A 72089-nucleotide genomic window follows, 5' to 3' on the forward strand; every position below is an offset into this window, starting at 1 on the left:
TAGGGGCATGGGTTTCTTGGAGACATCTTATTTAGGGTGGAATGGTCCAAGGCCTCTCACTGTTTGCATATCGAATGGATGTGGGTCTCTGTATTTATTCCCATCTGCTGCAGGAGGAAGTTTTCAATGATGGCCTAGCAAGGCACCAATCCATGAGTATGGCTGTGGTCCTTTAGCACAACTGTAGCATTTAGATTTCTCTAATGTACTTGGCTTCTGTGGACTCAGGTTCCTGGCCACTCAAGCAGTATTGGATCAAGGTTCCTTCTCATGGAGTGGGCCTCCATGGCAGGGTTGGTGTGTACTTTTCTCTCCTGGTGGCATGCAGCATATGTTCCAGTATCACAAACAGCAGTCTATAAGGGTGAATGTTCTCGGTAGGTGCCAGCTGGGATTCGCTGTGTTCAATGACTTGTGAAGGTGTTGTCCTCAGCAACAGAATCTTACCATCAGGTTGAGGAGAGCACTGGAGGATGGACACAGGTTGGGTAGCCCCAGGCCCTGCTTTGATCTAGCACAGAGACCTCCTGCGTCCCGACTCCACAGGACTCTGGGAAGCCTGCTCTCAAGACAAGCCCTTGTCTGTTCTTATTAAATTGAAATTAATACATAGTATTAAATGAAAACATCACATATATAAAGCTAGTTATTAAGTGACACGTGTGCGCCACCAGAGGGCACCAGATTCCTTGACAGATGCTTTGAGCGCCACCGTGTGGTCCCTGGGATGGAACCTGTCACCTTGCTAAGAGAGGCATTCTCTGTATCCCAGAGCCCTGGTAGTTGCGATGACAAAGGTCGGCGCTTTTTTTTAAGTTTCATCCATCCATTCATTCATTCATCCATTCATTCATTGTACAGCATTCTGCCTGTGCACCAGAAGAGGACACCAGATCCCATTACAGATGGCTGTGAGCCACCATGTGGTTGCTGGGAATTGAACTCAGGACCTCTAGAAGAGAAGCCAGCGTTGTTAACCTCTGAGCCATCTCTCCTGCCTCCATTTTTTTTAAATATTTAAAAAAGATTTATTTTCCATGTGAGCACGTTTCTGCCTTCCCAAGACTAGTCCTGCTTTGACTGGGAGACTCGAAATTAATTTTAAAAGGGAGGAGAGACCCCAGGATCCCTTCTCCAGGGACCAGGGACCGGCTGGACTGCGTCTAATCAGGAGAATTAAAAGCGCACATTTTTTTTCTGCACACAAGTGGCTTCCAGCAGCCCTGAGTGTTTATTTCCTGTACCAGGGGGCGGGGCGATGACCCCACAAATTGATTCGGAAGACTTCGAGGGGCGCAGGGAGGGGACATTTACAGAACTCCGGGGACCAGGGAAAACGCTGTGTGCGTTGTGGCGCGGGGAAAGTGCTTCCGGGGGATACTTCTGGGTCCTGACAAAGCTCCAGGCTAAGTAAGGAGGAGGAAGATGGCTTCTGAGTGTGTAATGTAGTGCGTACAGCATTCTGGGAATTGTATTTCTGCGTCTGCGACTCGGCAAAGCGGATGATACAGTGAGACCTGGCTATGTGACTACAAACAATCCCAGAAGTCCTTGCTCTGAGGCAGTTCTCAGCAGCCCTCACAGAGGCTCTCACAGAGCCGGCACAATGCACTATGGGATTATTTGTAGTTCCCTGGCTATGGAGTGCTTGGCTTTAAGAATTTCCGTGTCTGGGACATTTCGTCATGAGTTCAGTGCCCTTTCGTAAGGATGTTCACAGTCGTACAAGATAAAACAAATACTTTTTTTTTTTTTTTTTGTCTATGAAACACCTATAATACAACGTGAGTGGCTAGAAGTGGAGCTGAACTGCAGTAGATAGATTTAAAGTCTGGACAGCTCCTAAGAGGGTGGATGGGGTATTGGAGCTTTTGGACAGGACTGTACCGAATGTTAAGTGGAACACGAGCACCCACAAGCATACATGCCATGTCTTCAATGTGTTATGTACTATTGAAAAAGCAGGCACTTGAGGAGAACTATAAGGTTATATTCCAAGAAGCTGGCAGTTGGTGGAAATTCAAAGTTCAAGAGTTAGGGCGGCACCTCTTCGTTTTCCTAATTCCTCATCCTGCATCCTGTTATTTTCAGGTATTTCAGACCGAACAAACAACATCTTTTCGGGCTGGAAATCGACTGTGGTTTTCAGTTCAGATGGGTAGTAGCACATAATTTTTGAGGATTCTCTTATAAAACCCTTCCCAATAACTCAAAAGTTGACTTCTCATGTCTAGTGTTGGAGTTTTTGTTAGATGGAGGGACAATTGTCATCACAGATGGCAAAATTTCATTGAAACTAAATTTTAGTTTTATACAACAGCTTACATGGATTATACATATCTTAGATAGTTACTAGTATGATTCCATATTACTTTTTCAGACATCCTTACTGTTATTTTAGCATCTTCCCTTTTGTATATCTTTCTGTCTTGCCTCCGAAATTATTATACTCCCTTCAAGTTTTTTCCCATTTCCTCTTTCAAATCTCTATACTCTTATACTTCCTACTGCCCCCACACACTTCCATTCTCACCTTGGAAATGGTCACTATTTCATTCTTGGTTTTTTAATTACTTCCGGATATGGACTCACATATGAGTACACACGTATTCAGTTTAGAGCTGGGAAACTTAGAAGAGAGAATACGTGAAGTTTGTCTTTCTGTGTTTGGATTACCTCATATAATATGTTTTTTTTCTAGTTCCATCTATCTACCTGTAAGTTTTATGTTTTTATACTACTCAATAGTGATGCATTTTAAAATCATGACCTAAAGAGCTAATATTTAATTCATTTTAAGGTTATTTAATAATTACATCATTTTGTGCCTTCTCTTTTCTTCCCTCCAAACCTTCCCATAGACCTCTTCTATTTCTCTTTCAAATTCATCTTCTTTTTTCAAATTGGTATTATGCTCTAAATATAAATTGCTCAGTTTAATAATGTTACTTCCATTCATGTTTTCAGTGTTGATTGCTTGGTATTGGATAACTGATTTTATGCACTTTCCTGGAAATAGTTTTTTTTTTTTTTCTCACACTCTCAGCATTATTAGTTCCCTGCATATATTTTCATAGGATTAAGGACAGTGGCTTCTTCCTAGGTCACTTTTGCATATCTATTAGCATTTCCAATTTTCAGCTCGTTTTTATACAGGTATATGGGTAAGCCTTTTTTTTTTCTTTATTTTTTATATTCGTCCATTATATTATGGGTGTAGCTTCTGGTATTATTAGGAGACACATTACCAGAACATACTCTGATCCTCTGTGTTATAGAATTTTTTTTTTTTTACCTCCTGTTATGCATGATCACTGAGTCTTATATCTGGGATTGTTTTGTAGATGTATCAGATGTGACTGTTCTCCAGAATTCTGCCTTGTTATTGGTTGTGGTTTTCAATCGTGATTTTGGTTCAAGGAAAAGCTTCCTTGGTCAGTGTTGAACTATACATATCTATGTGCATTATTAAAAGTATTTAGGTTGCAACATGTTTATATTCATGCATGTACTTACATGTATTATAGGGATTTTATGTAGATAATTCACAGTATGATTGCTTAAAACTATTTCAAAAATTTACTGTTATTTCTCTCACTTACTTCTTTTATATTTATCCTGTAAGACCTGGGGTTTCACAGCTCAGGAGTTCAAGATTTCACCCTTCTCAGGAATTCCCAGAGACCACAATCGATGCAAAAACAAGAGTTGTTTTTTTTTTTTTTATTTCAATCGCGATAGGGTCACCCCACCAAAGGCAGGAGATGACTCAGAGCATGCAAAGCACAGTGTTTTTATACTTAAAAATCTGGCCACTTTTGCTCTATACATTGATTGGTCAGCAAGAATAGCATGAAGATAGTTTATAGCTAGTTGTTTGCAGTTTTTGGCTGTTTGTGAGTTTTCTCAAAACAACTCACCCTCCCCTTCAAGAGCTACCTACCTCTGGCTTCAATTCAAGGCTATCTTGGAGCAGTTCATCCTGCCATTTGAGAGCTATGTGCCTCTGGCTTTAATTCAAGGATGGGAATGGCCACAGCTGTTTTTCTTTTACAGTTGTTTTCATTCTCGGATGGGCTCTCATCCCCCCTTTTCTTTGTGTTCCAATTTTAACCCTAAAATTGTGGATCAACCTCAGAGGTTGATACTGCCTCTGGAGCATCAGGACCTGAACCACACTTACACATTCCCTGACGAAGGTGAGTAATCGGTTAACAATACAGGGTACTATTGTGACAAGGAGCAAAAGGGTAGCAAATGGTCCCAGTAAGAGAAGCACATAGGGGAGCCGACCATTATCCCATTTCAAAAGGGAGATTCTATTAATTCTCATCTCCTTTTTTCAAGATCTTTTTGTAATTTTTTAATCTTTCCTTTGACAATGCCTGATTTATTAGTGTAAAAACAGCATTTCTCCTGTAGGGTTAAGCAGATTCCTCCTTTTTTGGCCATAAGGAGGTCTAATCCACTCCAAGTCTGGAGAACTACTTCTGCTAAGGAATTGAGCTGGTCTTGGAGGTCATTGATGGTGCTCGAAAGCAATTGTACATCACTAATTAACTGTTGGGACAGTTTGTTGTACAGTTGTACAACAAGAGGTAAAAAAAAAAAAATAAAAACTGTACCCAAACCAGCTGACCCAGTGCCTATTGAAGCAGTCAGCCCAATTCCCACTAACAGAGGAATGAACTGAATGGCTCTCTTCATTCTTCCAGCCATTAAGTCAAAGCTGGGGACGGACTGCCTCATCCCCTGGAATGATGCTAAGATCAGGGAGTTGCCAGTACACAGGTCCCAGTCAAATCTGTGGGCAAGAACGTATTGGCTATATTATTCCTGCATAAGAAAACAGTGTTATTGTCAGGGCAGAGAGCTGTGGAGATGTCAATTGTTGAATCACAAATGGCAAAGTAGCATCCCCTACAGGTAGATCTGAGCTATCATTTTTGTAGGGTTTGTCAAACAGGTAACATGTTGGTTGAAGAGAGACTGCACTCTCATAGGGGGTGCTGAGTGTCAGGACCCACACAGCAGTGGAATAAGTGGCATAAGAAGGGGGTAGATCCAGAGGAACAGGGTGCCCTTGTCAGAGGCAGAGCCAGCAGTCACTTTCAAGCAAATGATTGGTGTCATTTAGGAGGCTATGAGTGGCAGTAATAACATATAGTCTGGGGGTCTAAAATAAAGTTTCCTCTACTATCAGGAAGAACCAGAGGGTGGTAATTGAGGGATGAGTATTCTTTTTTTTTTTATTAACTCTTCAATATATTGTTTAACCTGTTCTTGTCTGACCTTATCCTGCAGCCCTCCTCCATCTGAAAGGTGAATGGGAGGTACCTTTCTTCAGCATACAGGCTTCCCTACTGTCCCCCAAAAAAGGTCTTGGGGTAATTTAGATCCATGGCCTCCTGTTGGCACACTGTGGGACCAATCGTCTATCCTCATCTCCTCCCTGACTTGGTTCAATATGGCAGTGAAATAGGTGATGTTATCTTTTCCAGTACCTTGTTGCACAACCCTATAGCAACTGCTATGCACAGCCTGTTGATAGGTATCACAAGGGCAAGGCCTGGGGTACTGGGATTGGCGGGCAACTGCAGCCAATTTCTTTGCCCTCAAGTGAATCCATTTATACATCTGAGTTATTATTCTCTCAGCGTCTTCCTCTGGTAGAATGATCTTACCTTTGGAGTTAATCCATGCCCCCACGTCGGTGTCAAATATCCCCTTTTTTTGCCATATTAACTTTAAGTCACTTTCTGAGTAGTTTAGTCATTCTTCTCTGGGCAGTTCAGCAGTTAGTACCATTGGGACAGAGTTTCCTCTAGCAGCTGCTTTAGCCTCCTGATCGGCCATGTTATTCCCCTTTGCTGCCCTGGAAGTCCCCTTCTAATGTCCTGGGCAATGAATAATGCTTGCCTTGTCCAGCAGCAACAAGGCATTGAGCAAAGCCAAAACCTTGTCTTTATTTTTTATCTCTTTACCAGCTGATGTTAGCAGGCCTCTCTGCTGATAGATGGCCCCGAGCTCATGGGCTGTTGGTAAGGCGTACCAACTATCAGTGTAGATGTTTATCTTTTTTCCCTTTTCCAGAGATAATGCCTGGGTTAAAGCAATCAATTCAGCTCGCTGAACAGACGTGTCCTCCGGCAACGCCTGGGCCCATATTACTTTATGTCCATCTACTACTGCTGCCCCTGCCTTTCTCTTCCTGTTCTCAAAAAACTGCTCCCATCCATATAGTATGTTACCTCGGCATTGGGCAGAGGCTGATCTTTCAATTCCTTTTGCAATCCCTGTTCCTCTACTAGAACCTGCAAAAAATCATGCTCCAGGGGCTGAATTTCTGGATCCTGCAATATGGTGGCAGGGTTTAGCCTTGTAGCCAGAGCAAAAATGACTCTATCATTATTCAAGAGCAACGCCTGGCATTGTGTCATGCGGGCATTCGTGAGCCAGCAATCAGGTGGCTGCCTTATGACACTCTCAAGGGCATGAGGAGCACAGATGGTGAGGTCCTGTCCCAGAGTCAGTTTGTCTCCATGTTTTACTAGTGCCGCCACTGCTGCTATTATTTACAGGCAGGTTGGCCATCTTGCCACTACTCAATCAAGCATTTTGGATAGATAGGCTACTGGTCTCTTCCAGGGTCCAATTTTCTGTGTTAGCACCCCATTGGCCATTCCCTGATTCTCACACACATAGAGATAGAAGGGTTTGGTTACATTAGGGAGTCCCAATGCTGGGGCCAATATTAAGGCTTGTTTGATATTACCAACTGCAGCTTGTTCATCCTTTCCCCAGATGAAAGAGTCACTGCCCTTTGTAAGGGCATGCAGAAGGGCTGCCATCTTGGCAAATCCCAGAATCCACAGCCAGCAAAACTCCGTTGTACCTAAAATTTCCCTCAGTTGTTCAGTAGTACGTGGAGAGGGAATATGAAATACAGTCTCTTTTCTAGCCTCCGACGGCCATCTCTTTCCCTCTTTTAATATATATATCCCAGATAACTGACCTGTTTCCTGCAGGATGGGACTATTTCGCTGTAGCTGAGCTCACCCATCTCTTGCAACAGCTGGTTGGTGGCCTCAAAACAGCTTTCTTTACAATCTGCTGCTAATAGTATATCATCCACATATTGGAGATGAGTTACCTGGGGATTGGTGGCCCGGAGGTGTGCCAGGTCCAGGTGTAGGGCTTCATCTTCCTTTTGGGACAATCCTGGATCCAGTGTCCTTTCTCCTTGATATAGGCACACTGATCCTTAGACAGAGGGCCCCTCCGATTTCCAGGAACTCTCCAGGATCCTAGTCAATTTTATGTCTTGCCTCTTATCCTTTCTCTTTCTCTCCCTTCCTGCTCTTTCTGCTTTCTTTCCTCTTTCTCTTCTTCCATCTCCTGGCTGTAGAAAACCTTTAAATCCTTCAAAGTCTTGTCCTGTAAACCCTCTATTTTCTGGAATTTTCTACAAATATCTCTGGCTGACGGGTCTATAAAGGTTATAGTCACCATTGGCTTAGGCTCATCTGAGATAGGGTCATAGGGCGTAAACCAACAGTATGCCTCTATCAGCCATTCAAGAAAGGCTGCAGGAGATTCATCTGGAACCGGAACCATCTCTCTTACCTTCGTCAAATCGGTGGGATTTCAAGCGGCCCCATGGAGACCCGCAATTAGGGAATAGACTCTACCTCCAGATGTGTTGTAATCCCAGTTGGTGCGGGTGAGGGGAAAGCCATCATGAATCTCATTAGGGAGGATGGAAGGCCTCCTGTCCATTCCAGGAACAGTCTTTCTTGTCCCAATGAGGACCCGTCTCATTCCTCAGTAGTTCAGAGTGCCTGCAAGTGTTTCTGGCAATCATCCCAAGTGGGCTGGTGAATAGGACAGATTCAAACAAATATGTGCCTTTTATCTCACCTCCAAGAAATGATAGTCACTGCCTGTCCCATAATAAAGTCGTCCATCAAGAAAGTCAAAGAAGCAACAATGATAGAGACAAAGAGAATAAGACAGGCAGTTAGACAAGGACAACCTTACCGGTGGTACCATAGAATTCTGATTGAGAGGCTGCCTCATGGCGGCTGTCTCTGAAGAGAAACAGATAGGAGGAAGACCATCAGGACCTAGCCTCCCCAAATGGAATCTGGAACATCCTCCAGTTCCCAGTCAACCGATATTCTGACAAATCTGTCTATCTCAGGGACTGAGCATATGACCAAAAATATCCAGATAGGTGACTAAAGAGAAACAGTGGTATACCAGAAATCAGACTAACCTGCTCAGAGCTTGACCTCTGAGCCCAGCCAGTTGAGGGGTAAGGAAGGGCACACTCTTTTCTGGGCAACGCACCAAAATGTAAGACCTGGAGTCTCACTGCTCAGGAGCTCAGGATTGCGCCCTTCACAGGAACACTCACAGACCACAACTCAATGCAAAAGCAAAAGGTTTTATTGCTGTCGAGATAGGGTCGCACCTCCAAAGACAGGACATGACCCTGAACATGCAAAGCACAGGATTTTTATGCCTGAAAATCAGATCACTTTTGCTCTATACTTTACAGCTGGTTGTTTCTCAGAACAGTTCATCCCGCCCTTCAAGAGCTATCTGCACCTGGCTTCAATTCAAATAATCACAGTTGTTTTTCTCATTCCCAGGTGGTCCCTCATTTGTTCTGATGATGAAGTCACTGAATAATGTCATGTTGCAGTGTTAAGAGTGCAGGGATCTGTTAAGGAGCCTGTGCAAAACAACAGCGTCATTCACTAAGGTAATTCAAGGCCCTAGAGAAGACTGTTCACTAACTTCATACAGAGATTGGGTTCAGCTCTAAAGAGGGCAGTACCAGACTGACACCAGATAAGCACTGATGCCATTCTTGGCACATGATACTGAAAATACCACATGTAGGAGAGTATTTAGAGCATGAAAAGGAGGAGCGGCCCCAAGAGATGAATGATTAAGAGAGACAACTGCTATTGGCTCTCAGGAGCATCATGCCGACCTCACAGGACAAGCTACAGCTAGAGTTCCCAGTTCTCAAAACACCCGGTGTGCTATTTTGGGTGAATCTGGGAATATACCAAAAAAAACTGTGAGTTTATAATCTCTAGAATGCAAAATAGGAGGTGTGTTAACACAGAGGCAAGTGGTCCCTTTACTCACAGAAGGGAACAAGCAGATTTTGGCTCCAAGGGAATGCAAAGGTTCCCGGGGTTTCATGGCAGCTGTGGCAAAGGAAAGCACTGGTCTAGAGATCACTGCTCCAAGAGGGACATACAGGCTAACCTCTTGCCATCGGTAAACCAACAGAGGGGCCTGTCAGGCTTAGGCCCCTCATGCAACAATACGAGCTGTCTCCCATCAGGCAGCCATGAGGTACTAGGCAGGTAGGAAAATCTCAACTGAGGATTTCAGATTTGATACACACCACTGCATGCAGCAGCACAGCTTTGCATCTGGCTGCAGATAAACCTCTGACCCTATCCGCAAGAGTTCTATGTCACAAAGGAAATACAGATGTTTATGGACCTGTGTATTCAGGGATGGTAAAGAGGATCTCTGGAAGAAGCAGAATAACTTCTAAAGGATCTATTGTACACCCAGGTACTGTCGATGGGGACTGCAAGAAAAAAGTTAAAATTATGGTGCATGTAAAACAGGAGATGCAAAAATTAGGCAGGAGTAGAATTGCTCAGCTGTTACTGTTCTCCTCCATCTAGGGCAAAGCCACACCCTGAAGAACGACAGGCACATTTGGCAGTCCCAGAAATTGTGTGTTCTGGAAAACAGTGCCTAATGATCAGAGATGCAAATTAATGGCAGCAACAAGTAGTGTTAGTTGAAATGCAGGAGATGACTTCAGTATCCTCTCCCAAAAGTCTTGGGATCCACAATGTGTGCTTCTGAGGTTCATACACAGTTTCTAGGAATCTGTAAAATTTCTCCAGTAGGACAAAGTGTACTGTGGATTAAATAGGTGGAACCAGAGGGGCCAAGAGGGAACTTGACACCTTCTGTGGCCTGCCACTGAAGGAGAAATTCAGAAATCATTCCAGGAGTCTTTCTGCAGGATAAGTCTTCTCTCTGCCCAAATGCTTAGACTTGCACGGTCCTAACCATATTTAGATTGTTGAAATCATACACCAGGAGACTGGAGCTGAAAGGAACTTAAGGCAGACAGCACACGCAGAATGCAAGATCTGTTCTAGCCACGTTCCTCCTTGAGCATCAGCCAGAGCTGAATGAATGACCTTGTTAAAGTAGGCAAAGCCTGCTCGTGGCTTAAGCCTCTTCTCCTTGCCTGATCATCAGAAGCCGTGCCTTAGACTCTCCCCTCAAACTCCTTGTGGGCCAACACAGGTGTGTATTGTGAGCTACGGAGTGGAATTAAGGTAGAACACAAGACCACCTGTTTCTGGAAAGGCTGCTTTAGGGTGGGCTATGGGAAAATTCGCAGGAGGAGGGAAGGGTTGCACAGATTGGAAGCAGAAGAATGTTCCACGGTTTAGCCTGTAATAGGAGGCCCTTAGGTAGTGGGTGGGGCCTCAGGTTGGTATTTCAAGGGGAGTAGCAGGCCCCTTTACGCATTTGACATAGCCTGCACCATCCTGGGAGTTGTTCTGAGTAGACACTGGAGAGGAAGAACTCCTGTCAAAGTGTCCTCGGCAGGATGAAAGATCAGGCAGATGTGGGTGGCTGCAGCACGGCAAAGACATCCCGGCGTCAAAAGACTGTTTGGCAGGCCAAGCAGAAGGAGGTCTTGCTCTCAGTTTTCGCCAAGACACCTTACCCGAGCTTCAGGACCAGGCAGGAACTGGCCAGGGAATTTGGGGTTCCAGAGTCCTGCATCCGCGTGTGGTTTCAAAACCGCAGAAATAGGACTGGCGTGTTGAGGAAGACCTCAAAACAGACCACGCAGGCTCCGCCATGAAGCCTCCCAACAGCCTCCTGAAAAGCTTGTCGCCAGGGTACAACAAGCAAGAGGCCCGCCCTCAGAACGGAGAAGGCCTTGAACGCGGCTTAGTCCAGCGCAGATCAGCATGCTAGTGCAAGCTTTTGAGATCTCTCCATCCCCAGACTATGCCACGAGGGTGCAACTGGCCCTGAGCACAGGTTTGCCTGAGGACACCGTCCACATATAGTTCCAGAACAGAAAGGCCAGGCAGAAATGCTATTGGAGATAAGCCCCGAGAAACTTCTGACCTTTTCTCATTCCCCCCACCCTGCTGTACCTGGTTGGCCAAAATCCTGCTTGACAGTTACAGAAATGTGCTAACTGTACCTTGACATCCTAAAATAACTGCAAAGTGTTCCAGGCCCCGGGCCAAGACGATTCTGTAACTTCCACCCTGCCCCTTCCTGATCTGAGAGGTTCTAAAGTAGGCCTTTCCAACCTGTCCCTTCCTGAGCTGAGAGACTCTAAAATAGGCCTTTCCAACCTACCCCTCCCTGAGTAAAAAGGATTCTGCACTGTGCTCCTCCCTCGCCCCGCCCCTATCTAAGGTTGGCCTTAAAAGCCTACTTCGGTTCAATAAAATTTGACTCCTGACAAGTGCACATTTGCTTGAGTCCTTCCTTTCTCTGGGTCGGGGCAAGTGGCGCCCAACGTGGGGCACGAGGTATGGGTCAAGTCGGACGGACCCCCAGAGTAAAGACCTTGATCAAGGCAGTCTCTGAGGCTCCCGCTTTGGCACCCGAGGAGCAGCAACGCCTGGTGAGTTTCTATTTTACATTTCCGTCCCATAAAGATGGGCCATTCTTTGTCTAAAGAAGCCGCTTTTGTAAAGGATTTAAAGGCTTCTCTCAGGGAGAGAGGAATACGGGTTAAAAGAAAAAGGACTTAATTAAGTTCTTTGTTTTTGTGTTGGACATTTGTCCATGGTTTGCTATTGATGGGCCAGAGATAGGCCGAAAATTAGGATCAGGTTGGAGCCTGCCCTCTCGAGGACCTTAGAGAAAGAGGTCGAGATAAAGATAATAATTATCCCCCCGTCATTACTGTTAATTCCCTAGCTTTCCCCATTTTTCCCAAAGAAGGCCCTGACCAATTAGACCCCTCAGAGGAGAGTGATTTGAAAGAGGCTTCCAGGTAGCATAACTCTGATTGGCCACCTACACTTGGCAGTGCAAGCAAATGTTAAGAGATAGTACATAAAAAAGAGCTGGTACCAAAAAGCCTCCTAAAGAAGAGATAGACCTCATCTCATTACAAATTGAGGATGAAACAGTGTCAGGGGAAGAAACTGCTAAGTCTCATAGCCTACTTCCTTTGTGATGCTTCCCTTCCACCCAAAACAGAAAAGGCCCCTAGGTGGGCTGGGGCAAATGGCATGGATCAGAGCCGTAGCCGTAGCACGGTGAGCAGGAGGAACGGGGACTCTACTTGTCTCCTTCCCACTCCCCTACCGAGGGCCAGGCTTGCGGAGAACTGGGTGGATGAGAACGCCCAAACCCTCAGAGGCCTAAGACCTGCCTCTGCCAGCTGCAGAGCTTAGCAAGACTGCAATTTACTCCGCCCCCTCCCACCAGCTTCAGCCAGTGTCAGCTTCAGCCAGCTCTCGAACAGAAACCAGAAAGATGGAGCCACTTCTAGTTTTAAAGATTAAATTGTGTTCACTGATAAATTCTGAATTTTTCTAGTTCTGAGTGAAAATCATGGTTATGCTCTCTATATATATTTAAATGTTTAAAAAGCAGGTACCGTGGTTGTTTTTTGTCTTTGTCTCTGTGTTTAGTTTTTGTGTGCCGGCTGTAAGTGTCTAAATGTTTCTGTGTAATGTTTGTGCATGTAGTATTTTCTGTTCTTTGTTCTTAAAATTCCTGAGCTTGAGGTGTCTGTATCTGGGTAGCAAGACGTGATCAAGGTGGTCACAGCTGCCAAAGTTCAGGGGGACGCCCCTAACTTCATCAGTATTTTCAATAAATTTGGCCAGCTGGTTAATGTTTTTCTTATCTGAATGTCTCTGTGCAGTATTTTTTCGTGTCTACCTTCTGTTTTCTGTTCTAAAAGGCCTCATGAAGTGTGTGCCTACGTGTTTGTGGGGTCTATGAACGCATGTGTGTGGGTTGCCACCTGGTGTATGAGGTGCCTCAGTGCCTCGCCGCCATCTTGACTTTACCATATGGTTTATAATGTAACCGCCATCTTGGTATGAAAAAAAAAGGAAAACTTAGTCAGATAATTTTCATTTCCTTCTAGGTTAAAAGGATGAGTTATTTTAAATTAGTATTGGTTTTAAAAATTAAATTGTTTATACTGGTAAATTCTGGTTTTAAAATCTGGTTTTGACTTTTAAAATTATGGTTATGCCTTGTGACTTCTCTCCTACAAAGGGATACTTTATTTTGATATTGCAAAAAAGGTTTTTTAAAAAAATTGTTTAAATGTTTAAGGCTATAATAAAATGTTTAAAGTTTATCAGGCATTTGGGTATGACAATAATTTGGGTATTTATCAATTTTACTAAATGAAACCCTGCCGTATTGTTTGTCCTAATTGAAAACATTGCAGTTTTTAAAATGTATCGTATGGAGAGCTGTTTGTTAAGCTGCTTTATGGAAAAACGTTTCCACCCTGTTCTTTACCTTGAGACAAAGAAAAGAGGAAGTTTAACCAAGTTCCTTAAAACTTGTTCTAAGTTCCTTAGAGTTTATGTGACCTTGGACCATATTGTCTGCTACAGGGAAGTTATTTTAAAAAGAATTTGGCAGTTTCAGAACTCCTCTTTGTATTAATGTAATTTGTTTTTGCTTTGCCTATAAAAAGCAAACTGCGGATGCTGGGCTCCAGCAGGATCATGTTAGGATGGAAAGGATTTTGATGAGAGTTTTTATGTTGTCTAAAAATGCAAGACAGAGCAAAAAAATAAGCATGTCTGGTTAAGCCAGAAAAAAAAAAAGCTAGAAATCAAAGGTATATAGAACGTTGCAAAAGGTTAATAAATGTATGTAACCAGAGGACAAAAACTGTATTGTTATAATTCATTTAAAAGGCTGGTGATTCCTCATTGCAAAATGTTTTCTTATGCTCTTTTAAGGGGAAAAAATTCTGGCTAATAGGTTTGGTATGGCTAAAATAATTTATACAGTTTAAGAGTGTTCTGTACTGTTCTGTTATGCAGTTGGTTCTAAAACTTATTTGAGCTCCATATATAGTCAAAGATGACCCTGAACTTTTGGTTGTGGGGGATTATACACGTGGCTAGCCATGATCGTTCAGGGATGGAGAGTGTGTGGAGCTGTAGTTTTGCCGAATCTCCTGCTAGTGGGGATGTGGCTACAGCCAAATATGGAAGAGCAATTAGCTTCAACCTGTGTCTTCTCTGAGGAGCGAGCCTGAGAGAAGGTCAGGGGCTCTTCAGGAGAAGAATTGAGTCCATTTGGGTTGATTGCTAGGTGATGTTATCTCTCAAGCATAGATCTGGTCATTCTTCTTTGCAGAGTGGAGGTCTTTGCTTGCTCACTTCCTTATCTCTGCCCGAGCAGAGGACCAGGGTCCGGGGTGGTTACATTCTTCCGTACTCTGGAAAAGTACTGTGAGGCTTTAATTAACACGGGCCTGAAACTCGAAAATATGGACATTCAGCTGTGGAATGTTTCTGGCATATGGATACAGAAAGACAGTTTGCTACTGTCCCATGAAAAGATCCTTCTGACAACAAATGGCATGGTCCAGGTCCTGTCCTGATACGGGGCAGAGAAGCAGTTTGCATCAATTCTAAAGAGATAGATGCAGCCAGATGGTTGCCAGAACGATTAGTAAAGCATATTGATAATAATTATAACACTCATCAGTCCAGGGTAAAAGAATTACCCTGAGACCATATTCCTTTTATATCTCTTTACAGAAGTGATGGAAAAAAAAAAAAACAAACAACTGTTTCAATGGACTGTGATCCTTTGCCTCCAGCTGATATATTTTCATGGTGGACTTAAGCAGCACAGGAATGGGCTCCTTCCCTATCTCCTTCCTTTCCCTGGTCCCCTGCTTATCTTATTGATAATTCTTTCAATAGGACCTGTTCTTTTCAATACAATTAAGGCTTCTATTAAACAGCAGATTGAGGCCCTAAAGGTACACCCCATCCAGGTACAATATCAAAGGCTAGAGATGGTCAGCCAAGACTATGAATAGGTCTAATGCTAATCATCCCAGTGAGCTGAACCAGTTAGCCTGTGATGGGTAAGAGAATCCACAGTGGTCTTCTGTTCCCCCCTTTTTTTGCCACGTAAGACAGGAGCTCAGCCAATCGCTGCTGATGTATCCAATGACGAGCTTAGCAAGGGTTGAAGACCCCAGATTCCCGCCTAAGACAGGCACGGTTCCCTTGGTATTATGGCCTTGTAAAAATAAAATAAAGGGGGACCTTCTGGCACCTTGCTGCCCCCTAAATTTTGGCATCTTGCTTGACCGGACATATCCGGATACAATAGTGCATTCCTGGCTGACCTAGAGCTTTCGATAAGATCATCTTCCTGAAATACCTTAAATCCTAATCTCCCTCAGGGCTTCCTAAGTAACTCTTCTGAGGAACTTTCCAAATTACCATTATTAACACATCTTGGTGGGCCATCCTGTGATTTCTAGTCACTTAGTAACCCTGCCAAAGGCAATTACATTCCTTCTGCCTCTGCCCGTCAACAAAGAGGCCATACATCAAATTAACACCACTGATTTTCAGGAATGCTGGGTGTGTTACTCACCACGGCCACCCTTACATGAGGGCATAGCCTTACCCTTAGAAGTAATTACAACTAATAATTCTAATGCCTTACGGTGGCAGCACCCAGAGGGAGTCAGCCTTACAGTCACACAGGTGTCTGGGATTGGAACGTGCCTGTTGGGACCTTCTATGCTTCCCCTGGTGGTTTTACAAGAAATTTGCAATATTACTCTTGTAAATTCAAGCTTTACATATATTGCTGCACCTAATGGCACTTATTTTGCCTGCTCCACTGGTCTTACTCCTAATCTTGTAAGCTCCACCATTCTATGAGAGGATAGCCATGATGAGTGGCCCTGTCCCCACCAATGAAACTGCTGACTTACTTTGGCATGCCCCCCCTGAGGGAGGCTTTACCCTTAGTTCGGTTTCAGGATTCGGCTACTGCCTTGTTGGGCCCAACATGCTCCCCCCGCGACCATTACAATCGGTCTGTAATCAGACAATTGTTGTCAATTAAACATTTTCTTATACAAAAGCCCCAAATAATACTTACCTTGCTTGCGCCACGGGACTCACTACCTACATTATTAATAAGGATTTATAGATAAAAAAAGACTATTGTGTTGTCATTGTTATTCTTCCCCGATTTTTTGTCCAAGACCCCGATAGTTTTTTATTTTTCTATAATAATGGCATACCTATAAAATAAGAGAGCCCCTAGCTGCTATTACCCTTATGGTACTTCTGGGCTTGAGTGCCGCAGGAGCTGGAACTGGTATTGCCTCTATGGTCACCTCTCAACAACATTTCTCCCAGCTCCAATCGACTATTGACAAAGACTTGAGTGAACTCCGAGAGGGAGTTCAAAATCTTAAAGATTCTGTGGCTTCCCTTTCTGAAGTAGTTCATCAAAACCGGCGAGGCCTTGACTTAGTTTTTCTCAAAGAGGGAGGCCTTTGTGCCGCCCTTAAAGAGGAATGCTGTTTTTATTCTGATAAGACTGGATTGGTACAAAACAGTTTAGATAAGGTCAAAAAGAGCCTAGAAGAACGCAAAAAGGCTCGAGAACAACAAGAATCCTTGTATCAAAATTGGTTCGCCACCTCACCGTGGCTTTCCACCCTCCCTCCCAGTTTTTTGGGCCCCCTCATGGGCCTATTCTTGCTCCTCTCTTTTGGCCCTTGGGCCTTTAATCATCTCACAAACTTTGTTAAGAACCAGGTAAGCTCCGTAATCAAGCCCGTTGGAGTCCACTACCATTGCCTGGCTGGGGAAGAAGAATCTGTGGTAGAGCTTCCACCTGATGCCCCAGCTTCCCGCCCCCTCGATTTCTCCACCCTAATATCCCCTGGCCCAAGATGGAAGTTCTGGGGCCGCTCTCCCAACTAGATCTGGACCCTTTACGATTCTCACAATTGGCTGACCAATTTTGTTAAAATTAATTCAAACATATTAAGCAAATGTCTTATAGCTCTTAACTTGGGGTTGGCTCTCATTCTTTCTGAGGAGAGTTAATGTGTTACACTTTCACAAACTGCGCGGTCTGGTAAGTCAGTGACGGTTGTGTGCAAGTCAGTCTTCGCCCACCTAAGACAGGACAGCCTCGCAATAAGAGGAGGTTGCTCCAATGACGGGTAACAGCCAAGCATTGCCTTCCACCAGGCTCAGACCCCGTTTGTGCCCCTGATCATAATGAGTACTTGTGCCCGCCGCACTTGTTGATATGCGCTGTCTATGGCCCTAGCACTCTGAGGGTTTTGTCCCATTGTACCAGAAGTGACATAGACTGTCGACAGTGGTGGTGACGTCCTGCTTTAGGGAATGCAGCCTCCAAAACTTGCTTGTGTGGATAACCCGAGTAAGCTATACAAATTGGCTCTTCCAAAATGCCTTTTTTATGCTCATTGAGAATCCTAAAGGGTCCCCTTTTAGGAAAGAGATAAAAAGGGAGGAGATGTTGGGAACTAAGCCCTGGGACCCTCCCTAAGAGCCTGGCCTGCCAGATAAGCACCGGAGGTCAGCAGGCCATACTTTCTTATGACCCATTGTTCCCTAAACTGTTTGCTTTGGGACACATCCATGACCACAGATATTAATGAAAGACTCCTAGGAGCCTATCTAGACGGGGAGACCCCGCTTCCCAAGGAACAGCGAGACCAGCCTTCGGATGCAAGCAGCAAGAGGTTTATTTTGATACACGGGTACCCGGGGCGACCAAGCCTATCGGAGGACTTGTGCGCCTCTCGGTTGGGGTGACGGGTTTTTATAGGGCTCAGGAGCAGGAGGCGCGGTTACAGAAGCGAGCATAGTTACAGGGTTCTGATTGGGTGGTTTGAACAAAGCCGTAGTTAAGTCACGTACCCAGAACAGGGAAGGCAGGAAGGCAGATTGTGAGTCGAGTCACGTACCCACCCGGAACCGGGAAGGCAGGAAGGCAGATTGTGAGCCGAGTCACGTACCCACCCGGAACCGGGAAGGCGGGAAAGAATGCAGCGAGGTAGCTATCCCCTCAGGGAACTTACTCTATACTGCGCCCACTCTACATAGTGTTAACAATTGCTGCTTATCTTTTGGTCTTTTATTTCCTCCTTTCCTATGATCATTTGAAGACCCAATCTTGGGTCTTCCAGATATTACCCCTTGTATCTTATAGATTTATTTTAATAATGGGATCTGGGGTTCCTTCAGGGTGGATATAGGGGTAGTAAGCCAAGGAGAACTATTACAGGATCTCTCTAGGCTTTTAGCCCAGTTGCTGCAATATTAGTGTCCATTTCAGCTAAGCAGATGTCCAAGACAATAGCTAATGCCAGGGAGCCCATTTTGACTTAGCATTTCAGCCTGCTAGGGGGGATTTGGGCGTAGATCCGTCTTCTGGAGCTTCTTCGAGCTGACCGTTGGACCGTAGGCATCAGGGGCTAGGAAGGCTGAAATGCCAGTCAAAGGCTGGGCAATGAGGAAGTCCCAAGCATCTGGTTCGTTGATCCACCCGAAGAGGCAGGGAGCAATCATGTCAGTTTCCAGGAAGTCCAGATCTCAGCTTGCAGTCCACAGCTGATCCCGGACAGAGTTAAACAAGTGCAGATCTGCTGAGACAAATTCAGACTGGAGACAGGAGTTAAAATTTGTCTATTAAATGGGAAAGATCAGGGAAAATCTCATCTGCGATCCTTTTGAGCTATGCCAGATCCAGGTCACATCCCTGAAACTCATGTGAAATTTTAGTACACAAAAGGAAATAGACATAATTTTAAATACTCAGAAAAGTAACATATCAGCAAATCAAACATTTTGAGAGGAACAGGTAAAACTGCATCCCACTGAATGAGTATCAGTTAGCTGTTTGTTTTATAACCTTTATACACGACCTAAGTGTGTCCACAGTAACATTTTTTTTTTCCTGTGGGCATAGCTGTTTGTAATTAGTCACGAATGAAGCTTGGCCATTTTTATACACTCAGCATATACTTTTAGTTTTCACTTTTACTTTTATGTTTACACTGGAAAGTTAGGCAGAAATACATTACTGGCTTTTAGTGCTAAACCCTGGATGCTTGAACTTTCCTTAACAAAGCAACTAGAAGGAATAGGTTTAGGATATTTCTGTGTCAAAATCTACCCCAGAAATGGCAGATATTAAGAATACCATACTAAAAGCTATGACTTTTGGGTCAGATACACACATTAAACAGATGTTTTTAAAATAACGAGAAGCACCTTTAGTCTTTATCTTCAGAAGCCAACAAAGGAAATTAAAATCTTAACCTGGTGACTGAATAATAAGCAGTTATTGCTCCATCAACTTATCAGAACTCTATTGATCAATGTCAACACTCTGAACTTTTAAAAGCACAACAGTAGCAAAGGGGGGAGAAATTTAAAATATTTCCCATTTTTAATCTGCTTTAAAATATTTATCTCTTTATAACTTATAATTATATCTTAAAAAAACTACTTAGACTCTCCAATCTTTTGAATTTATCAACCCTGAAACATTTTTTTAAACTAAATAATAACACTCTAGATTTTTACAACCTAAACTCCTGTATTCTCAGACCCTATATAATCTCCACTTATTTATCTTAAGACATGAGTCCTGTGAGCAAGGCAAACCTGTCTTTTTTTTTTTCTAAATAAGGTATCTAGTACTCTGTGGTTCTAGCTAATGAGCTGATCAATGAGCTAACAGTCGATCTAATTGTCTTTTCTCTAGCTGCAAAGCTACTGTAAGCTTAGCATAGCCGTCAAGGTGTTCAGAGACCTGAGAAGGATAAATTATAAGCTAAATAATACCAATCCATGTGCCAATCAAAATGACAGGGATGACTAGTTAGCCCATTACCTAGGCAGTGTCCCTGGCTCCTGTGTTTCAGCATCCTGAACAGACGCAGTTCTGCCAGGCACATAAGATGAGAGACTGTTTCTGTTGAGAAAGAAACGAGAGAATGGCCTCACCTCGCCCTTAGCAACGTGAAACATTGACGCCAGGTGTCCACAGTTTTGGCTGGGCCTTAGCAGTGGGCCAGTTGAGGCAATATTGCCCAGTGGTTAGCATACCACAATCCAGAGTAGCATTCATCTGTCGTTGTGCCCAAATCTTCTCGGAGACCTTGGGGGACCTACTGCCAGGATTGCGGGACTTCCTGTCACAATAAGCTTACACATGTTAAAATGCCCAATTCAGATTTCTGACAAGCTTGAGGGCCAGCATATCCGAGTTACTCTGTTTTTATCATCTGCTCTAAACTCTGTCCTATAAAACAGAATGCTATGATCTCTGATTCTAGCATATTTTCGAGATGCATGTCCTAGAAGTATATATTTTAAGACAAATAGATAAGAGACTAGGTAAGGCTCAACTGCAGTATTTAGCATAACTTTAAATCTGTTCTTTCTGAACTAAAATCAAAGCAAACCTTTTAATCGGATACAGTTTATAGAGAGGCTAGCTAATCTTGCTGCTTCTACCACTTGCATTAAAATTGAACATTAAAAAGCTTTGCATTTAGCACTAATGACTAAACATATCTCTGGACCAGCATGGCGGCTGGCCACGTGTAACTGAACTGAGCTGGAATCCTTAAACAAACATGGCAGCCAAACTACAGCTTCACCAGCTCTCTATTGCTGAACCATCATGGCGGCTGGCCATGTGCTAGCATTAGCACAGGATGTGACTGACAATACCAAACATGGCCATTAGGTGCTGATGATACAGCAAACACTTCGGAGCTTCCATAATCCCCCACAACCAAAAGTTCCCAGTAATCGAACAAGCTTTAGAACCAACTGCATAACAGAACAATTTTAAACTGTAATTATTTTAGCCATACCAAACCTATCAGCTAGAATTTTTTTCCTTAAAAGAGCATAAAAAACATTTTGTAATGAGGAATCACCAGCCTTTTAAATGAAGTATAACATTTTAAAATACAGTTTTTCTTTAAATCATATTAACTCTCTGGCTTTTTATAACACATCCACTAACCTTCTGCAACATGCTATATACATTTAGATTTCCAGCTTTTCTTTTCTGGCTTAACCAGACATGCTTACTTTTTTTGCTCTCTTTCTTGCTTTTTAGACAACATAAAAACTCTCACTAAAATCCTTTCCATTCTGACATGATCCTGAAGCCCAGAGTCTACGTACAATTTGCTTTTTATAGGCAAAGCAAAAGCAAGTTACATTACTATAAAGAGGAGTTCTGAAACTGCCAATTTTTTTTTAAAATAACTTTCCTGCATCTGATAACATAAAGGTAACAACCAAACTCTAAGGAACTTAGAACAAGCTTTAAGGAACTTGGTGAAACTTCCCCTTTTCTTTGTCTCAAGATAAAGAACAGGGTTTAAACATGTTTTTTTTATAAACAAAGCAGCTTATCAAACAAACAGCTCTCCATAAGATACATTTCAAAAACTGCAATTTTCTCAGTCATAGTCATACCCAAATGTCTGATAAACTTTAAACAATTTTTTAAAACCCGTTTTTGCAATATTAAAACAAAGTACCCCTTTTGTAGAAGTCACAAGGCATAAACATAATCTTTTAAAATTAAAACCAGATTTTAAAACCAAAATTTACCAGTGCAAGCAATTTAATTTTTAAAACCAATACCAATTTAAAATAAGCTATCCTTTTAACCTAGAAGGAAATGAGAATTATTTGACCAAGGCTTTTCTTTTTTATTCATACCAAGATGGCGGTTACATTATAAAATCACATGGTGAAGTCAAGATGGCGGCGAGACACTGAGACACTTTAGACCATGTGGCAGCCTATACAATATGCGCTTATGGATCTAATAAGGCGCATAGGCACACATTTTAAACAAATTTCGTGAGGCCTTTCAGAACAGAAAACAAAAGGTAGACAGACAAACAACACTCACTACACTTATGACAAAAATCAGGCAGACAGAAGACAACACAAACCGCGTGGTACGAGATCGGCGCCAAAGCAAAAACAAAAATTCAGATGGAGACCGTGTCGGAGGTCCGGTTCCTCCATCTCCCAGATGAAGCACGTAGACTTCTCTCAGGGGCGTCGCCCCAAAGAGTCCCATTCCGCTCGTGTTTCCAGACAGGAGGGAACCCAAGAAGGGTTACCTCTCAGACGGGGAAGCAAATGATTCCCCTACCAGGCACTCCTGAGACATCTCCCAGGAGGCACGGAAAAGAAGTCCGAGCCCGTCGGCTCCTTCTAGTTTGCTTCCTGCTCCCGAGCCCTATAAAAACCCGTCACCCCAACCGAGAGGCGCGCAAGTCTTCCAAGAGACTTTGTCGCCCCGGGTACCCGTGTACTCAATAAAGCCTCTTGCTGGTTGCATCCGAACAACTGGACTCGTTGATCTTTGGGTACGGGGTCTCCCTGACAGAAGACAACCTTCGGGGGTCTTTCATTTGGGGGCTCGTCCGGGATCTGAGACCCCTGCCCAGGGACCACTGACCCAGCATCGGGAGGTAAGATGGCCGGCTTCTTGTTCTGTGAGTCTTGTGTATCGTTGTGTTAAATGGTCTGTCTTTGTGAGTTCGTTTCCAGGGGGTTCAAGTCCCCCTGTAATCTGAGACTTGGCCAGGTCATCTGTATCAGACGGAAACTAGAAAATCAATCTCTGGAATGGGGGGGTGTATTTTATACAGGTTGAGCCATTCAAAAAATCAGAGTAAGGAATTTTATAAAAGGAAAAAATATCTACTACCTAGCCCTGCTCTCTTTTCCTAGACATATGTAAAATGACTCAACATTGATTTTCATCCCTGTTCTATAGAAGAATCTCAAATACCACCCAAAGCCCTGTCATACTCCCCAAAATAACAAAGAAAACAAGTACTTACTTCATGTACTATTTATCTCAATTACTATCATGTAATTACATTTTGAATATATATTGTCCATAAATTAATAAGTAACATGCATAACTTACTAAAATGTGTTTTCAGCAGCAGCTTTTATTCTGAAATAGAATGTCTGTGATTGTGAGACAAAGTGAGGAGCTCTTGTTTTTGTTTAAATATACATTTCAGAAAAAGGTTACTTAAAAGTATATACATAATTTAATTTTAGTATACTAATGGGTTTTATTAGAAAACTAATACATCAAAATGATCAATTTTTATTTGCTATTTTTTTTTGTTTTTAGTATATCTCAAAGAGTTCTGATCAGGTCTTAAGAGAATAATGTAGCACTTAGGGAAAAAGATGCATCCCAGAAGTCCTGCACTGGAGGCCAAGATGGAGAAGACTTCCACAGCCACCATGGCTTTTCCCTTGGTGCTCTGGTAGACAGGGATGAAGGTGACCCAGACACTGCAGAACACCAGCATGCTGAATGTCAGGAACTTGGCCTCATTGAATGTGTCAGGCAGGTTTCTCACCAGAAAAGCCACAGTGAAGCTCCCTAAGGCCAGGGTCCCTAAGTAGGTCAGTACACAGTAGAAAGCAGTAACTGAGCCCTTATTGCATAAAATGATGACATGAGCATATTCAGAGTGTACATCTTTGTCAATATAGGGAGGAGAGGTTCCCAGCCAGACTCCAGAGAGAATGAGTTGGATCAGAACACAGATGGGAATGACAGCATTATAGACACCTGAGACAAACAACCTTCTCATTGTTCTTCCTGGCTTCATGACCCTAAAGGCCAGAATTACAGTTATAGTTTTTGCCAAAACAGTGGAAACAGCCAAGGTGAACACAAGTGCAAATGTTATTTGTTGCAGTATGCAAGAGGTTGTGTTTGGGCGACCAATAAAGAAAAAGGAGCAGAAGAAGCAGAGAAGAATGGAGATGAGCAGGATGTAGCTGAGAGTCCGGTTATTGGCCTTAACAGTGGCTGATTCTCGGTGTTTGAGAAAGATCCCCAGAACTGCAATTGTGATGATAGAGAAGCACATAGCTATGCAGGCCAGAGCCATGCCCAGAGGATCCTCAATGGAAAGGAAGGTCACTGCCTTGGGCAGGCAGTGGTTTCTCTCGGGGTTTGGGTACTCTTGACTTGGGCAAGGGATGCACTCGTGCTGATCTGTGTGGAGAAATTGGATCAATATTTCACCTTATATAGGTATCTATTCATTGCACATTTAATTCATTAGACTGCTTTTCCAATGATGTGTGTGCCCTGGTATATTCTGCTTCCTGTTATTGCCAAGGACATGAACTCTTTTTTTTTTTTTACTTTTTTTTTAATTTTATTTTTTTTATCAGTTACATTTTATTAACTCTGTATCCCAGCCGTGTCCCGATCCCTCATTCCTTCCCAGTCCCTCCCTCCCTCCCTCCCTCCCTCCCTCATCTCCACCGTGCCCCTTTCCAAGTCCACTGATGGGGGGGACCTCCTCCCCATTCATCTGATCCTGTTTTATCAGGACATGAACTCTTTATAATTCCCATTTCTACTGTATATTTTGTTTAATTAAAAATAAGCTTTCTGCTCAACAGCTTAACCAGTTTCCCTAGGGCAGTAAAATCTATTTTACTCATATTGAGATAAAGTAATACTGTCAAGTAAGCCTGCAATTGTTTTTTGTATACTTTGAGTTTCTAAGTATGTGTATATTTTATTTTGATGATATCAGTGTATAAAATGCACTTTCATGTTTCCATCATCATGAGTTCACCTCATTTTTTTTGTGACTCACTGTTTCAGTGGATATTTGTTATCCCACTCCTATAATTTTTCTAAGGTAACATGGGAGTAAGATAGGTCCCATCTCCATGGAACAGTTCTGATTTGGAGGTTAATATGCAACACTTGTATCAACAAATTGCAATGATAAGCTCAGATCAATCATTACCTATCTCAGCTGTGGAAATTGCAAATAAAATTCTATAGTCTTTTACATCCTTTGACTCAGGACAGGACTCTTTGTCTTTCATTATTAATTCTAGAATAATCCTGGGAATTGTTCTAATTCTCACTCTTGTTCTTCCAGTAATATTCTGAAGACTAAAATGACTATATGTCATAGATACCATATATCCATAAACTATTAAATCAGAAACGGATAATGACACAGCCGTATTCACTAAAATTGTTAAGAGTCATGGAGCCAGCACAGTTGCTTGGTGGTATTCCAGCAAAGCTGAGCAGACTATTGCCATCATTGTTTTTCTATCTCTAACTTCTGTTTGGTTTTTTGTTTGTTTGTTTGTTTGTTTGTTTTTGTCTGTGTGTTGCATTACTGGGGACTTTCTGCACTACGATTCAATTTCTATTTTTTCTTCTACAGAAATATTATGTCTGTGTTTATTTTTTAAATAGGAATTTTTATTAATCATAGTTTATTTACTTTGCATCACAGCTGTAGCAACATTGCTCATTCCCTGCACACCTTCCCACCCTCATCTCCTCCCATGCCCCTCTCCAAGTCTGCTGATAGGGAGGTCCTCCTCCCCTTCCCGCTGACCCTAGCCTATCAGGTCTAATCAGGACTGGCTGCATTGTAAGGGGAACAGGGACTGTTGCTGACATAAACTCAGTGGTTGGCTCTTGATTACATCTCCTGATCAACCTTACCAGGCCATAGAGGAAGACAATGCAGCTAGGCCTGATGAGTCCTGAGTCTTATGTAAATACTAAACTTATCTTTATCTGTCCACTGTTTGCAAATATTCTTTATGCCCTGGAGATGATTAGGCAGAGTTAAGCAAATGAGAGAGATGAGGCCATTATTTCAGGAATTTTCTTGGGGCATGTGCCCCTAAACAGTATATTGGTGCAAGGTAACAAAGGCAATATGAGAGGGAGAACCCTGAGAGGCCTGATGATTCAGGTATAAATTTAAGATCCTTATATTGTCAGTTTAGAGCTCCCTGAAAATGTAGTTTAAAGCTAGAAGGTCACAGAGGGTTCACTCCCAATGAAATAAAATTTAGTAAATAAGATAGATTGACTTAAATAAACTTTTTCTACTTTGTAGCATAGATGATGATACATATAGCAAAGGGAGCTATTTATTTGTATTTGCTATGCATAAAAAAGAGCAGTTAAAGTATTTTCTGTTTCTCTGGACTGCACTCATACTGCAAACAATGCCAGCCTTAAAACACGATTTCATATAGGAAATGTGCTTTCTTTGAAGGAGACCTTCTTTAGATTCCTTAAAGTAGAGTTATAGGGCTAATAATGATAATCAAGTATGTTCTGTGTGTACTTTTAAAATTGTAACTGAGCTTTTAACCCTGGATATCTAATGAAAAAAAATATCAAACACCCATTCTGTACCACTTTTATAATCAATAATCTGTTTGTACTCTGAAACTTGTATAAAGAAAGAAAGCCTTGTCAACAAGTCAGAACCAAAGAAAGGTCTGTATTTTAGAAGTCAGCTGCTAGAGTCCACTGACCACCTCAGCTGACTAACTCCCTCTCATCACTGACCTCTCATCTCCTCTCTGGAGCACCCTATAGGCAAAGACCTTTCCTTTCCATGCTCAGGATTGCCCGACAGAAAGGCTCCTGGTGTAAGCTCACAGAGAATGCACTGACAACAGTAGAGCATGCATGTCACAGATCTGGGCTCTCCACATATGTAACAGCTGTGCAGCTTGGTATTTGTGGGGACACCAAACAATAAGACCAAAGCTTTCTCTGACTCTTTTGTCTGCCATTGGATCCTTTTCTCCTAATTGGACTGCCTTGTGTAGCCTCAATAACAGAAGTTGTACATAATCTTCTTGCAACTTTATATGCCAAGGCTGGTTGATATCCAAGGGAGACTTCTTTTTTATTTTTGACAAGAAAGAGAGGAGGGGCACATTGGGTTGGGAGGTGAGGTGAAAGAGAGAGGCTGGGAGGAGAGGTGTTAGCAGATGCTGGAATAGTACACAATTAATAATATATTAAAAAGAACTAATAACATTGTAATAGAAATGAATGAAACAGAAACAAATAAAACAATACATAGAATTAACAAAAGGAAGAGCTGGCTCTTTCTGAAGAAACAAAATTGAGAGACCCATATCTCAAGTAAATGAAGGAAAAAACAGAATACTCAAATTAACAGAATCAGAATTTACAGAAAAACATTATTAAAGAAACCAACGAAATTCAGAATATTCTAAGGAAACATTTTTAAAACATACTGTATTCCAGTAAGCTTAAAAATGTACATGAGATGGATAAGTTTTAGATTTTTCCCAAGCAACCATTATTCAAAGATGAATTCAACAATAATTCAACAACTTAAATAGACATAAACAGACCCATGAGGAAAGTCAAAAGATCACAAAAGTCTCCCATCAAAAAAGAAAAGAAGGATGAAAGATCAAGAAAAGGAGATTCCAAGATGGTGGAGATCAGTGTGCCCCAAATCTGAAGGGGCAGAGATTCAGAGACTCTGAGACCAGTGTATTGAAGGTGGCTAGATCAGTCCACCAACTTTGCTTCTTCCTGTTCTGGACATGTCATCCAGGAAATGGAGTCAATCTGATCCAGGTCCCCTGGGGCCATCTCAGGGATCCAGGAGCAGCAAACTTTGGGCCACCTGGCCCTTCACATACTCCAGTGAGTTTAGATCCCAGTACCAGTGACTCTCCTCTCTAGCAGCCAGACTTCAGATCCCTCCTGCTCCCTGTGGGACAGCTTCAGGATTACTGGGAGAGCATCCCAGCCACCAAGCCACTGTTCTTCTGGTCACCCTGTGGACACCAGGTGAACAATAGAATTACAGAGATTCCAGATCCAAGAATGCAGAGCTCAGAGGAACCTGAGTACGAGGAGCACATTTTTGGGCAGATCTGTATGTGGCAGCCCAGCTTTATTTTGAGTACTCCCATGGATGCCACCTGAGGCACCTGCACGTTGCTAATGATGACCACCAGTACCTGCACTCCAAAATTCAGGATTCTGGTGCATGCACACCACTGTCCTTCAATTCACCAGCCCCTACATGTTTATTTGACCATACACTGCCCTGTGCCCTGCCCTTCAAGATGCTAGCATCTGAACTGCACATTTGACATTTTCCTGAATCCTACTCTTAATTGCAAAGACAGGAGGATCCAATCTTTGCTGCAGTTTCTAGGAAAAACAGGTAAGGTTACAGACAACCAGATGGCATAGAGACACAGTGAACAAAAACCAAGACATCCTTGCTCCACCAGAACCCAGCCCTGAGAGCAATGGATATTCTAATGAAGCTGAAACACAGGAAAAGGACATTAAATCTATGTTTATGCAGTTATTAGAGGTATATAAAGTGGAAAAGAACAAATGTCTCAAAGAAATACAGGGAAATACAAGGAAAACAAAGAGAGGACATCATACAAGAAACCACAATTTAACAACTGAAGAAAATTATTAAAATTATTCAAATTTTGAAAGCGGGAATTTGAATCAATAAGTAAACACAGAGAATACTCTGGAAATGGACTACATAGAGAAGAGATCAAGTACCACAGAGATAAGCATCACCCACAAAATATAAGAAATGGAGGAGAGAATCTCAGGCATTGAAGATACAATTGAAGAAACTGATCTATCTCTCAAAACATACAATCAGAACAGTTCAAGGACTCCATGAAAATGACCAGGCCATAGTAGAGGACAATGCAGTCACTTTTGATGTGAACTGATAGACTATGTTCAGAAAGGAGAGGAGAACCTCCCTATCAGTGGACTTGGGGAGTGGCATGCATGCAGAGGGAGGAGGGAGAGTAGGATTGGGAGGGGAGGAGGGAGGAGCTTATGGGGGGGATGCAGAATGAATAAAGTGCAATTGATGAAGATTTTTAAAAAAAAGGAAAAAGAAAAAAAAAGAAAAGATAATTTAAGAACCTTAAATGACTTTCAAAAGTGGAGGAAAACATGGAGTTAGTCAATTTACATGGAGCACGTCTCTCCCCTGGGGGCAATGGTCTCCTGAACCTACTCAGACCTCAGACACCACCACTGCTAGTTCTAGAACTGATGCAGGATGTTCCAACGAAGGGGTTAAGGCTTCTCATAATATTTGCTATAAGTCCACACCTGTTTGTGTATATCCCCCATTTTTATTCATTGTTACCCAGATAGAGCCAAGTAATTGTGGTAATGATACTTGCTTTTTTGCCCAATGCTGGAATGCTAGTGAATTTAGGTATGCCCTAGTTACTCGCATGCCTCACTGGGTGCCTGTGCCCGTTGATGCTCCTCATGCTATGACTCTCTTCAGACAGAAAAGGGATCTTGGAATTACAGCCGCCATTGTTACTGCCATCTCATTGGTGGCTGTTGGAGCTACCACCATGGCATTAGCCATGAGTCATACTGTGCAGACTGCTCAGACCTTAAATAATCTTTTAGCCAATGTAGCTCATGCTTTAGATGTACAAAAAGGAATTAAGGCTCAACTAAAAGGAGGCTTGATGGTGTTCAATCAGAGGATTGACCTCGTGCAGGAGCAAATTGATACCCTATGGCAAATTGCTCAACTTGGCTGTCAATGGAAGTATGCTGGACTTTGTGTCACTAGCATACAATATGAGAATTTTTCCCATGCTGCAAATCTGTCTAAACAATTGTCTAGCTATATTTTAGGTAATTGGACTGGAGAATTCGATACTATGATGGAGCAGCTGAGAGTGGCCATTGTTACGGAAAATTCTACCAGAGTGGATGCAGAACTAGCCACAGGATTATCATCATGGATTTCTGCAGCCATGAATCATCTGAAGGAATGGACGGGCATGGGAGCATTAGCAGGCCTTCGGATGTTGGTCTCCTTGGTTTGCCTGTGGTGTATATGCAAGATTAGAGTCTCACAACAGCGTAATGCAGCGTAATGATCATCATTCAGGCCTTTACAGCCATTGAAGCAGGACAGTCTCCCCAAGCATGGTTGGCTACCATAAAAAGCTAAAATGTTATGCTCAGGATGTGAGGCTAAGCACTGCACTCAGGATCAGCCGCTTTCGACCCAGAGAAGAGCATGTCTGATTGCATGTGGGTTGATGCCCCAGGTCCTGCCTCTGAGAAAAAGGTATTGGATGTGTCTGATGCTCTTTGGGTGGATGACACCTAAATGAACATCGGTACAAAGTCCCAATTTATTTCTAATATCAGAGATCAGACCTCTACTCTTGCCTGATGCGTCTAAAACAAAAAGGGAGAACTGTAGAGAGGTGCATAATGCCGCGCCTTAAAGATGGAGCTGGTTTTCGCCTCCTACCTTCCTGATGGTGAGTGCTCTCTGTCACAAACAACTCCATATTTGGCTAAGGCTGAGGATCTGGCTTGCTTCCGTGTATGTGGACCTATCTGCATTGCCCACATGGCACGCTGGGGTTGGCTACCCAGAGGCTATTTAAACTGTGGGCTGGCTTTCCCCAGGGTCAGAAGATTGTTCAAGGTTCCTGAATTAACTGCATTGAGAAGAAAAAAAATAGAATGAGATTTGGGCAGGCCATAGTATATACTCACTTATAGAGACCTATAAGATATGATAAACATAATGAAATCTATACACCTAAAGAAGATAAACAAGAAAGAGGACCCAGGATAAGATGATCAATCCTCACTTAGAAAGACAAATGGGATGTGCACTGGACGGAGGAGAAAACAAGCAACAGGACAGGAACCTACCGCAGTGGGCCCCTGAAAGACTCTACTTATAGGGTATCAAAGTAGATACTAAGACACATAATCAAACCTTTGGCAGAGTGCAGGGAATCATATGAAAGAAGGGCGAGTTAGTATGACATGGAGAGGATAGGAGCTCCACAAGGACCAAATATAACTGGGCACAGGGGTCTTTTCTGAGACTGACACTCCACCAAGGACCATGTATGGATATAACCTAGAACCTCTGCTTGGATGAAGTCCATGGTAGCTCAGTAACTAATTGGTTTCCCATAGTAAGGGGAAGAGGGACGATTTCTGACAGGAACTCAATGGCAGGCTCTTTGACCTCCCCACCCCCCAAGGGAAGAGCAATCCTGCTAGGCCACAGAGAAGGACTATGCAGCCAGTCCAGAAGATACCTGATAAAACAGGGTCAGATGAAAGGAGAGGAGGTCCTCCCCAGTTAGTGGATATGGAAAGGGGCAGAGAGGAAATGAGGGAGGGAGGGTGGGATTGGGAGTGAATGAGGGAGCGGGATACAGCTGGGATACAGAAATAATAAAATGTAACTGTAATAAAAATAAAATTAAAAAAAGAACAATAGGAAAAGACTAAATAGATGATTCCAGGATCCAAGGTGCAGAATATATGTTTAATAAAATCATAGAAGAAAATTTCTCCAACCTTAAGAAAGAGATAACCTTAAACATACAAGAGGCTTACAGTATCTCAAATAGACTAGACCAGAAAAGAAAATCCTCTTGCCATGAAACAATCAAAACAATAAATCTACACAATGAAGAAAAAAAATATCAAAATCAGCAAAGGAAAAAGATCGAATAACATATAAAGGCAGACCTATCAGAATCACACCAGACTTTCCAACAGAGGGTATGAAACCCACAAGAGCCTGGGAGGATGTCATGCAGATGCAAACAGAACACAGATGCCAAAGCAGACTACTGTACTCAACAAAACTTAAAATCAACAGAGATGGAGGAAACAAGCTATCCCATGAAAAACTAAATTAAAACAATGTTTATGCACTATCCCTGACCTTGAGAAGCTACTTGAAGGAAAACTCCAACCCAATGAGATCAACTACACCCACAAAACACATGATATAGATAACACCAGAACAAAAATCAAAAGAAAACAAGCACACAAACACACTATCCTCAATAACATCACAATAGATGGAACTGAAATTCATTGGTGACTAATATCTGTCAACATCAATAGATTCAACAATCTGATAAAAAGACACATGCTAACAGAATAGTTATGGAAACAAGATCCAACATTCTGCTGCATACAATAAACACACTTCAGCCCCAAAGATAGACACTATCTTGGAGTAAAGTGCTAGAAAAAGGTTTTTCAATCAAATGGACCCAAGGAGCAAGTGGTAGTACCATCTTAATATCTAATAAAATAGTCTTCCAACCAAAATTAATCAAAAGAGAAGTGAAGGATACTTCATCTGCATTATAGAATAATCCACCATGAGGACAACAGTATCTTGAACAACTATGCCCCAAATAGAAGGGCACCTGCATTTGTAAAAGAAACATTAAAGCTTCAAATACACATCAGTCCCAACACAGTAATAATGGTAAACTTCAACATCTCACTCTCACCAAGTGACAGATCATTGTCACAGAATCTAAACAGTAAAATAATGAAACTTACATAGGTCATGAATCAAATACCTAATAGAAGTCCTCAGAAATTTTTACCCAGACACAAATATGCCTTCTTCTCTGCAAATCAAGGAACCTTCTTCAAAATTGAATATATATCCAGACACAAAGCAAGTCTTAATAAATACAATAAGACTGAAATATTCCCTTGGATCCAGTTACACCACCATGCTCTAAATATGGACCTCAACAATGACAGAAAGAGCAAAATGCCTACACATACACATGGACAAATCAATAACAGGTGTCATGGAAGAAATAAGGAAAGTAATTAAAGATTTCCTAGAATTCAATGAAAATTAAGGAACAACATGCCCAAACTTATGGGACACAATGAAAGCAGTGCGAAGAGAAAAATACATAGCACTAAGTGCCTTCATATAGGAATTTGAGACATCTTATACAATCAATCTAATGACACAACTGAAACACCTAGAAAAAACCAGCAAGATGTAGACAGGGCCAAAAGTAGTAGATGGATGGAAATAATCAAATTCAATGCTGAAATCAACATACTAGAAACGAAATGATTCAAAAATCAACAAAACCAAGAGCTGGTTCTTTGAGAATATCAAACAGAGAGACAATCTCTTAGCCAAAGTAACTAAAAGGCAGAAAGACACTATCCAAATGAACAAAATGGAAAAATGAAAAGGGTGATATAAGGGCAGAAACTGAGGAAATTAAAGGAATCATTAGGTCTTACTTCAAAAGCCTATACAAAACAAAAAATTAATATCTATATAAAATGGACAATTTTCTTGATAGATTCCACTTACCAGAGTTAAATCAGTGTTAGGTAAATAAAAAGTCCTATCTCCCCTAAGGAAATAGAGGAAGTCATTAAAGTCCCCATCCATAAAAGCCCAGGGCCAGATGGTTTCAGCTCAGAATTCTACCAGACCTTCAAAGAAGAGTTAATACCAATACTCTTCAAACTATCCACAAAATAGAAACAGAAGGAACAATAACAAATTCATTCTATGAAGATGCAGTCACGTCACAGTCAAGACCCAAGAAAGACATGAACTTCAGATCAATTTCCCTCATGAACACGGAAACAAAAATACTCAATAAAATACTCACAAACAAATACAAGAACACATAAAAGATATTATCCACCACTGTCACATAGGCTTTATCCCGGGTATGCAGCAGTGGTTCAGACTATGGATATCTATCAATGTAATCCACCACATAAACAAACAGAAGTAAAAGATCTCATGATCATTTCCATAGATGAAAAAAAAATCGAACCCCGGTTCATGTTTAAAATTTTGGAGAGATCAGGGACACAAGGCACATACCTGAACATAGTAAGTGTCAATATACAGCAAGACTATAGCCAACATGAAACTAAATGGAGAGAAACTCAAATTGATCCAACTGAAATCAGGGACAAAGCAAGGCTGCCTGCTCTCTCCATATCTTTTTAACATAGGACTTGAAGTCATGTATCACTATGCAAGGAATTTAACCTATGATAGCATTAAATCTTAGAATATAAAGAATATTGAATTAATATTTCAACATTTGATTGTTTTCAATAAAACATAAAAAGTTCTGTTTTTATTGTGATTCTTTAAGGATTGGCCTTTTTTAATATAATATAGTAGATTCTCATAAATATATTACTGTATTAGCCTTCTGACTTTTTATTTAGACATAATTTCATTTTAAAAATAACATAATTACCTCACTATGTCTCTTCTTTCTCTTTACTCTAAACTTTATCCTGGACCCACTTTATATTTATTCACTCTCAAATACATGGCCTCTTTTCTCATTAAATGTGTTTGTGTCTTTGTGTGTGTGTGTGTGTTGTGTGTTTGTATTTAAAAATGCAACTTGCTCATTTCATATGATGTTACTTCCATATGTTATTACACAGTTGACCACAACTCTAAACAGGCAGCCATATTTTCATTTAGAAAGACTTGCTTTTTCTATTGTTGATACTGAAAATGACAGCTGTGATATAAATGCAGTTCAGTTTCTTGTGCATTTAGAAACAATCAGACATGTACTTTTCCTGGAGTTATTTTGAGGCAAGAATCATTAGGTTTGTTAATCACAGAAATACAAATTGATCCTGGACAACTGGAGATCTCACATTTAATGGGGAGCTCATAGCATAGAACACTGAAAGAGTTGAGATGGCCATTCCGTGCACCCAAAGGCAGGTTTTTAAAATTAGGGTGCATATGAAAGAATAGCATGAGAATTGCCACTCTAAACTTCACACACTTGTGTGCCTTCAGCAATGATTAATTATGGATTCAGGGATGAGTGTTAGAGACATAGGGAACAGCACTACATTATGACACCACTTCTTAACTTTCCCCATCTCCATTCCCAAGCAGTTTGAGTAAAAGTATTATTTTTCTGCCTGTCTGGTTGGAAATGTGCTCCTCTGGACAAAATGCACAAGAAAAACAACAGACAGGTCTTTCTTTTTGTAGAACTTTCCAGAATCCTGGACCACAGCTCTGTGTACATACAGATTGAGGAATCTGAAGGCAGAAAAACTGGTCATGGTAATGAACATCAGTTTAAAATTGTTTAGGCTAAATACACGTAACGTATGGAAATTGTGTTTATTTATGAGGAACTCTGAGGTTTTAATGTGGGACTGTAGAATGGAGATTTAAACTTACCACACTTTCCAATAGTAAATGTTCAACATCCCTTTATTGTGACCAAACTATGACTCACTACTACCTATCCTGTGTGAAATATGTAGGACATCAATATGTTTTGTTCTGTGAGGAAGTAAGCCAGAATTCATTTTATTGTACGAATTTTGGAATAGTTGGATTTTATGACAAGAATCCAATCATACTTGCCTCCAAGCACACTTGTTTCTACCTCTATATTTCCAATCTTGTAGTAACATCTATGCACTCTGATTCAGCTGCAAAAGGAAGTTCAATTTTCTCATAAAAATGGTTTTGACATTGGTTAATTATAATCTGTTACTGTGTCTTTTACCCTTGACTCCAAATGCTAGGGATTGTTCTATGCCTTTCTTTTTAAATGTTATTGACATCATCAAATGGGACTTTTAGCAGTTGTATTCTTCATCACATAACTAATAAAATTCTAATGCAATTTTAGTTTGTTATATGTTAGAAATTTTGTAGGACAGAAACTATTTCTATCTTAGACCTTTTTTCTGCCTTGGTTTGGATTCAGTTTCTGTCTAATGAATATGTACATATTAACAGTAATGTGTTTCTAGATAACTGGATCAGCTGTTAAGAGTGCATACAGCTCTTGCACTGAAATATGAGTTCAGTTCCTGACACACATATTGGGCAGCTCATATGCATTGTTTACAGAAATGTCTTGTGTCCAAATCCATAATTTATTGTTTGTGCTAGCTCACAACCTTGTGGAATTATTGATACACTTGAGTATGAGTTGTGTGAATGGAAGAATGCTTGAACATCAGCTAGCCTGTATAATTAACATATGTGAAAATTTACATAAGTTTGTGTGCATGTGTATGCTTACATATAGAAACACACATACATACCATGAGCTCTCAATTATTCATTCACTGCATTATGAATGAACACAAACATTCAAATTCAATTCATCTAATTCTATCTAAGGAATTAGCTGACATTATATGTGCATTTGTATGTATATTTATATGTTTATGTATGTATTCATATATGTAATTCTGAAATATTGGTTCATTTCTGATTTAAAGTCATCAAACAGAACTAAAGAGATATTTCAGTATTTAACATGCTTGCCACATAAGCAGGAAAATGTGAATTTGATTATGATGAAAGGATGGAAGAAAAGTTGGGTACAGAAAAATAGGACTGTAATCCAAGGACTGTAATCCAAACTTTATGATCATGAAGACAGAGGGAGAACCTAGGTAATGCTGCCCACTGAGTTCAGCAAAATCAGAAAGTAAGGATTTCAGAGATAAAAATAAAGTGGACAGATATTGAAGAAGATAACCACAGCTTACTGTAGACTTAAGAAGTACATGTGCTCATGTGCATGAACACCCACACACAAACTCACTGTCACAATAGAGCTAAGAAAGTAAAATTTCACAATTATTTTAAAAGAATTATTACACCAGTAATTTTTACAATCCTTTACAAATAATTCCCTTTATATTAAATACTGAAAAATTTCCAGACCTGTTTGAAGTTACTTGGCCATTGAATCATAATTTCATTGATTAAAAAGCTTTGATCTTGTGCACTCTTGAAGACAAACTCTCCCACTTTAAGTAGTAATGCATTTTGAAAACTATATGCAATATAGTTGTGTATATCATATGTTTCTCTAATATTCTTGTTCTCATCAAAGCTTATTTCATCTCCAACAGCATTTATAAATTTAATTTTCCTCAGAAATGGATGCAGCTGAAGAGAGACATCATATGATATGAGTGGCCCACACAGATTACTGGCTGACTTTAAAGAGAAGCTCATTTTCCCTCTCTCTAACATGACTTTATTTTTGAAGGTGCTTCATTTGTTTAGTTGACTTCCCAGTTGTTTAGTGAGATTAAAATTATTCCTCATAGAAATAATGCAAGAGCTACTGAACACAAGTAGAAATATTATCTCTGAGATGGAAGATAGTATAGTGTATAGCATGTCCTTAGTTAGGTACTGTGTCTTTCTCCAGCACTAGAAAATAATATTTCCATTTAGAAGATGTAAATTTGAAGAGGATCCAAAATGGCAGCACCCAGTGCACATGGTTACTAAGGCTTGGACTGCAGTGACACCACAGCAAGTGAGAGGACATGCTGTGGACTGAAAAATGCCAGGGTCTATGCTTCACAACTGTACAGAAGATACTAGAAGGAAACCTCCAACCAAAGGAAGTAAACAATACCCAAAGAAACACAGAAAATAAATAACACTGCTGCTGCCTACAAAAAGAAGAGAAACACACAACCTCACTGCAATCATAAAAATCAAAATAGGCACTAACAATCATTAATAGCACTCAATATCAATGGACTCAATTCCTCATTAAAAAGAAATAGAATAACAAAATGGATGCATAAACAGGACTCATCAATCTGCTGCATACAAAAAAACAGAAAACAAAAAACAAAACAAAACAAAACAAAAAACATCTTAAAAAAGGAAAACATTACCTCAGAGTGAAGGGCTGGAAATACTGTTTTTTCAAGGAAAATGACCCAAGAAGCAAGTGAAAGAAGCCATCCTCATATCTAATAAATAATGTTTTAACTGAATTTATTCAAAAGATATGGGAAAGGACACATATCATAGCAAAAGAATACATATGATTGCAAAAATCCACCAAGATGACGTCTCAATTCTGAATATTCTACTCCATATACAAGGGCACCTACATTTGCAAAAGTAATATTACTAAAGTTTAACTAATACCACCACAGTAATAGAAGGAGACTTCAAAACACCTTACTCACCAAAGGACAAGTTATGAACACAGAAACTAAGTAGAGAAACAATAAAATGGAAGAACAGATCAAATGGATTTAATGGACTTGCACAGAATTTTCAATGAGACAAAAAGGAATATACCTTCTTTCAGCACCTCACAGAAGCTTCTCCAAAACTCCACATTGACTTGGTCAGAAAGCAAGCCTCAGCAGGTACAAGAAAGTTGAAATAACTCCTTGTATTTTATCAGACCACCATGGATTAAACCTAGATTTCCATAACAATGGAAAGAAGAGAAAAACCTAAAAAACTCATGGAAACTGAACAACTCAGTAACCACTGAGACAGGGAAGAAATAAAGTTTTTCTAGAATTCGATGAAAATGAATGGACAACATACCCAAACCTCTGGGACACAATGAAAGCAGTGCTAAGGAAAATTTCTAGTAGCAATTTTAAAACACATGTATAAACTCTAGAACAGACAGAAGTAAACACACCCAAGAGGAGTTGACAGCAGGAAATAATCAAACTCATGTATCATAGAAATAATATGATAATCAAAATCAGTATCATAGAAAAATGGAAACAATACAAAGAATCAGAGAAACCAAGAGCTATGTTTTTTTGAGAACATCAACAAGATAGACATACCTCTAGACAAACTAACAAAAAGTCAGAGAGACAGTATCCAAATAAACAAAATCAGAAATAAAAAGGGGGAATAACTCCAAAGAATCATTAGATCTTATTTCAAAAGACTGTATCCCACAAGTTTGGAAAATATAAATGAAATGGAAGATTTTCTTGATAGATTTCACTTACCAAAGTTAAATCAAGATCAGGTAAGCAGGTTAAACAGTCCTATAACCCCTAAGAAAATAGAAGCAGTCATCAGGAGACTCCCAACCAAAATAATAATAATAATAATAATAATAATCCCAGAACCAGATGGCTTTAGCATGGAATTCTATCGGACTTTCAAAGAGGAGCTCATACCATTACTTCTGAAACTATTTACAAAATCAAATAGAAGGGACATTGCCAAACTCATCCTATGAATCCACAGTCACACAAGTACCTAAACCACACAAGGACCCAACAAACAAAGAAAAATTCAAATCCATACTCAACAAGATACTGGTAAACTCAATCCAAGACCACATCAAATACAATCTTCCACCATGATCAAGTAGGCATCATCCCAGAGATGCAGGGATGACTCAACATATTTAAATCCATCACTGTAATTCACTGAAATAAAATAAATAAATAAATAAATAAATAAATAAATAAATAAATAAATAAATAAATATGGTCATTTCATTAGATGCAAAAAAGTCTTTGATAAAATTGAGCACCATTTCATGATAAAAGCCCTGTAAAGATCAGGGATACAAGACCCTACATGAATATAATAAAGGTATATACAACAAGCCAATAGCCAAAATCAAATTAAATGGGGAGAAACTCGAAGCAATTACACTAACATCAAGGACAATACAAGGCTGCCCACTCTTTTCATATCTTTTCAGTGTAGTACTTTAAGTTCTAGCTAGAGCAATAAGACAACTAAGAAAGATCAAGGGATAAAAATTGGAAAGGAAGAAGGCAAAATATCCTTAATCACAGATGATATATTAGTATATACATAAATGACCCACAAAATTTTACCAGAGATCTTCCACAGTTGATAAATCCCCTTTAGTAAACTGGCTGCTATAAAAATAACTCATAAAATCAGTAATCTGCATCACTATAAATGATAAATGGCCTGATAACAAAATTAGGGAAACAACATGCTTCACAATAACCAGAAATAATATACTATATCTTGGTGTAACTACCCAAGTAAGAGAAAGACCTCTATGACAAGAACTTCACGTCTCTGAAAAAAGAAACTGAAAAAGATATCAGAAGATGGAAAGATCGCCAATGCTCATGGACCAGTAGAATTAACATAGTAAAAATGGCCATCTTACTAAAAGCAATCTACAGATTCAATGCAATTACTATCAAAATACCAACCCAATTCTTCACAGACCTTGAAAGAACAATTCTCAATTTCATATGGAACACCAAAACAAAATCAAAAACAAAACAAAACAAAAAACAGAATAGCTAAAACTTGTTTGTATAATAAAAGAACTTCTGGAGGTAACTCCATCCGTGCCTTCAAGTTTTACTACAGAGCAATAGTAATAAAATCTTATGGGACAAAATTAAAGCTGTGCTAAGAGGAAGTTCCCAGCACAAAGTCCAGCCAGAAAGAAGTTTGAGACATCTCTTTCAAGCAATTTAATGACACACCTAAAATCCCTGGGGGAAAAAAATAAGCAGACACACACAATAGGAGTAGACAATTAGAAATAATCAAACTCAGAGCTATTATCAATGAATTAGAAACAAAGAAAACAATTCAAAGAATCAATGAGACCCAGAGCTGGTTCTTTGAGAAAATCAACAAGATAGACAAACCCTTAGGCAAACTAATTAAAAGGCAGAGAGAAACTATCCAAATCAACAAAATCAGAAACGATAAAGGGGACATAACGACAGGTACAGAAGAAATTCAAACAATCATTAGGTCTTACTAAAAAAAAAAAAAAAAAAAAAAAAAAAAAACAGGGCCAGAGTGTTTTACCGCCGAATTTTACAGACCTTCAAAAAAAAAAAAAAAAAAAAAAAAAAAACTAACTCCAATTCTCTTCAAACTATTCCACAAAATAGAAGCAGAATGAACATTACCAAACTCATTTTATGAAGCTACAGTCACCTCAATACCTAACCTCACAAAGACCCAAAAAAAGAACTTCAGACCTATCTCTCTTATGAACACTGATGCAAAAATACTCAATAAAATACTTGCAAACCGAAACCCAGAATACATAAAATATATCATCCACCATAACCAAGTAGGCTTCATCCTAGGCATGCAGGTTTAATATACAGAATTCCATCATTGTAATCAATAATATAAACAAACTGAAGGAGAAAGAGACATGATCATCTTCTTAGAAGCCAAAAAAGCATTTGACAAAATCCAATACCTATTCATGTTTAACTAAGTCTTGGAGAGATCAGGGATACAAGGCACATCCCTAAACATAGTAAAGAAATATATAATAAGCCTATAGCCAACATGGAACTAAATGGAGAGAAACCTAAACCCTTTTCCATTTTAACTTATACTTTTAATTATGAGATGAAAATGTTTTATTGGCTTGACCACAGTAAATTACTTACTAACAACGTAAGATTCTAAGTTTCCCCTGCTTATAGGTGAGGTTTACCTGCCATTGTAGAAGCCAGTATGTGTTTCTGTCTCCTTTAGGTCCTATTTCAGTGTTGTTCAGTAACATTTTATGTAGGGCATGGGCCACTGCATACACTGCACTCCAGATGGAATAGATTGGCTCAGAAATAGTCATCACATCATTTATTTTATCCTTAGTCTTTAGGAAAATATTCACTGGACAGGGTTTATGATTTCCACACCACGAAGCAGGAGGTGAACAATTAAAATTGTCAATTCAGAATTTAGAGAAGTAAACATCTTCTGGGTAATGTGAGGGTGTAAGGGCTTCAAGAAAGTGCTTAAAGCCAGGGATAATTCTCTTCTTTAAAAATGAGAAGCTTCCACTGAATAGGTTTCTCAAAACATGTTTTTTAGTTATTGTAGTTGAGTGTGACTTTGCCAAGATCCACACCTTTCTGTTTAAAAAGATATAAATGTCTACACAGAAGAACACCAAGTCATCTATATCACCATAAAATAAATTCACATTTACTGGTGTACGTTGTTTAAAGTTCATCAAACCATAACCATATCTTACCCTATAGTTCCACTTATCTGGGAGTTTTTCTGTAAAAGCCACACAGATATCTTCTGGTACCAACTTTACTTTCAGGTCAGAGAGAAACTCCCTTCCTCTCTGATCATCAGACACAATGAGCCCCAACCACTTCCAGCCAAAGTGGAGCAATAAAGAGATCAGCCCTTGGGCTAGACCTCTGTCTTTAGTAGACATCTGATAAAGGGATGGGAATGTATCTTTGTCACTAAGCATGGAATCAAACGGTCCATATGTGACCTGAAGAAGCAAAGAAAAAAAAGTGATTCTGAGTTTCAGGTATCTGGAATCAACACCCTGAGTGAGGAAGTGACTTCATTATTCACATATGAGGGTTAAAGGACTGAATAAGGAAGATGTCTTCTGTGAAATTAGCTTGTCTCTCAATCATATAGTAGAACTCAGTCTTTTCAAATACCATAATCTCCAAAGTTACTAAGATGTCTGAAGCAGCCAATAAATAAACAATAAGCTGTTCACTGGCTTTGAGAGGCACCATAGAGCTCTGTTGTTGCAATAACAATGCAACAGAGTATCTGATGGAGAGAAGGATGGCAGAAAGCATTAATAGGTTCTTTCCAGTCACATGACACCATATTTCTGAGAACCTTCATCTTCAGGAAAGCAAATATGGAAAGAGATTATCAAAGGTTTTAGAGATTCAGTTTCGTAAGTTAAAATGGTGCAAGTTCTGGTGAAGATCTGGGGCCAAGTTACTAGGGGTTATTACATCATCCCTCTAAATAGATTTGATAGAGACAAAACTCAGACAGATGTAAATTATTTTCTTTTATTTTTTGTTACATTAGGTTTCAATACATTTATAAATTGTTTAACTGAGTGATAACATTGAGAGTTACCGTGTGGGTTTTTAAATCTTGATTATTGCTGACTCTTATGCTCACCAAGTATTTTCTCTATTTGGAGTAATGCCTGCTGACAGATGCATTTCTTCAGTGTAGCCTGGTAAGAGTAAATTGTGATGATACAGCTAAGTGGTTGGTCTCTGAGCGTGCAATTCTGAGATCAACTTTCCTGAATGAGATCATTAAATCCTTAAAAGATTTTCATCGGTGATGGCGTTAAAGATTATTCCAAATTTAGCTACATGTCCTGGAATTTCTTTTTCCACATGTCATATATTGACAACTGTAGGAATTTTGAGATGTTTATATGCTAGATTGGGTAGTTAGGTATCTTTGCTGAAGAATTTGACTTATGATCAAATGCAGAATGCGTATCCACAGTACATCATCCATTGTTTGGAAACAGAATCCTGGATACTACTAAGTGATCTGCTTAGAAATTCCCAGAATTTGCTGTTCATGCTTTTTATCACACTGTATCATCTGTCAATTATTGCCATATCAAAATAATTCATTCACTGATATTTGAAATCTGCCTACACTAAACATAATCCACTTTTCTGTTCTTTGTTTGTTTGTTTGTTTCGTTATTGTTTTTTGCTTGTTTTGTCATATCTAAGATGTGATTGTGCTTAAAAATATGTGGCTAACTTACTTGTGGGACATTGTAGAGCTCTGAAAGTGTTGCAATTGCAGCAGAAAATTCTGGCTTGTTTCCTGAAATGAGTCCTAGAGCTTTGTGTTGAGTGTTGCACTTGTAGTTAGGGATATACTCACTCCTTCCAGACAGCCACATCAGAGGGCCCTCCAAGGTTTTTTGTTAGAATTAAAGGCATTGTAGACGTGGAAACCCAAGCTCATATTGGGAAGTAGGTTTGAGTCCTTGTTGATCTCTTCAATGGCAAAGTATAAGGTCAGCAAATATTGATAGTTTCTCCATTGCGATCTAAACCAGAGGAACAGAATGATGGGTATTGTCAGTACATTTTTCTCAGAAATTCTTTATCAAATACAGGAGCCTAGAGGTCCTAGCCCTTGACTTTTACTATGACATGTAAATCTTGGGTGAATAAGACCTTGACAACTCAGGAACATCATGTAATGTCTCCTAAGCTCTAAGAACTTGAACTGTTTCTAATATTTTTTCGTGTACATTGTGTGCATAAAATGTCACTGCTTGTATCCCATGAGTACTGAACACATATGTGCTTATGATGTTTCAGCACATGGAAGCACTGCATTATATGGAAGAGTCACTAAGGTGTTCACTAAGAATATGAGTAAGAGCTTCATATCCTTTTCTTTTGTAATGATTCAATTTCACACCCACTTATGAAAATTCTAACAAGTTTATATGCACTCCTAGTGTTAAACTGTCTCTTTGTGAAATAGACAGATGCCCAGGCATCTATCTATAGATAGACCACTTTGAATAGAAGCCAGCATGAGTTCTCAGTGCCCACAGGGTAGCCTTGGAAACATGTGTAGCTCCAGTTCATAAGATCCCTTCTGGCATTTTTGGCCACCAGGCACACCTGTGGTATGCACACATATATAAGAAGTTAAGCTATCAAGTACATGAAATAAAAATAAATAAGTGTGTGCAAAATAATGTTATTAGGTCTTGAAAAATGACTGATATGTTATGACTAGCTGCTGCTGATTCAAGTCACAGTAGCCAGTTTGAGGTTGCAATAATGTGTAACACCAGTTCTAGGAGATCCATGTCCTCTACTGGCCTCTGAAGGGACCATGCACACAAGTGGTTCACACACAAACATGTAGACAAAACACTTGTTAACATAATGTAAAAATTAATAACTCCTTACAAAAATTCAAAAAGTAGTAAAAAAGTAGTAAAGAAAAGGTGTTTCTCTAAGCTGCAGATTAAATGAATGAGTAGTTTCCTGGGTAAGGTGTGGGGGGAAAGTAAGTTAAAGTAGTATATAAAAGATAGGAAAACCCCAAGTACATTAAGACAGTACAAAAATGCTCACAATGGGAGAAAGTGGAACTTTGTTGCAGGTAGGTGGGTTGAACTTTGTTACACATAGCCTTCAGTGATTGGGGATAGATGCTCAGAAGCTTGTTTCAAAACCTGTGGTATATAAGAGTCTGGGTGACCCTAATAGAGGGAGCTTAGCAGAAATCATTAGCCTGAAGTCCACTGAGTTCTACTGAAGGAAGGATTATGCCTTATGACCTGCCATCACCAGAAAGAATTTCCATTTTGTTGTACTACATTAATCTGAGATCTGTGTCTAGATGTTATATTAAGAGAGAATCTATTGGGCAAAAACAAGCAATTAGTAACAACCAAGAGAAAGAGAATTATTCTTCCCCAAGGATTGTCCTGTACCAAATATTGAACTGTATGAATGTATACATATATCAATGAGAACTCCTGGAAAGAGCTGTGTCTGCAAAGACTGGCTATGAAAACTTCATTGATATGGAGAGAATGCAATGTTGTAGTGTGAGAGGCTCATTACCATCATGTGGGCTACCTGCAGCACCCTGAGTAGCCATTTCTTGGACATCTCTGTGGTTAAGACAATAGCTACATTGATATCTGTATCTGTATCTATATCTATATATCTCCTATGGCTGATGAATAAAGTCATTTTGGAATGTAGTAACCCAGCACATTCCTGGCTTTTGCCAATCTAAAAGTCAAGAATGAAATCACATAGCCATCTTGGGCCTGTATGATAACTTGCCCCATTTTGCTGTCAACAACCTCTCTGAGGTTTTCAGTGAGGTATTGGATTTATAGTTTTATTTATTCCGTTACTATGAAAAATACATGAAGCTGCTTCCACACTGTTATCATGGAATTTTGGATAACCTAAAGTGTGTTCACAGACTCTCAAATTTATTAAAAAAAGAAATTCTCTTTTTTTTTCATTTGAGCTGATGGCTTATGTTTTTCCAATCACATAAAAGCAATACTAAAGTCTAAAGAATCGATTCAGTTGGTTATATGTATACTTATTCATTTATTTTTGTGTGACCAGAACTCCACAAGATCATCAGGGCCAATCAACCAGGGCCCAGAGGGTCCAAAGGAGTCTGATGGACAATGCATTGTCTCAACCTAGGCCCTCTACATATTAGTACCTGATGTGCTGAGTAGGCTTCATGTGGGCCCACTAGTTAGTGGAGTGGACATGGACTATATTTTGTTTGTTGATCACTTTCCCCTGATGGAAATGCCCTAACAGATCACAAGGGAGTAACACAACTTCAGTCATCATAAGACTATAGGGGCTGGGGTGTGTAGGTAGGGGGGCAGAAAAGTGGAGGAGGAGATGGAAGGATATGGATTGGGAGGAGAAGAGGGTGGGGCCTATGACCAAGATGTAAATTGAATTAATTAATAAAAGTATTCAAGTGAAAAATATGGTGCTAAGTTAGATGCTCTCCCTCAAAGCCCTCAGGGAGTTCTGTTGAGTATAGATATAAGGGATGTAATGAAAACCATTTCTCTGCCAAACATTTTTAGTTGGTAGCTAAGATAGACAGAAATGGCCTTTCCTTTGATCATATTTCAAATGTGGTAATGCTGACAACTGAACCATGAATTGCCACATGATTCACCCAACAATAAATCCCTGCCCAACCTATGAATAATATTGAGTTAAATGCTCTACTCTGCCTGGCCAAGGTAGGTTTCTCTTCCCAAGTTCCTGATCCTTAAAAAAAATTCTCAGGCCTCACAAGTCTGATGTTTGGAAGCTCATGATGCCTTGTGTGGCAGCTGGAGTCAATGTTGTTTTGTTTGGCATCCAAAGACTCTCAACCACTGCTCCCTACAAAGTCTTTGAGAATGCCATGGAGGACCCCAGACTGGGTGCCCAGTAAGTCTCTGTCCTTTTAACTGATATAGAGACCATTTGGATTATACTTCCTGCTCAAATTTACCCCTATCAGATCTCTTGTCATGTTCACAGCAGGTTGTCACTATAGAAGTTTAGCAGAATTTGTGAAACTTTAGGCAGCTCCTCTGAACAATGCTGCAGCTGCATGGTCACTCCATATCATACATGAAAGTCAAACCTTGTTCTTTTCTACAGATACTACATTCTTTGCTGAAGAAGGCATTACCTTGCTGACTTCACACTGAATATGCTAATCTCACAAAATTAGATTTAAATGAAATTCAAACTGATACCTACTAATACCTAACAGTTTACATTTTATGGTTCTTTCATTTAAAGGAACTTGCTTGTCAATCATTTCTCCCAGTTATCAGACAAATCTTCCTCCTGGTAAATGCATGGATGTTGGAAACAAACACTTTAAAGTTGATGGAATTTTTGAATGTCTAAGAAAGGGATTTAAGGTATGTAAATGCAAGTTGTAAATGTCTGAGGAAGTGGTTTAAAGTATGTGAAAATGAGACTTAAAGAGTTGAAAATTTCAGAGTTTGAAAATATTAATCAGTGGAGTTTTGATATGCTATGAAAAACACCAGATGAAAGCACTGGTTAATCTCATAGCTACAGGATCAACCTTTTTAATGTCCTTTCATTCCTGCTGAAGATATACTTCAGTGCTTCTAATTGTACTGAGAGCTTATCTGTCATTATGTATTCAGAAGGAGGAAAGACTGTTCGGTTTTTAGCTCAGAACCATCCTTTTTTGGTGCCCCAGGTTATCTGTAAAGCATCAGTCTACTCCAACTGTTTACAAACACTTGTTATCTACTTTTCCTACAGTAAGAATTTCAGTGTAGATTATGAATTGTGGTCATGTTCATATATTTAAAACTTTCATATCATTGTGTAGACTTTAAAAACTATGATTTAAACTTCAAGAAATTGAGACTTGATCTACCTACCAAAGGTCAAACAGAATCTAGATTAAGATATCTGTCAATTAATAATTCAGTCTTTTCTGTCTTTTGTCTATTTCTGAGGATGGGCTATTTTCTTCCTGTTATGTTGGGATTCCTTCTCTTTCTGGTGCAGTGGGCTACTGGTTTCTCTATCTTGTGAAAGCATTCTTAAGAGTTCTTTACTTTCAGAAAAAATTAGACATCCTGTTTTTTGTTTTTTGTTTGTTTGTTTTTTTTTCCTATTCAAGTACTCCGTAACAATACAACTACTAGGACCTTAGGCTAGTATGTTTGTTTCCTGCTAAGAGAAGAAATATGTATTGCATTTTTATGAAGAAACTTTTCAGCAAAGGACTAACTTAATCCCAAAATTGATGTTCAAATGAACATATGTACCAATTATAGCATCAACTGGAAAACAGTAATATCGAAAAGCCTAATGAGTCCTCCACACTATCATAAATAACAACAACCTAACTCATAGTTTCTCAGAGAGATAAAATGGCAGATGAAAACTTCAGAAAGTAAAGAGATGAAAAACAGAAAAGAAAACAGAACAGAATTCAACTAGGCACTGAGACAAGAATCAGCAGTCTCCACCAGAACTTGGATGAGGGGGGATATAACAAACAGCTGTACACAGGAAGTGTATATTTTTTGTTTACCAGAGGGAAACTTTGTCTTTAGGTTTCTTAAATCCAAATTTAGAAGAGCTCTCTGAAGGGTTTGGCGAACGACATCTAATTTATTAACCATATTTTATATTAAATAAACTTCACTGAGATTTAGTTACTTGTGTAAGGTTTGTTCTTGATTAGACACACAGACACTTATCTCTCTGTGTAGGCATTATGTTTGTACTGTGCATGATGACAGGTCTACCCCTGAACATGTTAAAGTATTTGGTCATTTGTAAGGTATCTGACCATTATCCGGAATATTAATTATCTTTTACAGTTTTCAACAAGTTCACAGCTTTTAAGATTAGACTCTTGCACTTTTACCCATGGTAAGTTTGAGCCTTAACATTTTGATTTGAAGATTTAGGTGAAGATCTTTTACAACAAAAAAGAACCTTAAAACATAAATAGAGTTCACAGAAAGACTAGGAATGTCATTTTCTAGATCCATTTGTAGTGTATCTTACAGAATATTAGTTTCTTATATGACTCAGTTTATCCAAATTGTTAAATATTAACATATTAAGCAAAGACAGAGAGGTTATATTTACATCTTCATGTAAAATTCTGGTATCCTGGATAGACCTTAGGAATTTATAGACCTTTGTTGCAGAAAATTAAAAAAAAATGATTGTTGGGCTCTATACTATTTATTATTATTTGCCAGAACACTACCACTGTGGTATTATTTAGCCCCTTATCACAAATAAGACACCTATACTGGTTAGATTTTATAATTGTCTTATTTATTTTGGGCCAGATAGATATTTCACATATGCTGGCTCAATAACCTCACCATTCATCTCCCAGCCCCCATCCAATGCCTTCCAATTTAATCCTCCTCATCTGGTCCACCTTCCATCTATAATCCCATGGTACATACTAGCATTCTACATATGAGCCTTTTCATGTCATTATTAGAGTCATTTCTCAGCCCACATGGTATTTTCTCCACAATAACCCATCATGGAATCCTTCTTCCTCCTCACTTCCAGACCATCTCTCTCATGATTCTCCTTTCCCAGAAGCCCCAGAATCTTTGTCAGACCTAACCCATTCTGCCATGCCCAGAATAGTACCAACCTGATTGCTTGTTACTGGTACTTGACCCTAGCACAGGATGGTCTGATTAGGCTTTCAGATATTTAAATGCTGTTACACTGGATAATAAAGTTAGATCTGCACCTGTGAGTCTTGTCTCTGGAGTATGTTTCCCAGGATTCTGTGTAGGCTGTGTCACCATTCATCTAATCCAAATATTCATCCTGATCCAAATATTTATGCAAGTTCTGGCAATCAGGCCCAATGACTTTCAAGACCAGCAAGAAATTTTCACTGCCAAGCCATCTCTCATTCCCTATGTTGCTTATCCATGATTAACATTTACATTGTAGATATTTTAATCTGTTTTTTTTGTAACTGTTTAAACATACATCTCATTTTAGCAATATCGTATAAATGTTACAATCTAAAGTAAGGCAGTTTAGGTTTCTAGAAGATGTATACAGCACTGGATGGAACATATAACTCTGTAGAAACTTGCGTCAAGATCTGTCAGTTCTATCTTTTTCATTTGTTTGAGTAATTTTTGCAGAGTATTCAGGTTCTTATTATGTACCCGTGACTATTGCATACACCAAGCTATCATCCATCTCTATGAAAAACACCTGCCTCTGTCTCCTGAGGTTTATTGGAATTAAAGGCATGAGTAAATACACCCAGCTTGCCCATTGTTTTATAGTTTGGAATTGTTCATTCAATTTCTGTATTGTGGGCTTGTGTGAGAGCCTACTGGCAGGGTGGAACAGTACCTGAGTGGGGAGTGAGGATTGAAATAATTAAAACAAATCACACTACAAATGGGATAGCGTGAGAGGGCTGTCAGTAATACTGCAGCATTCCATAACTCATTTTTTATAGGCGAAGCAAAAACAAGTCACACCAATATAAAAAGAAGTTCCTGAAACTACCAAACGTCTTTCCTAAAACTACTTCCTTAAAGCAGATATGGTCTAATGTCACACAAAAAAGTTTAAAGGGACTTGGAACAAGTGCTAAGGAACTTGGGGAAATTTCCTCTTTTCTCTATCTCCAGGTGAAGGCCAAGGTGAAAACTTTTTTTGATAAATAACAAAACAGCTTGAGCAACAAGCAGCTCTCCACAGGCTCATTACTGTTGATCTGTTTACTTTTCTCTCTCTTGATTTCTGTTAACTGGCATTTCTCTTGCAAGGTTATATCCTCCTGAAAGGATGCAGAAACTAGAGAGGTAAACCTCACTATTCAGTTTCTTTCTAAAAGGAGTTGGTGGTTACATTAGAACTTGCGTGTCAGAAAATAAGTAGAACACTGGAATTATGGGAACATATAGTATATACTTCCAGTGTTGCAAGTATCATGCTTTCTGATATACACTTGTGTGGATATTTTAGAATGCATTGACCTACAATGATGTACATGTGAACTTTACTCGAGAAGAGTGGGAGTTGCTAGATTCTTCCCAGAAGAACCTTTACAAAGATGTGATGCTGGAGATTTACAAGAACCTCACTGCTATAGGTACAAGAATGAATCTTCCTTACTTTTTAAAATAAGGGGAAAATTTTTCTTTATTGATGCTCTTCTGTAATATCAGTTGAGGGTGAGAAAGAATGAGGTGAATGATTCTATGTTTGACCATAAATCATGACCTAAATTTTGCCTAATTTCCAATAATAAATCATACATTTTGTGGTACTATGTTTCAGGCTACAATTGGGAAGATCATAATACTGAACAGAATTGTCAAAGTTCTAAAAATCATGGAAGGTAATTTCCACATGCATGCTGATACGAATATTCCGTTGAATTTTTTTAATATGTCCTGGGAGGTTTAAAGAAAAGTAACAACGTAAAAGGACTGATTTACATATATTTATTGATGAGTAATAACTTGTTACCAAAACATGTACTTTAATGTCAGGTATTTAATTTGTGTTTTCAAGGAATTTTTCTAAGAAAGGAGGCAAGGAAACAATACTTTACCAAAAATCACATTTAAATCATAACCCCATTAGAGCTGTGCTATAGAACTGCCATCTGTTTACTCTTTTACAACTCAGATTTTACAAAAGGTATTCACATTAACTAGATAATCAAAGTATGCTCCAAACATTAAACTAATCAATTAGTCCATAGTAAAGCTGGCATTACTCATTGACTTGTATTAATGTTGCTAAGTTTCATGAGAGGGGCAGTTTTCTGGAGTCAAGAATATTGTGAGAAAAACATAATCCCTATACCATATATCGATCATGAAAAAAAATCAAACTGTGTGAATGCAACGTGAAACCATGTCAAATATTTTTCTTCTTCTAATAGGTGTATCATATGTCACAATAAATAAAAGCCATGTTAGTATAGGGATATTGAAAGAAGCAATGTACCTCCCAGAACAATGAAAAGATATATAGTAGTCCCCATTTTTAGTAGTTTTTTTAAAAATGTGATACATGTTAATGATTTATATGGGATTTTCAGACATAAGTAATGACACATAGGCTTTTTAATATTTTAAAGCTTAGGCAATTTAGCTGGACAGATTTTGAGCCAACTTTCTACTTTAATACAAATGACCTCGCCTACTGTCCCACTGCATGGCCAGCTGTACCTCGTGATTCCTGTTCATGTCTGTCTGTTAATCTAAGTGTCCTGCTGGTGAATCTCCTGTTTTTTCTTTCTTCTTTCCAGCCATCCTCTCACTCAGAAGTTCTGCCCTCCATTTTGTACACTGCTATCAGTTGTTAGCTCTATATTATTTCTAATAGACAAGAAAGGAAGGACAAATGTTTACAAAATATATGACAGGTGATGGGCTGTAGAACTAACAATACTAAGATCTGGCCAGCACTTAGATCTTTGTTGGTTCAGCACTCAAAACTCACATGTGAGGTCACACTTTCACACAATATACCCCAATAGCAATTAATTGTTTATTCAACTTCATTTATGAATACTCCCAAACCATACTGCAGAAAATATACATTTTAGGAATGTGGAAATTCTTCTGCATGTCCCAGTTATCTTTGTAAATGTATCATGGCTCGGTATAGAAAAAAAATATTAATCTAATTAGTGTGCTTAAGCTCTGCAGTCTTGCAGTTCTCTACAAATATGTGGGAAAAGATAGAAAAAATAACATGCTATAAATGTAAGCCAGGTTATAAATGTTCTTACCACCACAGGTATTTTATAAAATACAGAAGGAAAACACCATGAATGTAAAGAGTTATGAAAACTCAAGGTTTAATTTCTCTTTACCTTTAAACCAAATTATAAAATAATTCACATGGGTAAAATAGTTATTGGTGTAATTACTATCATGACTGTGGTAAAGATTTCACATGTGCCAATTATCTTTGCAAGTACGAAAACAGTCATACTGGAAAGAAAACCTATGAATACACTGTATGGGATAAAGCCTTTGTATATCATGGTCTTCCTCAAAGGCATAAAAGAACCCATACTGGAGAGAAACATTATAAATGTAACCAATGTGGTAATACCTTTGCATGCAACAGTCATCTCCTCAGACATAAAAGAGCACACACTGGAGAGAAACCTTTTGAATGTAACCTATGTGGTAAAGCCTTTGCATATAACAGTCATCTCCTAATACATAAAAGAACACACACTGGAGAGAAACCTTATGAATGTAACCAATGTGGTAAAGCCTTTGCACGAAACAGTCATCTGGTAGTACATAAAAGAACACACACTAGAGAGAAACCTTATGAATGTAAACAGTGTGGTAAAGCCTTTTCATATAACAGTGTTCTCCTAAGACATAAAAGAACACATGATGGAGAAAAACCTTATGAATGTAACCAATGCGGTAAAGCTTTTGCATCTAACAGTGATCTCCTAAAACATAAAAGAACACATATTAAAGAGAATTCTTATGAATGTAAGCAATGTGGTAAAGCCTTTGCATATAATAGTCATATGCTAATACATAAAAGAATACACACTGGAGAGAAACCTTATGAATGTAACCAATGCGGTAAAGCTTTTGCACGAAAAGGTCATCTTGTAGTACATAAAAGAACACACACTGGAGAGAAGCCTTATGAATGTAACCAATGTGGCAAAGCCTTTGCATATAACAGTGTTCTCCTAAGACATAAAAGAACACATACTGAAGAGAAATCTTATGCATTCAACCAGTGTGTTAAAGCCTTTGCATGACAGAATAGTCTTCAAACACATGAAAGAACACACACTGGAGAGAAACCTAATGAATATACACAATATGGTAAATCCTATGCATTTCACAATAGTCTCCAAAAACAAAGAAGAACACACTGGAGAGAGACCATATGAATGTAATTAATGTGGTAATGTCTTACCCAATACAATCCTCTAATACACAAAATAACTCATTTGAGTAAACCTGTGAATGTAACCCATGTGGCAAAGCCTTTGCATACCATAATAATCTACAAATACACAATGGAGTGAAACTCTATGAATGTAACCATTGTGGGAAAGACTTTGTGCGCAACAGTCATCTAATACGTTAAAGAAGACATACTGGAGAGAAGCGCTATGAATGTAACCAGTTTGATGAAATTTTTGCACTTCAGAATCATCTTCAAGCTCATGAAATAAATCATACTGGACAGAATGCCTATGAGTGTATTTAACATGATGAAGCCATTCCGCCTTTCTATAATCATCATCATCATGAAAGAATTCATGCTGGAGAGAAACCTTATGAGTGTGTTAAAATGTGTGGCCTTTGCACATATCTGTAGTCTTCATTATCAAGTAAGTTACACACTGGAGAGAAATTGTATTAATATAAGCAATGTTGTAAGGCCTTGTGTTCTTTAGGCCACTGAGATCCAACACAACCCAAACATTCCACCAATGCAAATGACAAAAATTAATGTCATCCAATGTTATGTGTTATGTGTTGAAGGCCACATTACATTCTTGGAGCACTTACCCAATCAGGGAACCAGAAAGTTGCAGAGGTTCTAAGCTTGAAAACTGTAAACATCTATGCCATCTTACAGCTGTATTTTTCAATCAGTCAGGTTTTAGTGATATGGGATTTCTTTATGTCATTGATATATGTCAACTGATGCAAAATAAAGGTTTTACAGTCCAAACAATGATATCCATTTGTTCTTTTGTCATTAGGAAAAAGCATTATTTTTTATAGAAGGGAAGCTTTGGTTTGGGAGAGTCATGTTTTGGGGAACAGAAGTCATGGTACGGAGCAGTCCTGTTTTGGAATAAAAGATGAATAACGAAAGCTGATCAGCTATTGTGAAGTCTGTGGCTTTCCTATGAACTGTGAATGTAAACTTAGCTTCACCCTACAATTCAATGGAGGATGATATACAAAAGGAAATCTTAGGACAAATTTCTTTTGAATGTTCCCACATTTGCATGACACAGTCATCTTCAAATATATAAAATAACAGATAGTGGAGAGAAACCCTCCACATGTAATCAATGTGATAACACAGTTATCTCCAAATACATAAAAGGGCACTTACTGACATGAAACCCTATGAATAATCAGTGTGGAAAAGCCTTTTCATATAACAGTAGTCTTTGAAATCTTGAGAAAAAGTCATGGTGCAGAGAAACCCCATAAATGTAGTGAGTAAGATAAAGTTTTGCACTTCATGGTACAATTATAAAAGAGTAAAACCTTCAGTGTGTTAACAATCTATTAAAGCTTTTTCAAATCACAGTAGTGTTTGAATATTTGAAAGAACTCATACTAAAGGAAGTCTCTTAGAATAAAGGATTTGGTAAAATTTAAGTAGCAAACTTGCCTTCAGTTACACAAGATTATTCTGGAGGAAAAAAAATCTAGCAAGACTTAACAATGTATTCAAGCATTATGACATCCACTCTTTTGTTTTCATTTGCTAACTAGTATGGACAAAAGTCCTATGAATTTAAACAATAAGGTAATCCTTTTTTATTTCACAATTCACTTCGATTTCAAGAAATAAATCATCCACTTGTAAAATTTATGTGTTTGTAATAGTGACTTTTTTGTGACAAAACACAATGTCTAAGGCAACTTATAAATGTGTTTACTTTGCCTTATTGTTCCAGAGGAATATGGGGTCACTATGAAATGGCCATAATAAGTGTCACACGTGGCAGCTAAAGTAGGGAGCTTGGAGCCCACATCCTTAACCTGCAGCATGAAGCAGAGTGGCTACTACAAATTGTATATGCAGTTGTAAACTATCAATCCTACCCCAAGTAACATACTTCCTACAGCAAGTCAGCTTTTCCTAAGCATTCCAAAATGATACCACCAACTGAGAAGGATTTGTTTTTCTGACTTCAAACTTACATGTTTGATTTCTGTTACATGAAGGAATTCATGATTAAGAAAAACTCTGTAGATAACCTTGTAGTTGCCTTAACACCTACCTGAGTTATAGGAATGAATGCTTACACAAGAAAAACATTCATGAGTAAAAATTTATTGGATTAACAATTTCTTTTAATTTCCATTGTGTAATGTCACCGTGTCTTTGTGTGTTTGTGTACTTGTGCATTCTTGTCTCCAAGAAGAACAGATCCTTTGATATTCTCATACCAGGAATTACAGGAAGTTTTCAAAAAGCCTAGCCAAGGTCCTGGGAATGAACATATCTTAACTGCACAGCCATGTCTCTAGAACTTTAAATATCTTAAATCCTTTATATATCATATTGATGTCAAGAAACAGAAAAGAATTCTTAGAAGAGAACAATCCTATTAATATAAAGATTTGAGGATTTTAGACATCATAGATGATGTATTCATACATTTTCCAGGAAGAAAAGTTTTTTTAAATCTTTTTTTAACAAAGTCTTGAAGGCAGTAAATTATTGACAATGTTTACTTAAATGTAAAGTTGGAGATCGCCAATTGTGGTTGTGGCCTGTATTTTGAAACACTGGAAAAAGGTATCAAAGTTTGCTATATATGTAACAAATCTATTCACATTACTTCTGTGGCTACTGTTTATCTTCTATTGGATTTCCACTTGGTGATAGTTATTTTTCTGCCACAATGTATAGAATGGGATACTCATCATCTAGGTCACAGTGTGTGATCATACTTTTCAAGGAGGGGTCTCTAAGAAAGCATGGTGCATTTGTTTTTCATATTGTTTACAAATCCCATTGAGATGTTTGTTTAAATCTGGCATGTAAGTTAGTAACTAGTTAAGGCTACATTTGAAGTCTTGATTCTCATGTGTCACCCTTCTCAGTACAAGTCCAAGGGTGGAAGATATTCTCCCAATGTGTTCTGTTTTGTCAACGTATTTTACCAATGTTAATTTTAAAATGCTTATTAGCATATATGTATGTGTGTACTGTTTGAAGTTCCTTGCTTCCTCATGTTCCTATTAGTTACTATGTGGAGCATCATCTTAACGCACTGCCTTCTAAGAGAATTATCTAGAGGTGTTAGATAGTGTAACAGCAATGAGATTTATTTAAAAAAAAACATTTTGTGTGTGCAAGTGTAATGTGAATATGGGTTCTTAGGCCATGACAAAGATGTGAATAATTGATGACAGCTTTTTGGCATTTATTTTCACGTTGCCAGTTCGTATACCACAAACATTCTCCACTGACATCACTGATACTCAAATAAACTTAGTTGAAATATTATATCAGTAAAATACTGTCTTCTATTCAGATTAAAACATATTGTCAGGACAAGTTGGCAGCACCAGGAGAACACTGCGTCTGAGGAGCAGGACAACATTTTCCATACAGTGACCAAGAGACTCAACTCTGAGCCCTAAAACAACAGTGATTGTGTTTCTCAGGTGAAAGGAAACTCCACAGTCTGGGAAACAGTTGGGTCTACACTCAGGTCACCCAGACATAACCCAGAAGAGATCCCAGGTCACACAAGCACTAGCTGGAAACAACCCAGATGCCCCTCAACTGAAGAATGGATACAGAAATTGTGGTACATCTACACAATGGAATATTACTCAGCAATGAAAAACAAGGAAATCATGAAATTTGCAGATAAATGGTAGGAACTGGAAAGGATCATCCTGAGTGAGCTATCCCAGAAGCAGAAGGACACACACGGTATATACTTACTCATATAGACATATGATATAGGATAAACCTACTAAAATATGTACACCTAAAGAAACTAATCAAGAGGGAGGACTCTGGTTAAAATGCTCAATCCCCATCCAAAAAGGCAAAGAGGATGGACATCAGAAGAAGAAGAAGAAAACAGGAAACAAGTTAGGAACCTGCCACAGAGGGCTCTGAAAGGCTCTGCCCTGCAGACTATCAAAGCAGATGCTGAGACTTATGGCCAAATGTTGGGCAGAGTACATGGAATCTTATGTAAGAAGTGGGAAAAAAGTAAGATCTGGAGAGGACAGGAGCTCCACAAGGAGAGCAACAGAACCAAAAATTCTGAGCACCGGGGTCTTTCCTGAGACTCATACGCCAACCAAGTCCCATGCATGGAGATAACCTAGAACCCCTGCACAGATGTAGCCCATGGCAGTTCATTGTCCAAGTGGGTTACATAGTAATGGGAATAGGGACTATCTCTGACATGAACTGATGACCTGCTCTTTGATCACCTCCCCCTGAGGAAGGAGCAGCCTTACCAAGCCACAGAATATGACAATGAAACCACTTCTGATGTGATCTGATAGATTAGGATCAGAAGGAAGGAGAGGAAGACCTCCCCTATGTAGCAGACTTGGGGAAGGGCATGTGTGGAGAAGGGAGAGGGAAGGTGGGATTAGGAGGGGAGGAGGTTTATGGGGGGGATACAAAGTAAATAAATTGTAATTAATAAAAATTAAAAAAACATCATCTGAGGTTGGAAGAAAATGAAATTATTTGAATAATAAATGTGATCTGCAATTGAAAATGATATACTGCTGTCAAGTTTTGGAATGTGTTAGCTCATTCGTAGGAGTAAAGTCTTGTTTATAACACTTTCTCATAACTACAAGTTAATGTCAGAAAATTGTCTCATTGTGTAAGGTAGGTGCTAAGCCTGATGATTTGAGTTCAATATTTGAGTAGTCATATTACTCTTACAAATTTTTCTAGTATTTCTATACTTGGGCTGTTGTATGTGCAAACTCACACACTAGCACATACATAAATAATTTTTAAACCTAAAAGGGGCCAGTGTGGTCACTGGCCAAAAGACTGTGTTTTATGTTGAGACTCACATAGGGGATGTTGATAATAAACATCAATAAGTGGTCCTCTCAATGGCATGTACACCCTGTGGCATAAGTCTATACAGATAAACACCATCAAACATTTTAAATGGATGAAGTTAACATAGCAAGGGAAAGAAGCCACGTATTGACAACATCAGAAATTATTTGCAAGTGTAAATATAGAATTTGAAGCATTTTTACTATTCATTAAAAGAATAATGGTTCCTTTGTACATATTATTTTACCATTTCTTTCCTTGATTCAAATATAGGCCATTTTAAAAACATATCCAAGCTTGGTTCAGAAGTGCATTCCTGTCATCTTAGACTTGGGAGTCAGTGGAAAGCTAATTTCTCTGAGGTTGAAGCCCACTTGGTCCACAGAGTGAGTTCTTTGTATGTTTGTTTGTTTGTTTGTTTTTGAGACAGAATTTCCTGGCATAGCCTCGGCTGTTATAGGCTCACTTTGTAGACCTGGATGGCTCCAAATTCAAAGAGAGATCTGCCTGCTTCTTCTTCCCTGAGTGCTGAGATTACAAGTGTGTGCCACCATGCAGTTCTCCAAAGACTGGGTTCTAAAACAGCCCTGGCTATGTTAAAATATCCTATCTCAAAATGATTCAAAAAGGTAGACTATATCTCAAATTATAGATTTTTTCTAATTTGATCTGTCTGATTTGTTATATTTACTTTTGTTATATCTACTCACATCAAGAGAACTGTGGTAATAATGAAAGTAAGAAGCAATGTGGAAAGTCCATTTACAAAGGAGCAGAAAACCATTGAAATATTCACCAGCCATTTATCAGGGATTTTATCACATTCAAGTGCTAGGAGACAGAAGGGTTAATACAGCATCTTCATCCTCTGCATTATAATAACATCACTGGGAGCTAGATAGTGGTACTGCTCCTCTTGTGAACCCAGTTTAATTCCTAGCACTCAAATCGAATGGCTCAGAACTACCTGTATTTCCAGATCCCTGACAGCAGATGTAGTCTTCTGTCCTCCTGGAGGACAAGGCAATGAAAATTCTGAAAAGACTTACACACATGTGATTCACTAATGTAAAACTTATTTTCTTCACATGTATATAATCTTTTTCTTTAACAATTCAAATTGATTTAATTTAGGTGCCTAAGTTTTGCCAGTGTATTTACCAAGTAAATGCTCAATATCAGTGGAGGCCAGAAGAGAATGTCTGTTCCCCATGATTGAAGTTACAGAGTTGTGAGCTGTCTCTTGGGTACTGTGTTGTGCAAACTAGGAAGCCCAGGCTTGCCTAACTACTGGGGCTCACCCTAACCCACCTGGTCTGGCCACCACACAAGGTGGTGAACTCCCACCCAGGATACATGCTTTGTGTATCCAGATGGACAACAGAGCTCATGACTGATAAGGCCTTGCACAGAGATGTTGGCTTGCACCCACACTGCAGTTCAGTCTTCCCAAAACAAGAAGCAAACCCCAGCACTCCTAAGCAAACCCAAACCAAGTCCACCCCTTCATAGATTCATAAACTGAGAATGAATCAGCATTGACACAGTTTATTGGTTTGTTTTTTCCCAGATCATATATTTTAAGTAAATAGATTATAAGAGACATAATATCTTTTCTTCTTCACAGGTGGTAATCAGGAGCTCTTCACCACACACACACACACATACACACACACACACAGAGAGAGAGAGAGAGAGAGAGAGAGAGAGAGAGAGAGAGAGAGAGCCAAACAACCTTAAACCTCACTGAGACATTCATGTCTTAAAATAAAGGATGGTGACAATATAATTTGCTTTAACATGCCCTTAATACAATATATAATGTACAAAAATGTATGTATGTATTTGAAGTTACAAAAAAAACCCACCAACAGCAACAAACATAAATATGATAGTTACCTTTGGTTGTACAACAAGAATTGCACTTTTCCTCACTGCGTTTTGGGAAGTTCAAGTAGTAATGAAGCTTATTAAGCCCTTTGAGAAACCAGTTTGTGATCGGGCAAGGTAGTGACTCAGACCCCTGTCCAAAAAGTAGTCTGTGCTTCTCAGTCTGTGTAGTGAGCCTGCCTTGATCTTGGGTTCCTCTGCCTCCCCTAGGAGCAGCCAGGCAGATCTCTGCAGGTTTATTTGTGTCAATCTGCCCCATGTGAAGCAGGCACCAATGGGACACTCGCTGGACTGTTCAATGATGCCACCTGTCCCCGGAAGGTGCCGTTCCCTGTGTCTGCTATTGGGAGGACACCACAGTCTGGGCCTGGAGGACTTCTGTCAGGGAACGCCAGCGCCGACGACCATAGCCTTGAGGGCTGATCTTGTTTTGGGTGGCAACAGCGTCCTTACTTTTGTCTGTCAACTGGTAGATTCATTGGGCCAATTTCTGCAGTATGCAGGTCCCTAAGCAGCATGGAGAGCTAGGAGAGCTGGGTTCATTATTGGGTGGTAGCATTTGAATGCAATATGGGCTATGCTGGAAGTGCTGTGGAGAAAAGACTCTTGAAACTTAACCAACCAGGGCTTTGGTCCTAACCACCTGGGACCAAGGTCATACAGAACCTGAGGGATCTGTGACCTGCTCCCTCACTAGAGCTGCAGTTCTGCCTGGACAATCCTCTTGGGGCCAGAGTAGTAGAGGGAGCACATCCTCTGAAGAGGACATAGTTACCTGGCTTGTGGGGATTTAGATGTGCTCTCCTTGACCTGGACCAGAACAAGAGTTGAGGTAGAAACTTTCTCCTCACCAGCGAGTCCCGAGGAATTGGTGCTGGATGCCTGCAGTTCCATCTCTCCATTGCTTAGCGCCCGCTTATCCCACCTAGAAAACACAAGCAGATGCGTTTGCTTGAGTTCAAGGGATGTCCCGGCCAGCTCCCATCTCCACTTCCTTCTAACCCCTCCAGACCATCCCTCATTGTTCCATGACCGCCATGTATTAGGACTGAAGAAAGCACTGCCCCAAACTCACTGCAAGGACACATCCTATGGCTGTGCAGCATCCACGCCTAGAAAGGCGAGTGAACCCAGAAACATCAGGATGATGGAAACCAGCTTCATTCTGTGCAGATGCTCAGATACCCTGGAAAGGAGCAAGAAGCTGAGGGTTTTCAAACGGGCCAGCTGCACAGCCCTGGAGCAGAAGGAATTGCAGTGACAGGAGGGGGAGCATCTTGGCGGCACTCTGCCTGGTTCTGCTAATTTTCTCTTCTTGGAGCAGAGAGGCACCCAGAGGCTTTTGGGCTGGTCAGGTTGGTGACAAGCAAAGCAAAGGAAGCCGGAGTGCCAGGCTTCCAGAGGTCTCCAACTCAAGTCCTAGGACCCTGGCCCACAGATTTCAGGTGAGATACAGCAGGGTACATGAGTTAGACCTGGGACATGGGGTATGCTCTACAGTGGATCCCCGTGGGGATCCACTTGTCCAGGTCTCCAAGCTTTGGGGATTTGGCAAAACCACACCCCACTCCCCAACACGCTGGAGACCAGCGGTCCCTATCTGCTGAAGGAGTGAGTTGTCAAGCAATAGAAGAAAGCTTGAGATGTCTGGCTGACCCTGGCAAAACCCCCAAGTCCAAGACTTACTGCGATGAGAAGCCAGGAGCGTTAACGCTGGAGCTCTCCTGCCTAGTGTCACCAAGAAACCACTGAACAGCAAAAGCCAGCTCCAGCATTTTATACACTCAGAGGCTGGCGGGGCTTGCTCTGCCCTGGAGCCTTCTCTTTACTCCAGCGTGCTGGCTTCTAAGATCAGACCTGTCCAGAAGCTTGCTTGTGGGTATAGGGGTAAGGGTAGAGGTCCCTTGTGGCCAGGCATCTCGGAGATCGGTTTTGAGAGATTAGACTGCTGCAGGACTTCCGCTGCCTTATTTCCTGGCTTAGGGTTCAGGCAGTGAGAAGGAAAAGAAAGCCAGAACAACTTGGGTTAGAGGAATCCTTTTCCTTGAAAGACTACACCCCAGGGTGCTGGTCTGAGCTTTCAGGATAGAGCTGCAAGAACATGGGGACAGGCAGGACACGTGGCTAACCTAGACCTTAGACTTGGGGAGCTGTGGCCTCAAATGGGCCTTGCCCCCTGCCAGCTTAACACCTGGCTGAGCCTTCATCCCTACCTCTTCATGCAGAGTACACCTGGAAGGGTTAGGTCCTGGCCAGCAAGATTTCATAATAAGGGCAAAGCTGGAAACAGCTGAATTGAAAATTAGGGTTTGGAGAGGGTAGTTATCTGAAGATTGAGAACTCACATTCCTATTTGGAAATACAGGAATAGCCAAAATTAGGAAGAGAGATAGTTCTGGTTTCCTCATAATACTTTTAGCCTTATAAGGCTGTGACCTGAGAATTGGCCTGACTACCTTTTTTCACCCATTGCAAACGTAAGGACTGACTGACAGGGAGAACACTAGTATTGCAGGTGTGCTACTTGTTGTCTCTTTTGAACTTATACATGCTTCCGAACTGGGCTTCTCATGTATCAAAGTGAAGTTTGAAGATTGGAAGTATACTGCCCAGTCATACTAAAGTTGGGAAGCCCAAACTTGAAAGACAGCGAGCGGTGTGGGTGAGAGGTCTCAAATTTTTCTGGCTGGGATCATCATTCTCATCAAGGGAGAGGAAGAAAATTCTTGCCCCCACCCAGAGGTATGTGCTAATTCATGATGAATCAGCTCAAACACTTTTGCCTCTGATTTGTGATCTTCATGGATCCTTGAGTTCACTTTCTTCCCTTCTAGGGCCAAATAGGGAAACAAGGCATAGCCTTGTCTGGCATAGCTCTAGTCAAGTTTCCTAGAAGGTCCCTGAAGTTAAAGATATGATCTACCCAGTTGCTAGCCTCAAGTCCTAGTGATCTGGACACAGATAAGCTCTGTCTGATTCATATCCTGGCCGGCAGATCTCCAGCATTCCTACCAGATCTGAGACCACACACAAAGCCAGCAGGGCACTGTGTCCCATGGACCTTGCTCAAATCAAGGCCTGGGTTGAGCACTGCTGGCTCAGCCCAGTTATCACTCTCCAGAATAAACCATGGACATTGAACCTCGGGGGGGGAAATGGCTGCACTGAGGTTACTTATTCAAGGAATCTTCCTAGAAAAGGAGATCTGAGTTCCACCTGGAACAGAGGACAGATTCCAGGTTCTGCTTCTGGTAGAGGCTTGAGATATGGATATAGAAAGGGCTGTAGCTTGATGAACTGGCCCTCATTAGGGCCTTCTGGGTTCCATGACAGTCAATGCAGCAGCCCCAATAAGGTGGTGGTTTGTCTGCACCATCTTCACTATAGTTTTTCTGGCTTTTGTCCCTTTCTTCGCCCTTCCTTTCACTTCATCCCTGGATAAACTGTCAATACACCTACTGTCAGTCTCTCTGAGGATGTGACCTACCTGTCATGAACTTCCAGCTGGGCTTGAGCCACATCAGGTCTTACTTTCATTTCCCTGGCCCAGTCTACCCAAATCAAGGACAGCCGGATGTTGGCTCACAGCCAGGGTATGTCTCATAAGCTGAACTCCTCTCTCTATCCTCTACCAATCTTGAGGGTTCTGTGTGCAGAAAATCCTGCCAGGCTGGACCTCGTTGCCTCCTTGCTGCCTCTCTGAGGAAAGTCAGTGACTTGAGGTTAGCTCTGGCTTTAAACAATGCTCTTAGATGAAATGTATTGTAGTTATCAATATTATTATTATTTGGTTAGGGAACCCTGTATCCTAGTCTGGCCTGAAACTAAACAGCTATAAGATGACCTTGAATTTCTGATCCTTCTGCTCCATCTCTTATCAACTGAGATACACCTCCAATCCCTCAAACTTACTTTTTTTGAATGTTAGGTGGCTTCAATAAGGAAGTGAACCAAACCCAAATGGGGAAGGCTTGGCTCCACTGAGCTCCTGGGTCTGTGCCAGTGTCGTGGCAATGTGCTAAGAATACCCATCTGAGTGCTTTGGCACTTGCCTTATTAGCTTGGCTGCACTTAAGAGATTGTCACTTGAGAACAAAGCTGATTCTTTTTTAGGTGAGGACTCAGACTGGCAACTAAAAAAAATTTGTTAGAAAATCTTAGAAAGCATATGTATGATTGTGGTTTGCACGGGTGGGGAACCTCTGTCAATGTGCTCCCCAAAGTGCTAAAGGATATAAGCATGGGGAAAGGGGAGAGGTAGATGAGGAATTCACCATGTCTGGGTATCTACTCCTGCCCCCCCCCAGAAAATGAGTTGCTTTACTTAATCACCAGTGCAAGAAAAAAAAATAGCTAGAATGCATTTGGGGTACAAGGTTTAGAAGTGAGTCGGCAGGAGTCATTTTGGCAATGATTTCGCAGAATTGCATCCATTCAATTGCAATGTTTGTAAATTCACACTGAGCAAGGAATGTAGGGAAGGGGAGGGGAGGGGAGGGGAAGGGAGGGGAGGGGATAGAATTCTATATATATATAGAATATATATATGTACATATACTCTAAATGCTTGCTGAATAATGGTGTTTCAATGTCTTTCCCACATTTCAAGTGAATTATTTTTGGGCCCTAAATCTAAACTTAATTCTTATCAATATTTGGAGGTTTTACTTGTTTAGAATGTGTGGTTTAATTTTCCTAGTTAACAGTGTGTACATAGTACCTTACACCAGAGTCATTATATTTGGGTCTTTAACAAAGTAATGAAAAGCAGTAAATAGTAATAATAATGTTAATGACTAAACTGAAAGTAGCTGAGTACATAGAACAATGATCTCTGGTGCTCTTTTCAGACAGGACATTTTATAATGAATTTTTTTTTTCATGAGGCACCAATTCCTGTTAAGCTTAAGGCTTGCTGACAACATTCTCTTAAAAACAAGGTTCAAGATGCATCCTGAAGTCATAACATCAAATGATGTACAGAGAGGATATAATCACCTTTGCAGATATGGTCTCGTAGGGATAAGCATGGTAGGATGCAAAGCCCAGGACACTTTCTGAGGATATGACTTCTCATAAAACCTAATGAAAATATAGATTATTCCCAGAAAATGAACATGTACATAAAACCAACTACATATAAAGCAGGTACAGTGTAAATGTCACGAGAGGGACCAGGTTAAAAACTAACACCAAATAAGTATCACTGTTGCTGTATCTGGAATTTCTATCTTGTTTGGAAGGCAGAGACAGGAAGACAGTTAACCCCTGTATTTAAGGCAGTGCATCTGCATAAAGAAAAGTAATGCTTTGCTTTTCCTGTTCCTTTTTTTCTCCTCCCCTTCCTCCTCCTTCCTTACCTCCTATATGTGAAGCAAGTGTGTTCTACCTCTGAGTTGTTGTCCTAGCTTTTGTACAAAACAGGCAGATACAGATAGTGTTTGGATATAATAAAGCCAGATGCTAAACCTCACTAAAGCTTAAAGGAAGTAACTTGTTATGGGATAAATTAAAGAGAACACAGAAAAGGCAATGAAGGCAACAGGCATAGAGGAGGCAGTAACAGCAGTAACAGAACAAGATAACAGCAGTAACAACAGTAACAGAACAAGGTAAAAAGACTTCAAGAGAAGTTTATTACAGATAGCACAATGGCTGGCATTAACAAATAAAATGCTACATGCTCCCATCCTCTAGGTGGGAATTCTGTATTACTATCAGATTATGAAGACTTTGTTCAAGGCATTTCCTATTTAAAAGGTTATTTGTTCTTCCGCAGATAGTTACTGTTTGTGAATTAGGTACCCAATATTGTGCTTAGTCCTGAACACACAGAAAAAGATTCATGCAAATACCATTCTTTCTCTATAAGCTTACAATCTTGTGGGGTAATCCACCATAAACAAACCCATAGACCATGCATAGAAATGTATACATCACCATAAAATCCACTATGAAACCTAAAGAAAAGCAAGAGGGACCTAACACCCCAGAAGGGATAAAGAACATACATCTTCTTTGCCTAAAGGCCCGGAGATGAGAACATTTTAGTTCCATAGGGGAAATGAAGAAAGGTGATTTTTTTTAATATTAATGGGAAGAAAGTAACAACAACAACAACAACAATAATAATAGTAATTGCTGGAGCCTGCCAGCAGAGTTAAACGGTTCTTGAGTCGGGAGTGAGGAATGAAATTAATAAACCAGCAGACAACTCATGGGACCTTTCTGAGAGGCTCTAGTGGAAGCTAGATGCCTTGCTTTATTTCAGACTCCTTTTAAACCAGAGTAAAAGCCCTTTAGTACAATGAGTTAAATTCACAAGGAGGTGAATCAAGAGGTGTGATTTTGACAAGGTATCCTACCTGCTGTCTCAAATAAAAGAAGCTAGACTTGGAAATTCTTCACTAACTCCAGTGAAGGCCTGGAAAAAGCAGTCTTTCTGTTGAGACTTAAATATCAAAGCAGCTGGTAAAACAGTGGTTCCCAACAAGAAATATCAAAGATTAAAGAGGAAGCCAGAGGGGCCGAAGAGATGGCTTAGTGATAGAAAATACTTTCTGTGGGGCTGGAGAGATGGCTCAGACGTTAAGAGGACTGTCTGCTTTTTGTCATGAGATCAATTCCCAACAACCACATGATGGCTCACAAACATCTATAATGAAATCTGTTGCCTTCCTCTGGCATGCAGGTGTATATGAAAACACAATATTATATACATAATACATCTTAAAATGAATCAAAACATTCTCTGCTTTTTTGTTTTTGCAGAGTTCCTACTATGTCCATGGTTGTTCACAATCTTCTGTAGCTTCTGTTACAGGAAATTTGATGCCATTTGGCCTCCTGAGATATAAGGCACACAGGTAGTACACTTATACACATACAAGCAAAATACTCTTAGCACTCATCTACACAAAAGATAAAAATACAGCCCCTCAAAAAAAAAGAGAGAGAGAGAGATCAGCAGGCATGGTGGCACATACTGGATCTCAGTGAGTTTGAGGCCATCCTGGTCAACAGAGCTAGTTCAGTCCAGGCAAAGCTACACAGGGAAATCCTGTCTTGAAAAGCAAAGCAAAACAACAACAAAACAAAACAATAACAAACAAAAAGATCATAAATCAAGTGTTGTGACACATGCCTGTAAATGGAGCATCAGGGAGGTCAGGAATGAAGGTCAACCTCAAGAATATGAAACTCGGTCTCAAAAACAAAACAGTAGCAGCAACAACAAAACAGCACAAGAATCTGAGTGCCTGAGATGCTTTGGGACATTCAAATTTTTATCTTAATTCCTGGCTATATAGGAAGCTATTGAGGAGTGTAGTTCTTTGAATGAAAATGACCCCTACTATCTCATATGTTTGAAAATCTGGTCCCCCGTTGGTGGAACATTTTTGGAAAAATTAGTAAGTTTGATCTGGTTGAAGAGGTGTGTCACTGTGGGTCGGCTTTGAGGTTTTAAAATCCCACACTATTCCCAGTTAGCTCTTTGCCTCATACTTATAGATCAGGATGTAAGCTCTTAACCACTGTTCTCTCTGGTGCTCTGCCTGCCATTACTGTCTGCCACCATGGTCTCTTCCATGATATTCATGGACTTAAAATCTGAAACTCTAAGTACCCAAACAACTGTTTCTTCTACAAGCTGCTTTGGTCATGATATCTTAGCATAGTGATAGAAAAGTAACTAAGACAAGTGGTTTGAAAATAGGATAGAAATGATTTGGTGTACACTTATCTCAAAGATCTTTTTGTGTTATAAAATTAATAGTAAGATTTCAAAAATTTAAACATACACACACTTTTATGCACTGCCTGGGAATGGGTCCATATGGTATGTTCTTGATTCCCAGAATAACTTAAAGGGGAAACTTACACAATGTCCTGAGCCCTTGATGTCCTTCAGATGAAGTAGGAGGATGTCCTCAAATTCCTTGCCACAGGAACCCAGTTAGGTGGCAGGAACCTTGACTTTCAGATGGAGCAATGCATCTACAAAAGGAAAAGTGATGGTATCTACATCATAAATCTGAAGAGGACCTGTTGCTTGCAGCTCAGGCTATTGTTGCCATTGAGAACATTGCTGATGTCAGTGTCATCACCTCCAGGAACACTGGTGAGCAAGCTGTGCTGAAGTTTGCCACTGCCACTGTAGCCACTCCAATTGCTGCCCCATTCACACCTGGTACCTTCACTAACCAGATGCAAGCAGCTTTCAGGGAACCATGGCTTCTAGTGGTAACTGATCTCAGGGCTGAAACCAGACCCTCACAGAGGCCGCTTAGGTCAACCTACCCACCATTTCCCAGTGCAACACAGATTCTCTGCACTATGTGGACATTGCCATCCATGCAACAACAAGGGAGTTCACTCAGTGGGCCTGATGTGATGGATGCTGGCTCAGGAAGTACTCCTCATGCATGGCACTATCTCCTGTGAGCAGTTATGGGAGGTTATGCTTGATCTTTACTTCTACATAGACTCAGAGGAGACTGAGAAAGAGTAGCAGGCTGCTGCTAAGAAGGCCATGAGCAAGGAGGAATTCCAGGGTGAATGGACTGTGCCAGTTCCTGAGTTCACTGTCACTCATCCCAAGGTGGCAGACTGGTCTGAGGGTAAGCAGGTGCCCTCTGTACCTACCCAGCAGTTCCCTACTGAAGACTGGAGTACCCAGCCAGGCACTGATGACTGGTTAGTTCTCCCACAGCACAGGGTACTGAGTGGGTTGGAGCCACTACTGAATGGTCCTGAGCAACTCTGCAGACACCTGAGCAAAGGGAAAATAGGTGGAAGGAAAATCAAGTTCCTAAAAGCTAAACACATACACACACACACACACACACACACATTTTACAAGCAATAATTTTGAATATTGGGTGTAATGGTGCACTTCTGTAATCCTGGCTTTCAGGAGGATGGGGCACAAGGATTTTAAGCTTGGGGTATATGGTGAGATTATCTCAACAATAATGACAACACAACAGCAACCAGAGTCTGTTTTGAGGCTGGGGTTTATAGCTCATGTGGTAAATCATGTGCTAATCATGCACAAGGTAGCTCTAGTTCCCGTTGTCAGTTCCAAAATATCAACAACAAAAGCAGAATATTGGGGCTCAGAGGTTAAAAGGACTGGCTGCTCTTTCAGAGGTCCTGAGTTCAAGTCCTAGCAACTACATGGTGGTCCACCATAAGTTATACTGAGATCTGATGCCCTCTTCTGGCATGTAGGTGTATATGCAGGTACATAAAAAAAAACAACCCTGGGTTGGAGAGATGGCTCAGAGGTTAAGAACACTAGTCACATTTCTAACAGGAACTCAATGACTGGCTCGTTGACCTCCCCACCTCCCAAGGGAGGAGCAGTACTGTTAGGCCACAAAGGAGGACTTTGCAGCCAGTCCTGAAAATACCTGACAAAAGAGAGTCATATGAAAGGGGAGGAGGTCCTCCCCTATCAGTGGACTTGGAAAGGGGTAGGGAGGAGATGAGGGAGGGAGGGTGAGATTGGAGAGGGAATGAGGGATACAGCTGGGATACAGAATTAACAAAATGTAAGTAATGAGAAAAATAAAATTAAAAAAAAATAAAGAACACTAGTCACTCTTCTAGAAGTCCCGAGTTAAATTTCCAGCAACAACCTGATGGCTCCCAACCATCTATAATGGGATCTGGTGCCCTCTTCTGGCACGGTATACAGAATAAACAAATAAATATTTTAAAAAATAGCAAAGGCAGAGTATCATCTCAACGAAAGAATGTGGTGGATGGGCTAGAAGAGCAGGAAGGGAAGAATGGTGGTAGCACCCAGCGTAGAGCTTGCAGCAGATTTCCTCATCATCCACACTCTGCTCCCCACTCTAGCATGCAAACACAATGTACCAACATAGCCAGCTTTTTGGAAATGCACCCTGTTCAGGTGCTCAGGATCTGCCTTCAGGGGACCCTGCCTTTGTTCTAATATTCTGCTAAAGCTCTCAAAATGCTTAACTTTTGTGCTGGACTCTGCAAATTATGTAGCCAAGGCCTGTTTACCAAACATGCAGTCTAAGTAAGAGCAGCCTGAAAACCTCAAAGTACCTATTTATACTGTAGTCGGTGCAGTCATGGGTACATAAAAAAATATCAAGACTCAATGGCCTAGGACACAGTCTGTTAGCCATCTCTGAATTTCTCTTTCCTGCACCACAAACATAGTTCAAACTGAAAATGTGTGATTGTACACAACTTTTTTTCTCAAGACACGAATTTTCTGTGTAGCCTTGGCTGTCTTGGCTGTGTAGACCAGGCTGGCCATGAACTTACAGTGACCCACCTGCCTCTGCCTTTCTGAGTGCTGGGCTCACAGGTGTGCACTATTGTGCCTGTCTTATAGGCTTAATTTTAAGACAGGGTCAATAGCTTGCTTTTTGTCTTTATATTTTCTTTATAAGGGCTTGGGATGTAGCTCAGTTGGTAAAGTCTTGCTTTGCATCCATGAAACCTTGCTTTTGGTACACACTGAAATCCCAATAAAGGAGGTATAGTCAGGAGAATCAGAAGTTCAACGTCACCTTTGTTTGCTTGGCAAGTTTGAGGCTAACCTGAGATACATAAAACTTGATCTTAAAAATAAGTTTTACATATATAAAGCCATCTTTTACATACATGGAACCAATGAACAGGGAAACAGGTAAGGAAGGTATTATAAATTATCCAGATGGGAAACGACAATAACGTGAGGGTGACTTGAACAAGTGGGAAGTAGGAGCAACAGGACTGAATGACGCATGTGGGCCTGAGAGAAAGGCCAGTATCAAGGGTATCAGTCATTGAGATTCTTGCTTAGCAACTGCATGTTTTGAGATATGGCAGTGCATCAGGGAAATTTCCACATATCTCAGTCTCCTAAGTTATGGGTTGGGAGAAGAAATCTGAAGGAGCGTTGGTTGTGGCTGTAGGAAATATGATCAAATCCAACTCTCAGACTGCCTGCCTGAACGGTAGTGGCTAACCACAGGAAGCACTTGCAATGACTGTACAGTGAAACCACTTAACCCACCACAGTCCCCTTGGGGAGTACCAGGGTGAGAAATCCTCCCACTAGGAATCAGCTCTATCTTGTCTTGTAAGGCAAGAAAGGCTGTCTTCTCTCTTGTGTAGTTTCATCACTTGAGGCTCCCAGCCCTCAGCAAAGCAAATCTGGACTTGCATTGTTTTCTCCCTTGTTAGTGAAAGATGATGGTAGTTATCTTAGGGGGTGGGATGGCCTTCAGCCAACTTCAGCAATCAGGCTGCCCTGTCCAGGCTTATTGGTTTCAGCAGCCTGGCAGTTGTTGGATGAGAAAGCAAAGTATATCTTCAGTGGATGTTAATGTGTTCATGTGTAGATAGAAACACACAATACCTTATGTCACTGGAAAACTTCCTTTACAAAACAGCCATTTAAATGTCCACAAGTCTATCTAAGACCTTAACAGAATAAATTTAGTCAAGAAGGTAGTGCTCAATTCTAGGTTTGGGAAACAACTTTGATAAAGAAAAAGAACAAAATCAAAATAAACTTGCAGGGTGGGAATGCAGTTTAGTATTAGTTGGAGGAAGAGTTATTACCTTGGGTTAATGTCAATATTTGCAAATAGAATTTAAACAATATGCATTTAAGAGTAAATAGGGGCTGGGGAGACAGCTCAGTGGTTCAAATAACTTGATTCTCATCCAAAGAACTAAGTTTGTTTCCTAGCATCGCTGCTGGGTAGCTCACAATTGCCTCTAACTCCAGCTCTGGGGGCTGAGACACTTTCTTTTGGTTATCACAGGTACACACATACATATGTATACACAAAGAGTTATATACACACACACACACACAAAATAAACCTAAATCTTTAAAAAAAATAAAATGAAAG

At 40.1% G+C, this 72089-nt stretch overlaps 1 protein-coding gene across 1 annotated transcript; it reads left to right on the forward strand.

Annotated features, from left to right (window-relative positions):
• Window positions 1–11623: 11623 nt before the first annotated feature.
• On the forward strand, window positions 11624–53423 carry LOC110541025 (zinc finger protein 120-like). Its single transcript, XM_060376350.1, has 4 exons — window positions 11624–11716; window positions 50509–50635; window positions 50824–50884; window positions 52900–53423. The coding sequence occupies exons 1-4, from the start codon at window positions 11624–11626 to the stop codon at window positions 53300–53302; spliced, it is 684 nt and encodes a 227-aa protein (XP_060232333.1). The 3' UTR covers window positions 53303–53423.
• Window positions 53424–72089: the final 18666 nt, after the last annotated feature.

The sequence above is a fragment of the Meriones unguiculatus genome (assembly GCF_030254825.1).
Source record: "Meriones unguiculatus strain TT.TT164.6M chromosome 13 unlocalized genomic scaffold, Bangor_MerUng_6.1 Chr13_unordered_Scaffold_39, whole genome shotgun sequence".
NCBI lineage: Eukaryota > Metazoa > Chordata > Mammalia > Rodentia > Muridae > Meriones > Meriones unguiculatus.

Coding starts and splice junctions, on each gene's coding strand:
- LOC110541025 (XM_060376350.1), top strand. CDS start 11,624: ATGGGTCAAGTCGGACGGACCCCCAGAGTAAAGACCTTGATCAAGGCA. Junction 11,717..50,508: donor CCGAGGAGCAGCAACGCCTG/GTGAGTTTCTAT, acceptor TGGATATTTTAG/AATGCATTGACCTACAATGA. Junction 50,885..52,899: donor AGTTCTAAAAATCATGGAAG/GTAATTTCCACA, acceptor TGTTCTCCTAAG/ACATAAAAGAACACATGATG.